At 57.9% G+C, this 62,084-nt stretch overlaps 3 protein-coding genes across 3 annotated transcripts; 1 reads left to right on the forward strand and 2 right to left on the reverse strand.

Moving 5' to 3' along the window:
- Positions 1-5,718: 5,718 nt before the first annotated feature.
- On the reverse strand, positions 5,719-13,063 carry SIK1 (salt inducible kinase 1). The gene is made up of 13 exons (XM_049785421.1): positions 12,909-13,063; positions 12,411-12,527; positions 10,497-10,560; positions 10,221-10,382; positions 9,995-10,119; positions 9,746-9,869; positions 9,411-9,631; positions 9,170-9,319; positions 8,799-8,894; positions 8,474-8,678; positions 8,013-8,291; positions 7,286-7,478; positions 5,719-7,112 (listed from the first exon to the last, which is right to left on the reverse strand). The coding sequence occupies exons 1-13, from the start codon at positions 13,056-13,058 to the stop codon at positions 6,770-6,772; spliced, it is 2,229 nt and encodes a 742-aa protein (XP_049641378.1). The 5' UTR covers positions 13,059-13,063; the 3' UTR covers positions 5,719-6,769.
- A 7,526-nt stretch (positions 13,064-20,589) lies between these two features.
- On the reverse strand, positions 20,590-46,827 carry HSF2BP (heat shock transcription factor 2 binding protein). Its single transcript, XM_049785439.1, has 8 exons — positions 46,792-46,827; positions 45,530-45,680; positions 39,547-39,650; positions 31,965-32,114; positions 30,873-31,005; positions 30,500-30,617; positions 26,289-26,392; positions 20,590-21,021 (listed from the first exon to the last, which is right to left on the reverse strand). Exons 1-8 carry the CDS (start codon positions 46,825-46,827, stop codon positions 20,813-20,815), a joined length of 1,005 nt encoding a protein of 334 aa, XP_049641396.1. The 3' UTR covers positions 20,590-20,812.
- A 2,076-nt stretch (positions 46,828-48,903) lies between these two features.
- On the forward strand, positions 48,904-60,700 carry RRP1B (ribosomal RNA processing 1B). Its single transcript, XM_049785422.1, has 16 exons — positions 48,904-49,031; positions 52,068-52,150; positions 53,422-53,479; positions 54,238-54,323; positions 55,361-55,422; positions 55,557-55,686; positions 55,984-56,048; positions 56,726-56,847; positions 57,117-57,205; positions 57,312-57,409; positions 57,708-57,760; positions 58,023-58,148; positions 58,296-59,023; positions 59,545-59,676; positions 59,901-59,964; positions 60,411-60,700. Exons 1-16 carry the CDS (start codon positions 48,914-48,916, stop codon positions 60,599-60,601), a joined length of 2,205 nt encoding a protein of 734 aa, XP_049641379.1. The 5' UTR covers positions 48,904-48,913; the 3' UTR covers positions 60,602-60,700.
- Positions 60,701-62,084: the final 1,384 nt, after the last annotated feature.

Consider the following 62,084-nt stretch of genomic DNA (forward strand, 5'->3'; position numbering starts at 1 on the left):
GGATCGGCCTCCAGCTGGTTTGGGGCTTGAAGGCGCTGCTGGCCTTGGGGGTCCCCCTTCCCACAGCTCAGGGCCCCTCCCCACTACCTCAGAGAGATACCCAGCTCTGTCCCCACCCGTGACCCCCCGCCCTGATGATGACAGGGACCAGGCAGGGCTGAGAAACAAAGGCCTCAGTGGGCAGGTCTGTGCCCGCCTGCATCTCGGGCCTGCCTGGGCATGCTGTCACCCGCCCTGGGCCACAACACCACGTGTGCCTCTCACCCCCTGGCACCCCCAGCCTGATGGCTGCTGCCCCGTGCCCTGCTGTGGGCACCTGACCCAGAGTCACCAGCACTGAGTCACAGCCCCAGACCTCAGCTTCCTCCTCCTTGGGCCCCCCCCCCTCCCCCCCGCACAAAGAAGGGGACTTCCCTCTGGTGTCCTAGGAGAGGGACAGAGGGGGCTGGAGACTGTAGCTAGGGCTGTGTGAGTGCAAATTTATGTTAACATGTGTATTGTGGGGGGGAGGGTCTGCCCGGGGCTGGCTGTGCACACGCCTGCTGTGATCCGGCCTCATGCCCCAAATGTTCCCACCTGCTCTCACAAGAGACCGAACATGCACTGAATGGGGGAGGGGAGGAAAGGGGTTACAGGGATGGTGGCCTGTACTAGAGAACAGCACAGACCCCTGAGTGGCCTTGCACCCCTGACCTGAGCCGGTGTGCTTGGGTGGGGGTCACTGTGTCACCACAGCCTTCCTGGAGAAGCCACAATGGTCCCTCCCCGAGGCCCACCTTCCCCTCTGCCACATTTCTGCCACCCCAGCACTGGCCACAGAGATACACTCTTGCTTCAGGCCTGTCTCCAAGCACCCCCAGCAGACACCCCTTGGGGCCAGGTTCCACCCATCCTTCTGTCCTCCCAAACACTGCAAGAGTTCTTCCTCATGGGAGTGCGGCCCCATCTGCAGCCATAGGGCAGTCGGGCAGAGATTGGGGTGTTGCCCAGATACCCACAGAGGGAATTGTAGTAAAACAGATTAATTATGGAGTTCTGGATGGAGATGGGTGATGGTGAGATGGATGGAGTGTGAGGCCTTTCTCCTCCCGCTTGGACCACACACCTCCAACTCCCTCCAGCTGGCTGGCAGGTCTTTGCATGGTGGCGAGGAAATGATCGACAGCAGTCAGGTTTCAGGAGACATTCATTAGCTTTATTCAGGCCCTAGCCACCACATGTGGCTCCTAAGCTTTAAAACCTTTTAAGCAAACTCCATTATTAGCCCTGCATTCAACCTCTTTCTGCCATCTCTCTTCCTACAGCTTCTTCCTCCATCTCTCTTGCTGAATCCTCCAGTCAATCCCCTTCCTGCCCCTCAGGCAAAGCTTTGGTTACCTATCAAGGACTCCTCCCAGAAATGGGCAGGTCTTAAGATCAGGTGAGGTTACACAGGAAGAATGGGGGATGGGGGTAACAGGGATCGGTGTGCCAGGTCATGGCACAGCCCAAAGCCTGGAACCTTCACTTCCCCCGCCCAGGCCCCAACGTCTGGACTCTCAGCTGCCACCCTGGGGTGACCACTTCCCTTTCTCGGTGGTTTCAGTTTCTGGAGGATCCACCTGCCCAGAGGGATAGGCCCCAGGGCCAGATGAAGTTGCTTCAGTCTCAACAGGGAGGCCAAGCCCACCACACCCACACCCACGGTAGCCACGCCCACACATCAGCCACAGGCCACACCCACTGACCTGCCCACTATGGCCATCCTTACATCTAACCTAGACCACACATTGGACAAGCCAATGGTGGCCACACTCACATATAATAAGAGACCACACTCATTGGGCAAACCACTATGCCACGTCCACACGATTACAGATCACACATTGGACAGGGCAGTTTGACCACATCCAACCAGTGGCACATGCCCACAACTATCCTAGACCCACTGGACAACTCACTATGGCCATGTTCATATGTATCCTAGACTACACCTGCTAGACCATCCCCCATTCTTCCTGTAACCTTACCTGCTAGTAAGACCTGTCCATTTCTGGGAGGGGTCTTTGGTGGGTGACAAAAGGTTTTGCCTCAGGGGCAGAAGGGGATTGGGAGGATTGAGAGAAGCAGCAAGGGAGAAGCAGCAGGAGGAGAGATGGTAGAGAGAGGTATAATGCAGGGCTGAATAAGGATCCAGCGTAAAAGGTTATGATAGACCACACATGTTGGCTAGGGCCTTGAATAAAGCTGATATCTCCTGAAACCTGTTTGTGGATTTCCTCACCGCTATCCTATCCTGAAACTGCAGACTCACTGGCTGGAGGGGATTGCAGACACGCAGCCTGGGCTGGAGGGGAAAGGCCTCTCATCCCTTCATCACCACCCACCACCATCCAGCAGCATCCAAGGGCTTTTATACAACATACACCCATTAGACAGGGCCATTTGGTCACACCCATACTACCCTAGACCCATTGGACAACTCACTATGGTCATGTCCACACATCTCCTAGGTCACATTCACTGGACAAGGCCGTTTAGCCACGTCAACACCTACTCTAGACCCAATGGACAACTCACTATGGCCCTGCCCACAAACATCTTAGGCCCATCTGTTGGACAGGGCTGTTTGGCCATGCCCAACCCATCCTAGACCACACCCATTGGACAGGGCAGTTTGGCCATGCCCACACATATCCTAGCCGCATTGGACAATGCACTATGGACACACCCACAGACATCTAGGCCCACCCCTGAGCAACCCACTGTAACCACGTCCTCACCTGTCCCAGGTCACCCACATTGGGTAGCCCTGAGACCATGCCCAAATAGAACTCATAAGCCACACCCATTGGATGGGGCTGTGTGGCTGCTCCCTACCTTGCAAAGCCACGCCGTCCCGCTGGCCCCTGTTGTATTAATTAAAGTACTAAAAGTCCTTGATGGTGGTGGATGATGGTGGGTAGAGATGGTGAGGCCTTTCTCAGCCAGGCCAGGCGCTTGCACCCTCTTTCAGCTGGCGGGTTTGTAGGTATCAGGATGACAGTGAGGAAATGACCCACAGCAGTCAGGTTCAGGCGACATCAGCTTTCTTATAAGGCTCTCCCACCATGTGTGTATCTTACTTGGCTTCTCAGCTAACCCTGTAAGCAGCCTCCTTCAGCTGCTCTGCACCTATCCAGTCTCTGCTCTCTCCATCCTGCCTCCTTCTCCTGAGGCATCTCCTTTGAGCACCCCCCTCCAGGCCCCTCTAATTAACAGCCACAGACCCCGTTAGGTAAGATTAGCATTTGGCCTGGGGAAGGGTAAGAGCCCCTTAAAGACAACTGGGCCAGGGAAGGTTTGGTGCTGCCTCCCATCCCCTTCCCACTCCCAGGTCACCCCAACACATGTTGGGTCCTTGATGGCCAGCCCTACCTGGCACGGGTGTGGGTGTGTGTGTGAGTGGACAAAGGTCCAGGGTGGGACCCCACACCATCCACTCAGCTCTGGTTCCATCTTGGCCATGGTGCCATGGTGCCCACCCCCACGGCCTAACACTGCTGCCCGGGTGGTGGGGTGACCCAAAACAGGCACTCCCCCCCATCCTGTCCTCCCAATGTGGACTCTGTGCCCCCTGCACCGCTAGCTATGGACTCTGGGACAGTACTCGCAGGGGACAGGCGCAGGGCTCCCAGAACCCAGTGTGGCAGCAGGGCTGTCCACAGCAGCCAGCAGGGCTCAAGGGCAACCTGAGAGGCCCCAGTTTCCCCTTCCACAGCCCGTGGGGGGTGCTGACTCCTCCTTCAGGACCAAGACTCCTGCTCCAGTGCTCCAAGTGACCCCCTCACCCGCAGAGCAAAGGGTGGAGCCAAGCCCCAGACCAGCCTGCTCTGACCCCTGGGCAAGGCCAGGGCTCTGTCTGGGGCGTCCTTGCAGGAAGATGCAAGGTCCCTGGGGTCCCTGTGCCACCAGGCTCCATGGATTATGGGCGCACACAGGCACCCCAGCTGCGCCTTCTGTGTCCCGGCTGCAGCCCTGCACCCACCGGGGCCTCGGGGCGGGTGGCAGCGCCCACCCTCTGGCTGGCCGCGGTGGTGACGCGGCGCCTGAGTCAGCCAGCCGGGCTGCAGCGAGCGGAGCCCCGCGCCTATTTCAGGAAAATTAATGACACCCGCAGAGACCAGAGCTTCGCTTGGCGCGTCTTTACGCGGGCCTGGAACGCGGGTGTCACCGGCTCCTCTGGTTCCGGAAGGGGTGGGGAATGCGGGTGTTGGGAGGTGCTGGTGTGGGTGGAGAGATTCAGGTATGGGAGTGGGGTGCGGGGCCTTCCAGTGGGGGTCCCCACACCCCACCATTTCTCGCTTGCTCCCTGCCTGCCCACCCTGCCAGCCACCGGGGAAATAGAACCTGTCACCCCAGGAGAGGCCCCAGACCCCAGGGATCTTGGCACCCCAGCTGGCCTCAGAGCCCCGTGCTTCCCCCTTTGAACTTTGGGGTTTTCTGATGCCCCAGGGAGAGAATACCAGTGGGGATGCCACTGGAGCCTCAGGCAGGTGTGGGCGTGTCAGAATTCCAACTCTCGAATTAATTATCTCTCTCCTCTCTCTTTCTCTCTCATTCAGCCCCAGGCCCCTAGAAACCAGCTTGAAGATTCAAGACTGTAGGGCCAGAGCCATAGTACAGTGTGGGAAGGGCATTTGCCTTGTAGGCAGTCGACATGGGTTCCATTCCTGGCGTCCCATAGGGTCCCCCAAGTCTGCCAGGAGTGATTCCTGAGCTCAGAGCCATGAGTCACCTCTGAGCTCTGCTGGGTGTGGCCCCCAAACAAACACAAACATTAAAGAAAGGTCAAAGGTTGCCAGGCAGCCAAGGGGGTGTGAGGGGCCAAGCCAGTATGGCGTGCACTCTGTCCAGGCAGAGTGACCACGGAGGAATAGCCCTGAAACGTCACAGACACACAGATGGGATAGACACACAGACATGGAGGCGAGAGGGACTCAGGTAGGCAGCGTGCAGCCCCCCCCAACCCCCGGTAGGTAACCATCCCCCCACTCACAACGACCTGGGGACACTATAGGCTTCCAATGCCACTGCACCTGGCCCCAGGGGCACCCACCCTGAAATTCTAAAGGGGGAACTGACACTCCCTGAGCTGTGAAGGTCAAAAAGGACAAATGGACAGAGGGGCCAGTGCAGGATCTGGGAGCAAAGGCTCAGCAGAGTCCCATCCTCGAGAATGTCCTCCCGGGACTCCCAGGAGTGGAGGGTCTGCTCACACACCAAAGGCATCAGAAATGTTCTGGAAGGGGCCACCTTCTGCCCCGCACTGTCAATCCACCCATCTGTGCCTGGCTACACCCCACTATGGGCCAGACCCCCTTCCACAGCCTGTTCCAGGAACTGGGAACCCATCTGCTCCTAGGACGGCGCAGTACCTGCTTGCGGCAAGGTCATGGCTGTGGTGGCAGCTGGGTCAGAACTGCCCCTTCCCTGGACACTCGCTCAGAAGCCCTGCCAGGCTCCACAGCAGGCAGGCAACAGGCCCCTGGGTGGTCGAGAACCCGCACTGCACTGTGGTTCTGCAACCTTGGGGCTCAAGGGATTTGGTGGTGGCAAGCGAGAGAGGAAGGACAGGCACGGGGTCCTGGTGAGACCCCCGTATGTGTCACATGAGGCTAAGGAAAGGTGAGATTTGAGGTTTCCAAGACCCCAGAGCTACGGGGCAAAAACCAGGCCGACCAGGCGCTTGTCCCCAAATATTTTATTTAAATATTAAATTAAAAAAACATACATCCACTAATCATTCGGCACACGCCTCTCGGGATAGCATAAGAAATAAAATAATTCGGTTGTGGTAAAAAAACAAACAAACAACAACAAACACAACAGAACTATCTACAGGGTGGCGGGGCCACAGCGGGTCCCACCAGGCTGGGGGGGACCGCCCACACCAGCACAGACTCGCAGACTCTCGCGTGCTCAGGGGCCATGATCAGAGTAAAGTGCTTGTGGTGCGGTTGTTTGATCTCCGGATGGTGGGGGACAGGGTGGGCCTCCCGGGGTGGGGGGCCCCAGTCGCCGGGGGCCAGGGCAGCCACGGAGACCTAGCAGCGAGGGGACACGTGGACAAGGGCACCTGGCGTCTTTGGCTTCCGCCAGCGCCTGCCTGTCCACGTGACCTGGCGGCCGGGGCTAATACTGGAGGTGGTGGGGGCCTGCGTGAGCTGAAGGCACCTGGGTGGGTGGGATTGAGGGGCCTGAGGCAGAGACCCCGTTTCATCCCAGAGGCAGCGCCTTGGTCACCCGGCCCATGGGGCGTGTCTTGTGGGACAGCAGAGAAGAGAACGAACAAGGAGCGTGTCTCGGTTGCCCGCACCCCTCTGGCCCAAGGACGGCGGGGGAGTGGCCACCAAGCCCGAGACTGAGGGCTTCCTGGGCCTGATGGCGGAGTTAGCAGCAGATCAGGAGGGGCTGCCCAGCCCTCGAGAGGAGGGTACAGTGCCAGCCTCTCCCCCTTCAGCGTGTTCAGCACTGACGGGTGGAGCAGCTTGTGCCAGGAGCAGGGACCATCCAGGGAGCAGCTGGTGGCCCAGGAGCTTCAATACACAGTGACCCATGTCCAGGCCCGGCCCTGCCCCCCATACCAGCACCATCCTCTTCGCCCTCTTCACCCTTGGTGGGCTCAGTGTGAGGAAATCCGAAGACCAATGGAGGGAAAGTGGGACCCCGACATATTGCTTGTTTGGCTCCGAGCACGTGGCTGGGCTCCGAGGTTATTGCTGGCAGGGGCAGCCACGAGCCGACGGCCTCACTGCACCAGGACACAGGCGCCACCGCGGGGCCCGGAGCTCAGTTCCTCCCTGTCGCAGTCCCCCTGCCGCAGGCCGGCAGCCGGCTCAAAGCCGGGGCCCAGCACAGCCAGGTGTGGCGACATCGCGGGGGCCGGGCCAGTGATGTGTAAGTGGGCGTCCAGGAGCTGCGCGGCCGAGACCACCGGGGAGAGCCCGGCCTGCAGCACGGGAGGCGGTATCCGTGGGTACAGCTCCTTGGGGAGTCCAGACAGGAACAGGGCGCAGGGCAGTGGGGCAGAGGGCGGCAGGGGCCCCTGTAGGCAGCTGGGTGTGGAGGCTGGGTGGCGGATCTGGAGCAACCTGGGAGGTGAGGCCATGGGTGGGTCAGGCTGGGCAGCCCGGACACTCCGACGGAGCCCCTGGGCTGGCCGTCACACGTGGCTCAGATCCCCTGATGGAGCCCCAGGGTCATTCCCACTTAGGAGGAAAGGAGCCATGCACCCCATCTCCCACCCTGGGGAGCCCTGACTCACCTCTGCTGCTGGAGAACGTCCTCCAGCAGGCCTGGGCCCGGGGGTGGCAGCTGCAGGGGGCTGAGGGCAGCTCGGGAGGCCCGGGAGGAGGCGGACAGGCACACGTGGCGGGCCAGCCCCTTGATCTTGTTCAGGCCCAGCAGGCCCTTGGCCCTGGTGTTCTTCCGAACCTGCTGCCGGAAGGCTTTCAGGCCTGGAAAGGGAGTGGGAGGGAGAGGCCGCTCGTGAGCCAGGGGTGCGGTGCCCAGCTCAGCACCCTTCAGAACCTGGGGTGTTCTCAGCTCATCCTGAGGTGTCTGTGGTCACACCCCAGGGATCCTGCCCAGGCAGTGGGACTCGCAGCCCACTCCAGCCACTCACCCTATTTTGTTTTATTTTTGGGACACACCTAGCAGTACCCAGGGGTCGCTCCTGGCACTATGCTCAGGAATCACTCCTGGCAGGCTCAGGAGACCCTATGGGATGCCAGGAATCGAACCTGGGTTGGCTACATGCGAGGCAAATGCCCTTCCAGCAGTGCTATGTGTCACGCCCTGAGTCCCTGACATTTCATTTATTTATTTTTTGGATTTGGCCACACCCAGCGGTGATCAGGCATTAGTTACTCCTGACTTCACGCTCAGGAATCGGTGTTCAGGGGACTCCATGGGATGTCGGGGATTGAACTTAGGTTGGCCCCGTGGAAGGCTCTCCCCACTGTACTGTCACAGGCCCCGTGGCCGCTCACCTTGAGTGAGAGAAGTGTCCGAGGCCCGGCGCCCTTCCTGGAAACTGACAGGGAGCAGGGTGGCACCGCCCAGGGGCCCCCGACGTTGCAACAGCAGGGTGGCTGACTGTGCCCCCAGCAGCGGCGAGGCCAGACGGAGTGGTGGGCAGGTACCCAGCAGCCCCTGAGCAGCGAGGCGGCCACTGAGGCCCCTCGGGGTGCCGCCAGCAGAGACAGGGACACAGCTGTCGGAGCTGGTGCCCTCGGAGGCGCCGGCCGCTGACGAGGAGATGATGATGCCTAGGGGGGAGTTATACTCAGTGGGGGGAGGCAGGAATCTGCAGGGTCCCCTCTGCCCACTGTGCCACTGTCCTGGGGCTACCCAACATGGCTGCCCGCACCCTCAGTCCTGGGCGTAGCGGGACTGGCCATGAGTGGAGACCCGGCCTGGCAACCCCCTTGCTGACCTCCGGGACACTCACAGGGGGGTGTGCAGGGGGAGAAACAGCCCGAGACCTCGGCCAGGGTGTGTCTGCGGCCCGAGCCAGCAGGGGGCGCCGACTCCTCGTCCAGCTCCCGGCCAGGCCGCGCTTCCTCGCTGATGGCCGTGTCCAGCGGGCCACTGGGGGATGCAGCGCGGGGCCAGAACACGCCGCCACAGCTGTGGTCTGCGGACAGGAGCCAAGGCTGTGGGGTGAGGGGGGACAAGCCAATGAGTGACAATGTGGGGCTCCGTGGAGAGAGCCCCCCCACATACACATGTTACAGACACGGACTCAGGCAGGGACCTGGGCGGGACTCAGGTACCTGAAGCTCACAGTCCACTTCGGCCTGCAGCATCGACTGGCTCTGGGCAGGGGGCTGTGGGCCCAGCAGGGAGGCTGGGAAAGACTCAGGGGGGACCTGAGGGTACAGAGGGGGCGAACTTAGTGGAGGAGAAAGGAGAGGAGGAGGAGGAGGTAAAGGGGGAAGAAGAAAAGGAGAAGGAAGGGGAAGAAGAAAAGGAGAAGGAAGAAGAAGAGGAAGGGGAGGACGAGGAGGAGGGTAAAGAGGATGAAAAGGAGGATAAGAGGAAGAGGAGGAGGAGGGAGAGGAGGAGTTGGAGAATCTGGGTATTCTCCCCCCCCCCCCCAGGAGGCTGAAGGGAACAGAGAAGTAGAAGCAACTCGGCTACTCACCTCGAACCCGCTGAGGTCGGAGCTGAGGGGCCTTGGCAGCGGGGCCGGGCCGGGCTGGGGGTGCAGTGGGGGGCCGCGGTGCTCCCTGAGGCGCTCCAGCAGGAGGTAGTAGATGGCTGCTGAATGGTCATAGCTGCTGGTCCGCAGGGACTGAGGGGCAGAGGAGAGGGGTTCAGGGGTGGGATGGCCAGCGGGGGGGACAGGCAGGCAGACGGGTGCGGGTAATGGGGAGGCCGCTCACCTCCACGGTCCTCCGCCGGTCCACGCCTAGAGCGTGCATGAGGTCCAGCACCTGCTCGTCGTAGTCGCCCAGGCTGGAGTCGTAGCTGTGGGCCGAGAGCGAGGGCGCGGCGGGCGGCAGGGGGGGCGCGGCCTGCACCCACCGGTGCTGGCGGATGTGCGCGATGGTGATGCGCTTGGCGGGGTCCACCACCAGCATTCGGCGGATGAGGCTCTCGCAGTCTGGGGGGAAGGGGAGGCGGCTGAGTCCCTCGCCCTGGGAAGGGCCCAGAGGGTGTGGGGGGGGGGGCACTTCCCTGTGCCCAGCAAGACAGGCTGGAGACCCTCCCAACCCACCTCGAGACATGAAGAAGGGAATCCGGAAGCGGCCCTCCAGCACGCGCTGCCGTAGGGCCGGCAGGCTGGGGCCGTCGAAGGGCAGCGCCCCACACACCAGCACGTACAGAACCACGCCCAGGCTCTGCAGGGGGACGGAGAATGGGGGGGACACGGGCCTCAGCACCCGGCTCGGCCAGGCTGGCTCCCTGCCACTGCTCATGCCTCCAACCCCCAGCGCGCCCTTAACCCGTCCGGCCCGGCTCGTACCCAGACGTCTAGCTGGGGGCCCTCGTATTCCCGGCCCTCAAACACTTCTGGGGCGGCGTAGGGGGGGCTGCCACACCACGTGGACAGGGGCTCCCCTGGCTTGTAGAAGTTCCCAAAGCCAAAATCTGAGAGACAAGGAAACAGGGTGAGCCGCTGTGAGCACTGGGAGGGGTGTGTGTGAGGGCTGTGTTCCTGACCCCCCCCAGAACCCCCCACGCCCCCTTGCCTGCCAGCTTGATGTCCATGTTCCGATCCAGCAGCAGGTTCTCGGTCTTGAGGTCCCGGTGCACGATGTGGTGTCCGTGACAGTGCTCCACAGCTGACAGGATCTGCAGGAACTTCTTCCGGGCCTCGTCCTCACTCAGGTGCCCGTGGGCCGTCAGGTAGTCTGCGGGAGGGCAGGCGCCGTGAGCACTCGGGCGTGAGTACCCGGGCCAGGCTGCCCCGTTTGGGGTCGCTTCAAAGAGAGCTCAAGCAGAGAAGGGGCCCAGGGGGAACGTACCAAACATCTCCCCGTTTTTGGCAAACTCGGTGACGATGTACAGCATGTCCTTGGTCTCCATGACCTGGGGGAAAAGAGACCCCGTTGAATGGGCAGAAGGGGTACCGATGTCACCGTACAAGAACCCCAGCTCCAAAGACGACAGGACCTGGACTGCTTCCACGCAAGCCTATCCAGCTCGCACCCCGGCACCCCGCACCTTTCTTGGCTAGAAGGGCGGGGGCCGAGGAGGTGCAGGCCCAGCTGCCTCGCCAGAACTCGCAGGGCAGCAGGGAGAGCCTGCTGGGCCAGGTGAGTGCAGCCCCGAGAGCCTTGCTAAGAGTCAACAGCGGGGCAGTGGCAGACACGTCTCTGGCTGCTGATCGATAAGGAATGTTCTTCTGCCTTGAACTACTTTTTCACAAGCCCCGGACATGCAGTGAATTAAGGGGAGGGGGGAACGTTCCACTTCCCCAGGCTAGACAAGCATTTGTGAGGCACCCAGGCTCAGGGTGCAGACCCTGGGTTTGTTTTTCCTGTAACAGGACACTTGCAGGGTGGTGGAAAACCAGAAAGGTGAGTGCAGGACCCTGCCTAGCTCGTGGGAACGAGAGAGGAGAGAAGAGTGAGTGAGCGAGAGAGAGAGAGAGAGAGAGAGAGACAGAGAGACAGAGAGACAGAGAGACAGAGAGACAGAGAGAGACAGAGAGAGACAGAGACAGACAGAGAGAGACAGAGAGAGAGAGAGAGAGAGAGAGCGAGAGAGAGAGTGAGAGACAGAGAGAGGCAGAGAGAGAGACAGAGAGACCAGTATCCCCTGCAGGGCTGGGGCCAGGCCAGCTGCTGGGACACCAGATGCTCGTGAGTGCTCTGGGCTCCCACCCGGCTGGGTCCCACCATGGGGCTGTTCAGCCCAGCCTAGCCCAGGAGCTTGGGCGCCGGCAGCGTCCACACAATGGGCAGGCAGAGGAGGGACAGGAAGGCGGACGGATGGGGAGGGTGGGGAGGGACGGCGGTGGCGGCTCCGCCTCTGTCACCGGTGACCGCGAGGAAAGGTCTTATCAGAGGGACAGCTCCCACACGACAACAGAAACCAAACACGCCGGGCCCTACTGACGTGCGTGTGCAGGCGCTGGTGACGCGGCCGGGCAGGGCCGCCATCCGGGAATGCGCCTCCCTCGGCTGCAGGCCCGGCAGAGGGGCAAGCCTGCACGTGCCAGGCCAGGCCAGGCCAGGTGAAGCCTGGGGTCTGGCCGGGGCGCCGAGAGGCAGGGCCAGACCATTTCTGGGGTTCGAGGTAGGAGAGAGAAGATGGTGGGGAGACCCACCCGGGTTCGATCCATGAGCACCGGCCGCCTGGGGTGCACAACCAGAACCAAACAAAGTCCTCTGGGGTTCACACAGGCTCAGCGCCCATGTCCAGGAGAGGGCCAGGCTCTATGCAACTCAGCCCCGGGAGTGTGCTGTTCCCGGGGCCCTGTGGAGGGGATGGTCTAAACCGAGACCCCCCCCCCCAATCCTGTGGCAATCTTTGGCGAGGCCTTCGCTGGGATCACAGGCACCAGAAGCAGCTCGAGCTGCTGTCCCTGAGTTTAATCATTATCTGCAAAGGCGGTGTGTCCCACACCAGTCAAATTTCTGCTGCTCTGGCTGAACACACTCTCCCGTGCTAGAGCCAGCAAGGCAGCCCGGTGCCTCCCTCTACGGTCCCAGAGCTGGAAGCATCTGCTGGCAACACCGAATAAAACTTTAATGAATCAGAGCTCGGTGACAGCAGAAGCAGGAAGGGAATTGGGAACACCATGGCACGGCTCCAAAAACTCCAAAAAGTAACCCAAGGAGCTTGGCCCCGTCCCCCCAAAGAAAGGGCCGCTCCGGGATCCGGCCCCGAGGCTGGGACCAGGCCGAGGCAGTGGCCCCCGAGTCTGTCCTCACCTGATACAGCTTGATGATGTGAGGGTGATTCAGAAGTTTCATGATCTGAACCTCACGGTAGATTTTCTCCAAGTTACTCGCATCTAAGCGCGTCTTATCGATGATTTTTATCGCGACCTACCGGTTGAGCGAGGGGGAAAGAGAAGAGGAGATGGGTCTCTGCAGAACCGAACGGCCGCCGGGTCCCTCCCCTGAAGGCAGCCCCCACCCCGTTCCCTCCGTGTCACTTTTTGGCAGGACGGTTTCTGCAATGTGTTATGTCCCCGAAAGGTCACCAAGAGTCAGTGGGAGGGGAGGGGGTAGAGAAAATAAACCAAAGAAACCATGAATGTTACTTAAAATAGTCCCGAGTGAAATAAACGTCTGGGCTGGGGCGAGCCGCGGGCAGGCCTGGGGGTTATTTTCATCCTGAGCTCTGCCACAGTGTCCCCTGGTCATTCCTCGGCCTCTCCCGGCCGGGCCGGGCCCACTCCCTCCCTCGCCCCCTCACTCCCTCACCTGGGTCTTGGTGACACGGTGCCTGGCGAGCTTCACCACGGCGAAGTTGCCCTTGCCCAGGGTCCGCTCGATGTCGTAGAAGCCCACGCGGAGGGTCTTCTGGGGCGCCTGGCCGGCGGGAGCCGAGCTGAACTCGGACATTGTCACCATGTTGCTTCCAGGAGGCACCTGCGGGCCGGGCCTGAAGTCAGAGCTGCCCACCGGCCACGCAGCGCCCGCCGGGGGAGGCGAGGGGAGCCCCTGGGCAGGCCCATCCTGGACGTCCGCCCTGGGCACCCCGGAGCCGGGGCGAGGCTCCCCCGGTCCACTCCTGTCTGCACCCGCTGTCCGGCGGCTCTGTGGGGTCCAAGCAGGGGTCCCTACGTGCCCAGCCCCGAGGAGGGAGGTAAGGAGCCCCGGACGCCTGCGCCCCCTTTCTGGGGACGCCCCAAGGCGGCGGGGCAGTGGATTTGCAGCCCCGGGTGTGCTCCGCGCGTGTCCGGACCCCGCGTGGCGCTGCCGCCGGCCTCTCTCTCTCTCCCCGGTCCCGGCCCCGCGGCCGCTGCACCCCGAAGCCCACAACAAAGGGCACCTGCGGGGCCCCGGCCCCGAGCCCCGCAGCGTGCTCACCTCCGCCGACCTCGGAGCGCCGGGGCTCGGGCGCCGCTAGTGGCTGGCTGGTGCCGCCGCCCCCCGGCCCGGCCCGCTCGGCTGCTCGCGCCTCCGATTCGCGCCGGCGATCGCAGCTCCGGCCGCCGCTGCCGCTGCTGCTGTCGCTGTCGCTGTCGCTGTCGCTGTCGCCGCCGCCGCCCGGGCCGTGCCGCATGTCAGCTCCGGGCCCGCGGGCGCGCTCGCCGCCGACGCCCCGCCCCGCCGGCCGACGCCCCGCCCCGGGAACGCCCCTCTGGAGAAGACCACGCCCCCGAGCGAGCGCGGCCCGCGGGTAGCACGCCCTGGCCACGCCCCGCACGCAGAGGCCGCGCCCTGGTCACGCCCCTCCGACGGAGGCCACGCCCACCAGCCTGTAGAGTCGTCGGCTAGCACGCCCCCGGCCCCGCCCCGCGCTGGAAGCCCCGCCCCCGGAGGCGGCCCCGCCCCGGTTGTCCGTAAGCCCCGCCCCCGCCGCTCCGGCCCCATTGACGTCGCTTTGACGCCAGAGCGACGCGCGGCGGAGCGCCAGGCGGAGGGAGGGCGCGAGATCGGGCGGTTGCCAGGAGACCGGCGGCTCTGACGCGCGCGCTGATGGGGCCGTCGCCGTGGCGACCGCGGGCCGGTGACGTCAGGGGCGCCCGCGCCCCGCCCGCCCGCCCGCCCGCCCGCCCGCGGCCCAGCGGCGCGGCGCGCGCCCCCTGCCGGGCGGCCCGAGCACCGCAGCCTGGTTCCCCGCGGGGACACAGAGGGGTCCCCTCTCTCGGGTGCTGGGGCCCAAGGGAGAGCGCTGCGGGAAGGGCGTCTGTGCGTCTTGCTCGGGACTGACCCGGGTTCGATCCCCAGCACTGCCAGGCGTGACCCTGCGCGCAGAGCCAGGAGTAAGCCCTGAGGGCCGCAGGATGGGGCCCTTGGAACTGGCCGGCCTGGGCAGTGCAGGGCGAGGGCGGGTGCAGCTCAGAAAGAGGGGTGCCGGGGGCTCCCTAGCATGCCCCAAAGCCCTCGGCCCCTGGGTGTCTCCTGGCCCGGGCTTCCCCAGGTGCCAAGATCCCCCTCTGAACTCCCCCGGGGAGCCAGCCGTGGGGGCCTATGTGCCCCGGGCCGAGGGCCGCCGCCTCTCTCCCGCCTGCTCCGTGGCGCAGAGGCCCGAGGTGGGCCGTGGGCGCTGTTGGCATCGCTGTTGCTGCTCGCTCCCTGCCGCCTCGTGTTCGTGTTCGCTGGCGGAGACAGAGGGCGAAGCAAATGGTGTTTCTAAACATTAGCAGGCGCCACTCTGGGCTCCAGGCCTCGACTAGCCGGGAAACGCTTCTCCTGATCCAGCTCCGTGGAAAAGACCAGCCTGCGAGGGAGGCGCGGGAGGGAGCCCAGATCATGCCAGCTACAGGGATGAGGAGCCCTTCTGCACAGCCTGTGTCGTGTGCAGGGCTGGGGGTCACTGGGGACAGCGTGTAAATGCGTGTGTGCGCCCAGTTTCCTGTGGGTCATGCGTGTGCCGTGTCCAGGCATGTTCATGTCTGTTGTGTGTGGGTAGCACGTACACGTGTCTGAGTGCTGTGGGCAAGTGTGTGCTCAGCTAGGTGCGAGCCGTGCTCCTGTGGGCAGCTAGCTACCTGGCCGGGCCGTCCCGGAAAGCCTCGTGCCCGCTGACGCCTGCCCGGTGACCAGCTGACCCAGTTGCCCAATGCCCTGACCGTGGGTCGGTTTGTTTTGGAACCGCTTCCAAGGACGGCCTCGCCCCACACCGTGGGGGGCACACTTCCTCCACCACCGCTGTCCCCCATTCCTCCTCTCTGGGCCACCTTCTGTGTCCCTGTTTGTAGTAGAACAAGGAAGCTGGGAAGCTCAACCCTGGCCTGGCTCAGAGGCTGTTCCTCAGTCCCCCCCCCCCCCTTGGCCCCCAACACCCACCAGCCCCAGCCCAGGGTGGCGGCAACCTTTGAAAGGCCGAGGGTGTTGCGAAACTCGTGACTGCTGGGCACCAGCCCGGCCTGAAGCAATGCGCTGAAATGTCCCCTTGAAGTGGCCTTCCGGGGTCAGAGGACCCCGCACCAGGGCGTTGGGAAGGGCAGGAGGGCACAGGAAGACGCAGACCTCACACCAACACTCGTTCTCTGGCATGCAAGTCCCCCTGCACACACATGCGTGGACACAGACACACACAGACACACACACACACACACACACACACACACACACGAAATCTGAGTCCCAGGCCTGGGTCCCTCTGGGGAGCTTCTCTTGCTTCCCAGTTCCACAGATTTTGGGCGCAAACATTCGTAGAACCGCAGCACAGGCTTTGACAGATTAAGGCAGGAGTTCACGGACGTTTTAAACCAGGGACCAGTTCACTGTCTCATTGGCGGGCCGGACTATAATTTAAAAATAAAAACCATGAACAAATGCCTATGCACTCTGTACATATCTTATGTTGAAGTAAAAAAAGGGGGGAGGGGGCCAGAGCGACAGCACAATGGGGAGGGCTTTGTTTGCCTTGCAAGCGGCCCACCTGAGTTAGATCCCCGGCGTCCCATAGAGTTAGTCCCCTGAGCCTGCCAGAAGTGATTTCTGAGCACAGAGCCAGGAGTAACCTGAGTGCCGCTGGGTGTGGCCCCCAAAACAAAAGACAAAATGGGAACATGTACACATTTAAAATGAAGAACAAGTCCAGTCAAATCAGCAAACCCACCAGTATTTCAGTGGGAACTCTGGGCCTGCTTTTGGCAGGAAGCAGTTTAGGACCCCTGCCCTGAACTTCGAGGAGGAGTAGAGAGACAGAGAGGAGAGAGTTGGAAAGTCCGGGGCACATCCCACACTTGACCACTGTGGCCTGGGACAGTCGGCTGTTAAGCAGGACAGGCAGCAGTGGCAAAAACACCCAGTGGGCCAGATAAATGTTCTCGGCGGGCTGTAGTTTGAGGACGCCTGGATTAGGAGGTCCCCGCATGCCTGGGACATCTGTCTGTGTGTTAGGGCTGTTCTGCTCCAGCTGTGTGCTCACTGCTCTACTTCCCCTGTGGTCTGGGAGGTGGGACCCTGGCCTGGTCCCCAGTGCCCAGACAGTGGCGTCCTCAAGTTCTTTGGACAAATAGGAACCCAGAGATTTGAGGTGAAGGATCTAAATTACAAAAATGTCACGCAGGATCTTGGTCCTACTGTTACAGGCAAAGAGGCAGGGAGGGGTTCCCCCTGATGGGGTCACCTCCCATCCTGACATCTTGTCCGGGCTCCTGTCAGCCCAGCGTAGAGACATACTCTGACTCCCCTTTCTTTCAGTCTGTTAGAAATCTCCTTGGGCAGGTTAGTCTTGCTCTCCAAATCACAAAGGAAAACACAAATGTTGGCTGACTCTTCAAACAAACTCTTCAGAAGTCTGGAACATTCCAGAGCTCTGGTGTGACAGGGCAGGGCCAGAAACCCTCACTGTTGGTGTCTTGACCTCAAGAAGCCCCTGAAAGTATCCGCATTCTTCCTCAGCCCAGCAGCTTCATTCTTCGCTTCCGGGGGGAGACTTGTCTCAGGGACAAAATCAAGCGCTGGACCCCGAGGATGAAGAGAGCAAGGAGGCCATACCCCTCACCCGCTGAGTGACCAGGCACCACCCACGGCACGCATCTGTCTCCCAAGTCCCTCGAGACCCACAGGCCCATCTGAAGCGCCCACGGCCCTGTTCTCGCTGCAAGCTCGAGGAATGCCAACAACTCTGAAGAACATCCTTCTCCCGTGTGACTCTGTACTTCCATTTCACCTCCGTCCCCACCTCACCCAGCGCTTTTCGAATGGCTGCCCTCGATGCACCCCTCAACTCCTCCGTCACCATCCCTAGGTCCCCACGGAGCCTGGTCCCTGAATGCTCCCTCCCCCATGGCAGCCCCTTGGCTGTCAAACCCTCCAGGGCAGGGCGAGGCCCCACCTGGAGCAGAGGGGTGCCTGGCAGGGGAGCCACAGTCTCCTCTATGCAGAGCCTGTGGGAGCTGAGCGTCGCTGCTGGTGTTCTCTTCCTCAGCGGTCGCTTCCAACATCAACATGGACTCACAGCCCAGCAGCTCTGAGTGACTGCACCCTGTTTCAGTCCCACGTGGAGGAGGAGGAGGAGGAGGAGGAGCAGAACTATACTGATGATGGTGACGACAGCAGGGCCAGGCTCCTGACAAAGCAGGCCTGAGGCCTCGCTGGGTCCATGGTCTGTCTGACTCTGGCCCCTGGGTGGTCCCCAAGTTCATCCTGAATGTTTGTTCCAACATGAAGGCAAGGAAGCAGGTTTTCCTCCCATTGTGCAGCCAGGGCTCTGGCAAGTGCAGAGCAGGGCCGGAGCCCAGGATTTCCACACATGCCACATCCTGGCTTCAGGCCTGCTGAACAGAACATTTGGGGTACCTTGTGCTGCTTGCCAGACCCCCAGCCATTTGTGAGAGCAGAGGGGTCAACTGGACGTTCCTGAGCTGCTGCCTGAGTTGCACACATCCTCTGTACCTGCCCAAAATGGCCCCTCATACCCACCGGGGACCCCCCTTAAAGGTCTCTCTACCTGCAGGCACTCAGCCCTGCCCATAGGTGGCCGCTGCTACTCCCCCCGCTCCCCGGACTTGGGTTTGGGGAACATCACAGCTGCAGGAGTCCTACCACCATTGGGGGCGATACCCAAGAAGGGCAGCACCTTCTCCTGCTGCCAGGATCCCTGCCCTCTGGTAGAATCTGCCGGAGCAGCTGCTGCCTGCTCCCGACTCCACCGACTCCACCCGGCATGGGGCTCTGGTGGGGCCCTGCACCACCCTCAATTCCCCTTGAGCTCTCAGCCCTGCAGTTGTGTGGAAAGAGGGAGAGTGGGGTGAGGAGGGAATCAAAGTGGGTGTGAATTGGGATGCCGAGTGAGTGTGAGGGGGATGTGAGGGGCAGCTGATACACTCATAGGCAGGAGACTTGGGGTGTCAGGGTTCACCCTAATCCTCTCACAGGCAGCTAATGTGAGGTACACTGAGTGGGCCCTAAGCAGACCTGGAAGTGTGTGTAGCTGACAAGTCAGGGGAGGGGTGCAGTGACCCCCTGTCAGTGCTGTCCCTTTTGGTCCCAGAGTGCCATGGTCCAGTCCCTGCTCACCCCGCCTGGCCACACCTCAGGCGCCTGGGACACACCTCAGGTATCCCCATGGGATCACGCACGGGCTACCCACTAAGGTCAGGACTGGCCTGTCCTCGCGGATACTGCCCCTTCTCCCAGCACACGGAGCTGGGGTTCCAACCTCATCCCCACTCCCCGCACACTTGCAAGTGAGCTGGAGCCCAGAACAGGCTCACCCACCACCCGCCTCAGGCCCCGGAGCACCACCTCACTGTCCGTTCACCCTGAGGTCAGGGACGCCCGACACTGACGGAACAGGAACTAGAGGAGGCTAACGGCACAGGGTGTCACCAGCCAAGCGGACACAGCTTTGGGGACATTCCTGGAAACAGCTTTCCAGGAGCTACTGTCTCAGCGGAGGAAGGGGGAGGGTGGCCCAAGGCCAGGAAGTGCAGGGACAGGCCGGGAACATTCTAGGGGCAGCAGCCCTGGCTTCCCATCTGCTGGGGATCCGCCAGGGTATGCCCAGCATGTGGCCCCTCCGGTCAGGCTCCCTGGGGTGAGGGGAAAGTCTGTGAGAAAAACTAGGGGTGGCACATAACAGGAGCAGGGGTGCAGGAAGTTCCAGGACACTCCTCCCACCCAGCCCACAGCAGCTCTGGTCAGGCTGCCCACAGTATCCCCTCTGGACAGGGACGGCCCGGGTCCCCGGAGGCTCTGGACTCTAGAAATGCAGCTGCTTGTCACTTGGGCGGCCTCTTCTGAGCAGCGCCAAGTGGAGGCCGGCTTAGAATGTTCCAGAAGGGCTTGGGAAAGAGGAAGGGTGTGCTGAGTGCGGAGCTAGAGTGTAGCCACCCGGGAGTGGTGACGGCCCAGTCTTGGCCCCAAGTCCTGGTGACTAATCGCAGGACAAACAGGAAGATCGTCACCTGCCCTGCACGATGAACAGGCGACGGTGTGAGGTGGTTTGTTCCCGCGCTGTTGCCATCAGGGCACAATGCGGGCACGGGAGGAAGCTGCCCGTAGCCCTGGCAGGCCGGGGTCATCCCCACAGCCTGCCCCGTCCACCTCTGCTGGTTGTGGGTCTCTGGCAATGGCTCAAAACAGTGGTGCTTCCCACGTGGGGCTGGGGGGGCAGATGGGGGCCCTAGGTGGTGGCCCAGGCTCTCGGGCTGGTTTCTGTGCAAAGCCAGTGTGACAACTGTGTGGCCCTTGGGATCTGAACCAGTGGCAGGACATATAAGGGGCTCAAGCAGCCCCCGCGACCCGCCACCCACAGTCAGGAGGCTCATCACCAAGGCCCAGAGCCCCTGGCCGACACACATCACATGGGGCTGTCTGAGAGCTGACCCCTGGGCAGGAGGCACACAGCCACCGAAGTAGAGGATGAGCTGAGTTGCCTGAGGGCTGGAAGGCTGATGGAGAGGCGAGACATGGTGCGGAGACCCCTTGGTGCCATTCTCAGTGCCTGGTCATCTCCAGAACCAAAGTGTGTTCAGCTCTCACTAGTGGCCGCAGTGGGTGAGCAGGTCCCAAGAGCTAAGGCCAGGGGTGCAAGGAGAGGGCCCATACCTCATGGGAATGGGTAGAAGCCACAACAAAGACACACACAGAGGTACACAATGACATGTGAGGATAGGCACCTCTCCGGCAGGCTTGGAGCTGGAGAGCAGGTGGGAAGTGATTTTAGGGACCACCTGGGACAGCATCCACTCCCCGTCCTGTGCTCTGTGGTGACCTCGTCACATGCAGGAAGATGAGGGGGACCTAGCTGCCCCACACTGGCCCTGTCTCAAGGCCCCCCCATGGTGGTGACTGTCAAGAGAGCCATTCAGGGAAAAGATCTGCAGCTGTGATGTGGCCTGTTCTCCGTGTGTGTCTTTATATTCATGTGTGTAGTTGCGTCGAGTGTGTTCATAAGTGTTTGCGCGCATGTGTGCTGTCACAGGGGCACCTCCTTCCTGCAGCAGATAGCATGTCTGGAAAGAGCAGCAGCAGGGCCAGGCAAGGCTTGCTTTATTGGACATTCAAAGACTCAAGCACAGAGTTTGGTCCAGGGAGGGAGCAGCATCCCTGAGGCAGCCCAGCCCTCCCCTCCCCGGTGGCCCTGGGGACTACAAGCTAAGGCGGGGCGGGCAGCGGGCGACCTCAAGACAGGCCGGGTCAGCCCCCAGTCAAGCGCGGTTTCGGCTCTCAGGAGGTCCTGCGCACCAGTCCAGGAGTCACGCGTGAGGCTCCTGCTCGCGGAGGTCGTCCAGCACCTCCTGGGCCATGGCCTGCAGGTGGGAGCAGCGGCTCTTGGACATGGCTGCGATGCGCTGCAGGGGAAGCGAGCTGCGGAGCTCTGGCCCTGTCTTGGAGAAGACCTCTGGCTCCAGCACCACGGACTGGACAAGGCGCAGTGTGTGCAGACACACCTCGGCGTCGGGGTCTGGGGGAGGGCGAGAGGGCACGGTTAGGGGGCTCTACCTGCTCTGGCCCCTGCACCCCCATCACTGATGCCCTCCTGGTGGAGCAAGGGGTTACTTCTGGTTCTGTGCTCAGGAATCACTCCTGGCAGGCTCAGGAAACTCTATCGGGTTCCAGGGATCGAGCCCAGGTTGGCAGCCTGAAAGGCTAGAGCCCTCCCCATTGTGCTCTGGCTCCTCTGCGGGCTGTGGCTCACTCTGAGCGACCGTCTTCGCACCGGCTCCCACAACTCTTCCAGCTGGAATCTTCTGCTACTGCCCTTTGCTGTTGGGTTCTTTTTCTATTTTTTTGGTTTTTGGGCTGTTGGCACATCTCCCATTCTTCCTGTAACCTTACCCACTAATAAGACCAGCCCATTTCTGGGAGGGGGTCTTTGGTAGGTAACAAAAAGGTTTTGCCTGAGGGGCAAGAGGAGATTTGGAAAGAGGATTTGAGGAGGCAGTGAAGGAGATTCAGCAAGAGAGATGGAGGAAGACCACAGGGCAAGCTGAAGAGAGCATGCTTAAGTAGGTTTAAGACGGAGAGATAGCACAGCGGTGTTTGCCTTGCAAGCAGCCAATCCAGGACCAAAGGTGGTGGGTTCGAATCCCAGTGTCCCCTATGGTCCCCTGTGCCTGCCAGGATCTATTTCTGAACAGACAGCGAGGAGTAACCCCTGAGCACCGCTGGGTGTGGCCCCAAAACAAAAACAAACAAACAAACAAACAAACAAAAAAGTAGGTTTAAGATTATAGGACACACATGTTGGCCAGGGCTGAATAAAGCTGATGTTTCCTGAAACCTGTCTGTGGATTTCCTCACCACTATCCTGAACTTGCAGACCTGCCAGCTGGAGGGAGTTGGAGACACGTGGTCCTGGGCTCAAGGAGAAAGGCCTCTCATCCCTTCGTCACCATCCACCACCATCCAGCCCACCCTAGGGCTTTTATTCTACATTGGGCCACACCCGGTGACAGTGGGGGGGGGGTTTACTCGGCTATACACTCAGAAATTGCTCCTGGCAGGCTCAGGAGACCATATGGGAAGCCAAGGATTGAACCCAGGTCCGTCCTGGATCAGCTGTGTACAAGGCAAACACCTTATTGCTGTGCTATCTCTCTGGCCCTCTTTTCTGTTCTGGTTTGACTTGTCACAAGGTTCCTGTGCTCTGTGGTTCTTTGCAGGAAACTGGGAAAGTCTGTGGGAATTCTTGAGGCTTGGTGGCGGCCCAATTCTCAGAGGCTCACTCTCTTCTCTGACTGCCCTGCAGCTGCAGGGACTGGCTGACAGCTGAACAATGAAGCAGAGCACTGGAGCTCGGGCTTCTCTGGTACAGTCCTTCTCACAGGAGCACCAGGAGGCAGCTGAACATCGCTGACGAAGGTGCCCCAGGATGAGACTACATGGCAGGGGAAGCATCTCACAGCATCTGAGGCATTTTAGGGGATGAGCAACAGAGCAGCGGGCATGATGCTGGCCTTGAAAACTGCAACCCAGGCTCCGTCCCAGGTACCCACATGGTCCCCCAATCACTACCAGGAACGATCCCCAAATGCTGAGCCAGGAATGAGCCCCGAGCGCCGAGGGGTGTGGGGCAAGAACCACCACACCAGCAGAACCGCCGGTGCTGTGGAAGCAGAGCCAGGCGGACTCGGAGCAGATTGGATGTGGGTGTGAGGAGACGGGAGCGTCCACTGTTTACGACAGCTGAGAAACCGGAAAGAGTGCTGTCAGCAGGGGAGGAGGAATTCCGTGGGCAGGCAAGGGGGGAGACTCGGAAACCAGCCCCCAGTCTGACTGGCAAGGACACATCGAGTGTTTAGGAGGCCCACAGGCACACATCCAAGCGTCTGAAGTGCTCACGGGCACATGTCTGAGTGTTGTTACGGGGCCACGTGCCTACTCAATGCACACAAAGACATGCCTGTGTATATCTTGGAGTCTCGGTGGGTCTGTTAGAAGTCAAAGTGGACATGACTGAGGTCTATTGGATGCCCATGTGGCGACACCTGGGAAACTTGTAGATCACGTCTTTGTATCTGAGGTGCCCGTGTGGGAGCGGCCGAGTCTATCAGGTCCACACAGGTGCCCTGGACAGTCTTACAAAGGAGCCTGGATCCAGGATCAGGAAATGTGGTGATTCGACAGCATCAATGTTCTGTCCCCTAACCCAGACATAGGAGCAGAGGAAAAGGCCTCTGTGACATGGGAGAGCATGCAGCTAGCTCCCTTGAATCTCTGTCTTCCCAGAACATGTGGACGACCTCACCACACTCTGACTCCACCAGTTCTTCCTGCTAGAACTGTGTCAGTTCTGTGGCACAGGAGCAACTTGGAGAACCCATAGGTCTGTGCAGCCGAGTCAAGGGAAGGACTGGGAACCTCGAAAGGCTAAAGAGAAGATGGTCCAGGGGCCGGAGAGATAGCATGGAGGTAAGGCGTTTACCTTTCATGCAGAAGGTCATTGGTTCGAATCCCAGCGTCCCATATGGTCCCCTGTGCCTGCCAGGAGCAATTTCTGAGCACGGAGCCAGGAAAAATCCCTGAGCACTGCCAGGTGTGACCCACAAACCACAAAAAAAAAAGAGAGAGGGGCCGGGCGGTGGCGCTGGAGGTAAGGTGCCTGCCTTACCTGCGCTAGCCTAGGAGACGGACCGCGGTTCGATCCCCCGGCGTCCCATATGGTCCCCCAAGCCAGGAGCGACTTCTGAGCGCATAGCCAGGAGTAACCCCTGAGCGTTACCGGGTGTGGCCCAAAAACAAAACAAAAAAAAAAAAAAGAGAGAGAGAGAGAGAGAGAGAGAGAGAAGACGGTCCAGCCGGGATGACGACCTACAAGAACCCGACCTGGAGTAGAGATTCCAGCATCTCAGAGCAATCAGCACTTCCAGGTCAAACAAGCAGAAGGAAATGAGCTTTTGTGGTGGCAGAAGAGATTTCAATTAGAAACCAAAGGGAGGGACCGGAGAGATAGCATGGAGGTAATGCATTTGCCTTGCATGCAGATGGTCGGCGGTTCGAATCCCAGCATCCCATATGATCCCCCAGGCTGCCAGGAGCGATTTCTGAGCACAGAGCCAGGAGTAACCCCTGAGTGCTGCTGGGTGTGACCCAAAAACTAAAAAAAAAAAAGAAAGAAAGAAACCAAAGGGAAACTCAAGTCTCTTTAACTCCTCCTGTATCTGGTACCTGTCCCTACAAAACTTCCCTTTTTGTTTTGTTTTGGCCTTTGGGCCACACCTGTGTTTGCTCAGGGTTGACTCTCCTGGCTCTGTGATCCGGGATCCCTTCTGAGGGCCTGGACCCTATGGGATGTTGGAAATTGAACCCAGATCAGTCAGGTGCAAGTTAAGTGCCCTTCCTGCTGTGCTATTGCTCTTTTTTAAAAAATTGCTCTTTAATACTATTGAAACTCCTCTAGGTACCCACTTTATAAAAGGAAGAAGCAGAGAAGTGCCCCAGACCAAAAGTTCCCCAGTGAGTCTTTAACCAGCTCCAATTGCCTCAGGGACAAGAGACCCAACAGGAAGCCATGGCTGAGAGCAGAGACTTTCGTCCACAACATCGGCTGCTCTGTCCACAACATCGGCAGCAGCACCACCAGAAACCTGGGGTCGGACATATTGGCTGCAGGGGGTCCTTGAGACCTCAGGACCACATGACCCCCTAAACACTTCCTTAATTAGCCCTCACACGCCACCCACACAACCAGAGCAGGATCTCGGGCCTCACTGCCAGTCTCTGGTCTGAAACCAAGCAAGGGCGGCATCCTTGAGACGGCTTGGCCCAGGCCATACCATGCCAGCCTGGGCCCAGCAGAGGGGCGCCATCCAGCAGCGAGGCCAGAGGACAGTCTGGGGCCAATACACGCTCAGCCCCTCAGCACATGCTGCCTCCAGAACGGGAAGGGCTCGACCCTTGTTGAAACCACTGCACAGAAACGCCCACTAGGGAGGATGGACTGGGGGCTAGCAGACACACGGAACAGTGCTCCATAGAGTCAGAGACATCTGAGGGCTAGAGCACTTGCTGTGCACCAGGATTTCCAACTTCAATCCTCAGCACCATATGGTACCCCAAAACCTGCCAGGTGTGGCCCAACAGGAAACAAAAACGCCAAGATGCTCGTCACCACCTGCAGGAGGACAGCTGTGAGCAGTGAGTCCCCACACCTCTGCTGGGCTAATGGAGATCGGCTGGGCAGCCACCGCCAGGCACTGTGGGGGCGAAAATGCACTAGCCGTGCCCTGGGACACACACTACTGCCCCGGTTCTAGGCCTCCCATCCTGGGAGGCTGTTCACGGAAACTCTTGTCATCAACACCTAAGTGAGACAGCCCAGCTGAACACAGAAGCCAAGAAAGGGTCCTGGCCAGAGAACAGCCATTGACTCCAGGGGCACCAACACGGACAGGTCTCAATTCAAAGCAGAGAGGGGGAAAGACAGAAAAGGAAAAGTGCCCAGTGGTACAGCTGGACGGAAGTGGCAGAGGGCCAGGGGCCAAACCCCGACCCGATGCAGATGGACGGCAGGGTTTGCATTTCCGTACACTTGGCAGTTCTGAACCTGACAACGCTGCTCCCTGGCAATACTGTTCAAGGGGCAAGTGCTTGCCAGAGACTCCCAGACGCTCAGACAGAGCCTGGTTTAGATCCAGGAGACACAGGACTCTGGTCTGGCCCATCCAGCTGAAACGCGGCTGCCAGGAGGGGCCGGGAAGACGTGCGCACCAGATGGGGCTGAACTGGAGTGGGGGCTGACAGCCACAGACACGACCACCCTGGCCCTGAAACACATCACCTGGCCCTCTGCTCCCTACACTAGAGAGGCAGAGTGTGTGTGTGTGTGTGTGTGTGTGTGTGTGTGTGTGTGTGTGTGTGTGTGTGTGTGTGTGTGTGAATGTGAGAATTTTGTTTTGTTTTATTTTTGGTTTTTGGGCCACACCCGGTGATGCTCAGGGGTTACTCCTGGCTATGCGCTCAGAAATTGCCCCTGGCTTGGGGGGACCATATGGGACGCCGGGGGATCGAACCGTGGTCCTTTCCTTGGCTAGCGCTTGCAAGGCAGACACCTTACCTCTAGCGCCACCTCGCCGGCCCCGAATGTGAGAATTTGACTCAAACACACACTGCTCCCAGAACAAGAGGTGGCCTGGTGCCACTCCCCACTGCCCTGGCCCAGGCTGGGCACTAAGTGGGAACGAACACTCCTGGCACGAGGCCTCCAGGCCCAAGGAGGCCCCTGCTTACCACTCAGCAGCCACCTCAGCAGCGGGATGAAGCCAGGACTGTCACTGATGTACTTGAGGCCTTTCACATTGATGCTCACGTTGTACAGGGACATCAGCATCAGCCTGAGAAGAACAAGGGAACAGCGGTGAACCCCAACACCGCTCCTGGTCACCATGGCCTTCCTGGCCAGGCACCTGGCCTAGAGAAATGGGAACAGCATCTGTCTGGGAGGCTCCCAAAAAGCAAGTGGACACTCAGCCATGGTGCCCCCAAAGCCCCAGAGTCAGAGCGCCTCGTGTGCCTCTTTCCTGCCCCATCCCTCGAGCACGGGAACCTTCAGCTTTTCCTAGGCTCCATCCCAGTTTCATCAGCTGAGGCCCGGGTGAGCCCGCCTTCTCCTTCAGCCTGGGGACAGCCCCAGGGACAGTGGGAAGGGGCACCGCACCAGGGCGTCAACCAACAGCACAGTGCCCACCTAACCTGGCCAGACTGGCTTCCAAGGCACCAAGAGACAGCCTGCGTGTCATTACACTGAGCAGGTCAGCAGCGACTTATCTTCCAAGTGACTGATGGGTCAGAATCAGCTGTCTGCGAGCAACTACAAAGGACACACGGCATGGGGAAAGGCCCATCTTGGGAGACAGCCTAGGCTCTGAGCAGCTGGGTTAGTCTCTTCCTGACGCTGCTGACGAAACCCCTAGTCAAGCCTTGTCATTCCCATGCAGGAGAGCTCGAGAGACCCAGCGCTGAAGGATCCTGTGGGACTCCTGAATGGCCAAGTGCCAGTGCCCACAGGAATGCCAGGGGCCCCATGCAACCCTCTCCACAGTGTGCCGAGACAGACAGCTGCACAGAGCCACGGCCCTGTACCCTCCCACCGTACCCCTCACTGATGCGGCCCTCAAGGCCATACACATCAGCTGGGGAGCCTTGGCAGCTACATCAGGTGCTACAGGGCCTGTGGGGGAAGGACAGCGAGTCCCATTGGATCTGGACAGCGCAAGGACATGAGCAAGAGAGAGAGACCCTTAGAGGCTGGAGCCCATCGGGCCCACCCAGAGGCGGCTCAGCCAGCATGACCTGAAAGTCGGGGAAACATGGAGGCAGGGCTGAGGTGCAATGCTAAGGTCAGATGGCCCCCACCTATGCTATGGATCAGAACGTCAGGAGTCAGCATGGATTCCAGGGCCACCGACCATATCTGCCGTGGCCCTGGGGAATCCAAGAGACCCAGGGTTGACAGGAGACTGTTCCCTTGGGGTACAGATGCCGCAGCGTAAAAAACACATCCCTAGCCTCAGACTGGGGACCCTCATCAACCAGACATCAGGACTTGCCAGACTAGAAAGGTTCAATCTCCCCTAAAGACAAACTACCAGGGGCTGGAGAGATAGCACAGCGGTAGGGCGTTTGCCTTGCAGGCAGCCGATCCAGGACCAATGGTGGTTCGAATCCCGGCATCCCACATGGCCCCCAGCCTTCCAGGGGTGATTTCTGAGTGTAGAGCCAGAAGTAACCCCTGAGTAACCCTGAGTGTGGCCAACAACCAATCAATCAGTACATAAATAAAGTTAAAAAAAAAAAAAAAAAGACAAGCTACCAGAGCCAGAGAGAGCTGCATGTCCTCCCTGCCCTCGGGCCCACTGAGATGCCTGACACCCCCTTGAAGTCCAAAGAACTGGGGGAGGGACCAGCTAGGCACCCCAATCTTACAGAGCTCCAGGAGCTGCTGGCAGCTGAGTGGGGGCGGGGAGTTGAGACAGGTGGGCCTGGGGAGCAGGTACCCCAGCCAGGCTAGGCAATGTGTGGGTGCTAGGGCTGTTCTGGGTGTGTGGGCTGGGGAGAGGGTGGATCCCCCAACTCCAGAGTCCTTCTCGGGCCTTTTCAGAACAGGATGTGCCCACAGAAGGGGACTGAGGTGCTGCTTGAGGGGGCAGGAGCCGGCAGGGGGAGGCATAGGGCACATGGGAGGTGGGTGCTGAATTCATGCTGATGCCAAGCACGGCCTGGCCCTCCCCAAGTGCACCCCAGAGTCAAGAGACCCGCAACCTTGGCATTTGGCTGCTGAGTGAGTCATCTGTGAGGTGTTCCCACGCCTGGAAGCGCAGCGGAGGGGGCGGGCAGCAGGGCAACACCTCGCAAGGGGGCACTGGAGGCAGCTGTGGGCTGAGGCAAGGGAATCCAGCACCTCTGGACAAGGAGCCAGAGCCCCCAGGTCCAGATGCCAACTAGCAGCCTATTGCCAACAAAGACAACAGCAACACCTCTCCAAGCACCCATGGGAGCAGTGAAGAGATGGTCTCCAAAATGACATGACAGCCAGGAGGAGGAAGAACACACCAACTGATTGTGGAGGGCTCAAGTGCGCTGGGTGCCCGGAGGAGACTGGAAGGTGCAGCAACATAGGGCTTCGTCAATGCTAGGTGTGATGGGGTTTGAGCACAGACCCCTGCACCATCCGTGCTGTGGCACACAAGATGCCCAGAGCCAGTCGTGGGCTCCAGCACGCAAAAGGGCCAGAGATCATGATATACAGTGATGAGATAGTGGTAAGGATAATGGGTCGAGGTAAAGAAAGCTCCCTCTCTGAGCCCCGAGTGACCAGGTCCCTTAGCACAGAGTTAGGAGTAAGCCCTGAGCATCGCTGTGATTCAAAAACAAAAGTAATTTTTTTTAATTTTTTAAAATTAAAACATATCCTATTAAGGGGCCAGAGTGGTAGTATAAGCAGTTCGATCCCCCAGCTCCCTAAAGGTCCCCCAAGCCAGGAGCAATTTCTGAGTGCATAGCCAGGAGTAACCCGAGTGTCACCGGGTGTGGCCCAAAAGCCAAAACATAAAACAAAAAAGCATGACCTATAAAAGTAATTTTGAAAAAAACAATAATAATTTTGCTTTTCTTTTTGAAGGGGGGAGGGTCACCCTGGTTGTATCAGGGCTGACTCTGAGCTCTACACTCAGGGGTCACTCCGAGATCTTGGATGTTCAGAGACAATGTGGTCCCAGAGATCAAACCTGGTTTGGTTTGTGTAAGGCCAGCACCTTCCCCGTGGTCCTCCAGCCTAACCATGTCTTTTGCAGATGTCCCTGGAATAGCTGGACATGAGCCGACTGATCACGGAAGTGATAGGTCAAGGCAGATCCCCAGATAAGGTCTTCAGTGCAGGCACAGTGATGCACCAGTAATGGCATATACTCTCACAGCCTCTGTGCATCCAGTCCAACCCTCAAGAGCTGTTGGTCGGGAGTTGACCCTGAGGACAAGGACGCCGGGAGCAAAGGCCATGACATTTCAGGGCACTGGTCAAGGGAGGGTCCGGGAGAGGTGGGGGCTAAGGGCCAGTAGGGGAATCACCTTCTGGGGTCAGAGGAGAGCACCCAGACAGGAAGGCGACATCTTCCTTCATCCCAGGTCCCATGGCATGGCCCAAAGCAGACACTGGGAAAGACACACCTTAAAAACAAAACCAGGGGCCCAGAGCAACAGCATAATGGAAGAGGGTTTCCCTTGTGTGGCTGGCTCAGATTCCATCTCCAAGCCCTATCATCCCATACAGTTCCCCAAGCCTGCGAGTAACCCAAGTGCCACGGGTATGCCCAAAAAACTAAACTAAGCTAAAATAAAATAAAATCAGAACCAACTCCAGAATAGGTCTGAGAAGCTCCAGCTCTAGTTCTGGACCTGGGAAACAACTTTGAGCCTGTTCACATGAATTCATGTGGCTGTAAGGTGCCAAGGCCCTGGAGCCCCCTTAGGTGTTTTTCAGGGGTAGGATGAGGGCTGTTGTGCTTGCAGGCATGGCAGAGGGTCTGAGAAGGGACGGCGCCACCCTCGCAGCATGAAGAACTTCATCCAGCAGGTAGAGATGGCCCTTCAGCCCTCCAGGCCCTATGGGCCCAACTCTGCTGTGAGTTGAGAGCTGAGAGGTGGCTTCCTGGGCCTTCCCAATGTGAACAGTCTCAATTTGAACTACTCACAGGGTCACCCCTGGAATCCATCCAATAGGACTTGAGGACCCAGAGGACAGTGTCAGAGGACACCCCGGGGACTGGGGACTGGCTCTCCACAGTACACTGACAAGGGGTACTACCTTTGCTGCTGGAGGGCCACTGAGAATAGCCTGAACTCTGCCGGCTTGCTCTGGGCCTGGGCCAGGTTCCCTGGGTCTCTCGGGATGGGCCCACTCGCCAGCCATCCCCAAGTGGCATGGACTAGCCACCCAAACCTACACTTTGAGCTTGGTGCACTGGCCCGGCTTCAGGTCCCCTAGGAGCTGCAGGATGGTATCCAGGAGCACCCGGCTGGAGCTGACCAGGAACTCCCGGCCACAGGTGATGGCGGCAACATCTAGACAGAGACAGACAGAGAGACCAAGCTGTCAGCACTCTGCTGCCTCCTGAAAGCTGGGACACCAGCCCCAGGGGGGGGGGGGGGAGCAACCCAGAGCCCCACGGCAGGGACAAAACAGGCTTTCAGTCTCCAGACCCCCAAGTTCCCTCTCCCACTCAGCAACCACACCCCTGCCCTGGCCCACACAGGCTTCTATGCAAATGTATGCACAGGTCCCAGAGCAGGCTCGGAGATGGGAGGAGAATCACATACTTGTCACAATCCCAGCCAGAGCGAAGACAAACTGGTTCTCATCAGAATCAAGCTCTTTGGTGTCACCATCCAGGGACTTGACAAAACTCTCCATGGTCTGCCCCGTGATGCTGAAGAACTTCAGAGCTTTCCCCTGCAGGTTCAGGGGGCCAGTGTCCCACGGAGCCCAGGACAATCTGACAGGCAGCTCAGGCCCCGAAAGCACACCGAGTTCCAGCTCAGCACGGCGTACTCCCCTCCCCAGGAAATGCTGGTCCCCACAGCACAATGACAATACATCAAAGTGCAGTGCCAAGGGGGAGGCAGGGCTGTGGGCGCAGATGCCCCAGAGCTCCCGCTCACACAAAAGAGAAGGTGGAGCTCGACAGAAGCCTCCCAAGACCACGAGACATCGAAGGATTCTAGCGAGAGGGCAGGATGCTCCCCGACCTTTCCCAACCAGAGGCAGCCCAGCATCTCCACAGGTCCCTTCACAGCGGTTGCTCCACCTCTACTGAGGTAGAGGGCCAAGGGTGGCTGTAGTGGCTGACAAATGGTGCCAGGGACCTGGGGGGGGGGGGGCTGCTGTCCACATGCCAGGCTGGACTGTGGTGAGCAGGTGGGTTGTGTGGGGCATAAATGCCGTTTAGTAAACTGTCAAGTTATATAGAACTTCTCGCCCAGAATCAAGCACAGCGAGTATGTCTCTCTTTGGACTCCAGGCCACCTTCAGTGGGAGCTTGGGGTAGCTGCATCCTTAACAATGATGCTCGGTTCCCAGCGTCAGACCACCCCTCCCCTCTTGCCTCAGTGATACCCATCTCCTCACTTACTACCCCTGTCTCAGCCCCATCTGCGCACAGTCACTCACCCACTGAGGCCTGAAAGCAGCCAATGTGGCCCCCAAGATTAGCTTCTTGGCTGCTGGGAAGGGCCCCAAGACCTCACTCCAGCTGCCCTCTACCCTGACTGTCCTCTATGCCCAGTTGGTGTTCCCGCCCATCGACTTCATTCAGAGGCCTCTGGCCCAGGGCTGGGGGCCCATTTCTCTCCCCCTTTTCTGCCACTGCTGTGGAACTCATGCTCTGAGGCCCACTGGCATCTCTCGCTTACCCCGCCCAGGATGGCCTTGACGACATCCTCGCTGCTGGAGACGCCCCAGAGCAGGGTGCAGGCGGCCGCTCCCATCTGCGTGCAGTACTCGGCCTGCTGGACCAGCTGCTGCCTGGTATCCCTCAGCTGCTGCTGCAGTGTCAGCTTCTCCTGCAGACACACGGGGAATACAGTGCGGCCCAGCTCAGCTGCCCGCCTGGGCCCTGCAAGACACACACACACACACACACACACACACACACACACCCCTTCCCGGTGAATTCTTTGGCTTTTACACACACACCCCTACACACATACACCCGTCTCTTCCCGGTGTTGGGGGTGATGCCCAAGGCCTCACGTGCAAGGCTCCAGAGCTAAGTCACATTCCCAACCTTCTACTTTACATTTCAAAATCAAACTTTGGGGAGCTGGAGAGAAAACACAGTGGGGAGTGCAAGGTACTGGCCTTGCACATAGCCCACCCAGGTTTAATCCCTGGCACTGCAGAGAGCCCGCCAAGCCCTCCCAGACAGATTCCTGAGAGCAGAGACAGGAGCAAGTCCTGAGCACCTTTGGTTATAACCCCAAAGCAAAAGATTGAAAGTAAAATAAACAAGCTCAAGGGGCCAAGATGCCCTCTAGGCACACCCTGGAAGTTGTGTCCTCGACCATCATGTGTCGAGGCCCAGGACAGCTCCATCTTCAAGTGACAGACACAGCCATCAGGTCCCAGGGCCACAGTCCACCCAAGAGCCCCGTACACCCCAGCATCCCATGGCCCATGCAGACTGGGAGCGAGGGGACAGGAGAGTAGTCAGGGAAGGGCCCTGGCTGCTGAGAGCAAGACACACATAGGAACCCGTGAGAATCCTTAGGAGCCCCGCAAAGGTCCCCAGCACCATCCTTCCTGGTATCCTATCCTCTGGGCATGAGGGGAGATGACTCAGAGGGAGGAAACACAAACTACTGGGGTCCCAAAACCAAACCCGATCAATGCAACAAGCAGGAAACCCGCTTCCACTCACTTACACCAGTCCTGCTAGTTCCACGGCCAACAAGGGCAGAGTGTTTCGGTTTTGGTTTTGGGGGCTATACTTGGGGCACTCAGGCACTATTCCCAGCTCTGTGATTAGGAATGGCCCCAAAAGTGTTCAGGGACCTTATCAAGGTGACGGCTTCAGATCAGGCTGGCCCACATGCCCAGCAAGTGCCTTCCTTTACAGAAGCAACAACTGAAGGACAATTACAGCAGGGACTATTCCAGAAAAGGGGAACCATAAGGAGCCCCCTCCAAAAAAAAGAAGAGATAGGAATGCACAGGCCAGGGGCTGGAGCGATGGTGCAGTGGTAAAGCATTTGCCTTGCATGCTGCTGATCCAGGACAGACTTTGGTTTGATCCCGGGCATCCATATGGTCCCCCAAGCCAGGAGTGATTTCTGAGTGCATAGCCAGGAGTAACCCCTGAGCATCACCGGTGTGGCCCAAAAATACAAACAAATAAAAATAAAAATAAAAGCACAGACCAGAGAGAGCATAGGAGAGATAGTTAATATGCTTGCCTTGCAAGCAGAAGACCCAGGTTTAATCCCTGGGACAGAGTGTAGTCCCTCAATCCTGCCAGGAATGGTCCCTGAAGTATATGAAAAAGTTTCCATAAGATTATTCTTGGAATTGTTGTATATAAAAGTATTTCCTTAGGATTGTTCTGTGACTATTGCCCCACCTAGCCCTTCCAGGTGGGGCGCTGTGGAGTTGGCAATAAATAGCTTGATGGACAGGGGAGAGGGGGCCTTTTGCGAAAGCTGCAGGCTGCAAGAGGATTCTCTCGCTCTCTTTGCTCAATCTTTTACACCCTATCCTTCTTGTCTGTGTGGATTATTATTTGCTGCGGATAAATATTACCAAAGTCTCCCCCGGAAAGGGGACAAGGGGATGGGAAGTAATTTCTCATTCTGGGGACTGTTCTTGGATTCACAAATACCCAACAAAGGATTTAACAGCCAAGATAATTTACAATCCCTAAACAGGGAGTGAGTCTGTCCTGAGCTCTGCTGGGTGAGGCCTGAAAAACAACATATATATATATATATATATATATGGGGGTCGAAGCAATAGCATGATGGGGAGGGTGTTTGCCTTGCATGTGGTCAACCTGGGGTCGATCCCTGGCACTTCCAGATGGTTCTCTGAGCACTGAGCCAGGAGTAAGACCTGAGCACAGTTGGGTGTGCCCCCCCCCAAGCAAACAAACCAAGCACAACAATGAAGAGAAAACACAGTGAGAAGTTTAGTGTTGTGAAAAGGTCAATTCAGTGGAGGGTAAGGTGGGGCAAGGGAAGTGAGCAGGATCAAGGGACACCCATAAGGTGCCCGCATGGGGTGTGGCTGGCTGCACTTTGTCCTGACCCTGTTACATGGCAAGGGTGTGAAGGGAGGCTGGGTGCAGACCATGTGGGAAGAGCTCAGATTACGTGGGCCGCAGCATGGCTGGCAGGACTGCTGGGGGTGGGAGGGAGGCTGTGCTGGGAAGGCCCTGTCTGTGCTGGTTCCGCTGAGTGGGGGTGAGTGGGGGCACGCAGGGGCTCAGACTAAGTGCGCACCAGTGCAGACCGGCTCCCGATGACCGGAACAGACAGAGGCGGGGCTGGTGGCCTAATGTTCACCCTGAGCTACAAAGGCGCACGTTCCAGAGGACACGGGGAAGGCCGCGGGGCAGTTCCCGCTCTGACTTTCTGCACATCTCTGATGGCAGCACACACGTAATGGAACCAGAGCAAACTGGCCCAGGTAAAACAGATGCCAACACGCACTTCACTGGACGGCAAGGAGGATCCCTCTGGACAGAGGCGGCCAGAGAACACAAACACGCCTCAGTGAAGCTGTGACTGGGGACAAGCCACGATCCAACCTGAGTCCCTGGTCCCGGGAGGTTCCTTCTGTCTGTACATGACTTGGTTCTGATTGTCACCTTTTTTTGGAGATGCAGATCAGCATGGACTAGTCTTCAGACTGCAGCAGAGGACAGCAGAGAAGGCGCTGGCCTTGCACACAGCTACCACAGGATCCATCCCCAGCACAGAACAGGGTTCCCAGAGTTCCACCAGAAGTGGGTCCCGAGCACAGGGCCAGGAATGAACCCTGCGCATCACCAGGTATAACCCGTAACCTAAAGCTCCAGCCTTTGCCTGCAAGACCTACATCTACCAAGCAGAAACCATGAGCATCAATCCCAAGATCAGAGTTCCCCGAATTAGGAGCAAAGTCTGTGGTAATTTTCCTGCTAAGTCCTAAAACTGGAGTGTTTTCAACCATAAATCAGGTGACTGAGACAAGAGCCACAAATGCACATGGGCACGTTAGGGCTCAAGGGGCCTGAGAGGAAGAGCATATGGACCAGCTGCCCTGTCCACCATTGGGGAGGGTTATTCAGCAGTGGAGAGGGTCGGGTGGGAAGTACATGGTCAGAGCAGCCTAGAATCCCTCAGAGCTGAGGAACAACAGTCACACAGCTGATCCTGGGAGCTGGGAGAAAGAAGCTCTCAGACCCAGGCTCCCTTCTGGGTGTGCTCCCAAGATCACCCCAAACAGCCTCATGGCCTCCCTGGTGGACTCCACCAACTCAGAGGGTGGCGAGAAGGCTCTGTTTTTGGGAGAAAGGACATGTCAGGAACCACTGCTCTGCCCGACCACCATAGTCTGGGCCTGTACAAACACTGTGGGTCTGGATCCCAGGACTGAGGGTGCCATCATAGATAACACGTGTGACCCTCTCGTGTCCTGTGTGCAACCCTCTTGGTGTCCCTGTACCACACACTGAGGTCTTCCCCTCACTCCATACAGGACCCCTCACTCTCACCAACTCATTTCTTTTTACTTTTTTCATTTTTTGGTTTTTGGGCCACACCCAGGGGTGCTCAGGAGTTACTGCTGGCTGGCTCAGGGAACCCTATGAGATGCCAGGGATCGAACCCCGGTCAGTTGCATGCAAGGCAAGCACCCTTCCCATTGTGCTAACGCTCTAGCCCCCTCATCATATTTTTTCTTTTTCTTTTTTTGGTTTTTGGGTCACACCCGGCAGCACTTAGGGTTCACTCCTGGCTCTATGCTCAGAAATTGCTCCTGGCAGGCTTGGGGGACCATATGGGATGCCGGGATTCAAATCACCATCCTTCTGCATGCAAGGCAAATGCCCAACCTCCATGCTATCACCCCCCTAACCCCTGTCATTTCTATGAGCCTGACCCCTGACCCTAGACCTAGACTCTTGCCTTGTTTGACTCAAAACTCAGCTTCCAGAGCCCTGGGATCCACAAGCACAAAAAGGCACTTCAGGAGAGAATGATGGCGTGGTCCCAGCATACCAGCAGGGCCTGCAGTTGTGCTAGACCAGTGGTACTATGGAACAGGAAGCAGCTGGAAATAGAGAACAGTCTCACCTCAAACATCTCCATTTTCCACCGGCTCACAGGATCAGCGCTCTAACAGCAGTGGCAGCTCGTTTCCGATCTGTTTTGGTTTGCCACTGCTTTACTGGGACCATTTCCCTCTCTGGCATGGGACCAAAAAGGCCCTTATCCCTCTGCTCCTTCCACGCACACCCTGTGCTCCCTTACTCTGCCTATGGTACATCAGCACCTCATGGGAAGAAAACACCATCCCTTGTGTGCCATGAGGGGCATGTGGAGCTTGACCCAGGCTGCGGGGAGTCTAGCGGCACCCAGGGAGCATGACAAAGCTGCGGTGAAGTATTCCTTCCCCAATGCCCTAAACTTTCTACTGAAATGTTAGTATTTGGGGCCGGAGCAGTGGTGCAACGGAAAGGCGTTTGCCTTGCACGCAGATGACCCAGGATGGACCATGGTTTGATCCCCCAGCGTCTCATATGGTCCTCGGAGCCAGGAGCAATTTCTGAGGGCATAGTCAGGAGTAATCCCTGAGTGGTTACCGGGTGTGCCCAAAACTAAACAAAACAAAACAATCACCTAAAATGGTCAGACCCACCCACACCTGGGATGGAGGGGAAGATTGGAGGGTGGGAGTGTATATTGAACAAAGGATAATAAAGTTTGGCTGGGGAGAAGGGGGAGGAGATAAAGGCAGAGAGCCAGAGGAGGAGCAGACAAGCTCCTGGAAACAGGCTTAGTATAGAAGGTGAGGAAATGGACATGGTGGATAGGGCCTTCGAATAAACTGAGCTGACTCTGGTGAAACTTTTTTTGATTGTTTTTTGTTTTTGGGTCACACCCAGGAGCACTCAGCGGTTACTCCTGGCTCTACACTCAGAAATCGCTCCTGGCCAGCTCAGGGGACCATGTGGGATGCTGGGATTTGAACTACTGTCCTTCTGCATGCAAGGCAAATGCCCTACCTCCATGCTATCTCTTCAGCCCCTCCAATGAAACTTTTAACTGACTACCTGTGAAATTATTTGGCCACTACTAACCTGCAACCTTCGAACCTGCTGGCCAAGGTCTACAGGCGCCATGTCAAAAAGGCCTCACCCCAAACTAGGACTTTATATTTTATATTTTATAATTAAAGCAACATCGTCCCACCGCAGAGCTCCTCAGGGAAGGTCGAGACTGGCTCAGGGGGAAAGCAGCATCCTCAGCTACTGTCCCAGCACGCTTGATTGGGCTCTTCAAAATACAAATACAGGGGCCAGAGAGATAGCACAGCAGTTGGGCATTTGCCTTGCACACAGCTGATTCAGGACGGATGGTGGTTCGAATCCCAGCATCCCATATGGTCGCTCCCCCCCCCCCCAACCCCGTGCCTGCCAGGAGATATTTCTGAGCACAGAGCTAGGAGGAACCTCTGAGCGCCGCCAGGTATGGCCCCAAAACAAACAAACAAAAAATACACTCGAGCCCCAGAGTGGCACAAACTGCCAGAAAGGGCACAAAAGTCTGCATAGAAGGAAAAAAAAATTTTTTTTGGCCACATCAGAGCCCTCAGTGCTCCACAGTGACCCCTGGTGGTGTTCACAATCTGTCAGCAGGAGTGGAGGCAAGTGCTTTAACTCCTGCACTTGTGCTGCAGCCAAGAAGAGTGAAAACTGGGGAGGAACCCCAGGGAGTTCAATGGCCTTCAGCACAGCAGTCTGGTGGGCACAAGGTCCCAGGAATTGCATCACAGCTGGGCCCAAGTACCCTTGGGTACTCTCAGCACCTGGCCAGTACAAAGACAAACGTGGGGATTTAATTGTGGGCCACACTTGGTGGTACCCAGGTGTTACTCCTGACTCTGAGCTCAGAAATCACTCTTAATGGGGCAAGGGGGATCACGTGGGATGCCAAGGATTGAACCTCGGTTTGGCTCACAGATGTGCAGGTTTTTTTTTTGTTTGTTTGTTTTTGTGGTTTTTGGATCACCCGGCAGTGCTCAGGGGTTATTCCTGGCTCCAGGCTCAGAAATTGCTCCTGGCAGGCATGGGGGACCATATGGGGTGCCAGGATTCGAACCGATGACCTCCTGTATGAAAGGCAAAAGCCTTACCTCCATGCTATCTCTCCGGCCCCAGATGTGCAATTTTAAAGAAATATTTTAACTTTCCCCTAAGGTAAAAGTAAAATTGGTTCTAATATACCAATAAATGACCCCAAAATTAATTTCAAAATTTTACCATGCTTGAAAGTCATGACATTCATTTTGTCTGGATTCTCACTAATGTGGAATTTTATTTTGGGATCAGGCTGGTGGTGTTTTCTTGGGGTGGGTGTTTTGTGCCTGAACTCAGTGTTCAGGAGCCACTCCCTGCTTTGGGTTTGTTCTCAGTGGTACCTGTGTGATGCTAGAATCAACCCAGGCTTCCCAAGCACAAAGCCTGTGCTGCAGCCATTAAGCTATTTCTCCGGCCCTGAATGGGGCCTTTTCAGCATAAGTGATGGCTAAACAGCCATTCAACCAAACAGCACCAACCAACGCTGAGTGGTCCTAAGGTCCAAGTCCTCAACTATGCACAAACCCGTCCAAAATACCCATGTTCAAAATCAGTTTTCTGGGGGCCAGAGAGAGCACAGTGGGAGGGTGCTTGTCTTGCATGTGGCTGACCCAGATTTGATCCTTGGCATCCCATTAGGGTCCCCTGAGCACCACCAGGAGTGATTCCTGAGTACCACTGGGTGTGTGGCCCAAAAACCAACACCACATCAGTGACCTCAAAGCTTCCAGGTATGACGACATGGTGCGCTGGTGCAGTGGCACAGGTGCTGCCCTACATGGTACATGAGACCACGAATCCAATGCCCAGGGCCACCCGTGTGTACCATATGTGATGTTGGAGACTTGACTCTGCCTGGCAGCTGTCTTAGAGCCCCATTTTCGGCCATACCACAGCCAGGGTGTGTGTGTGACGTCAGCCAGCACCACAGCAATGCAAGGCGAGCACTGCACTTGGAGTACAGGCATGCCCATGAGTGACGGCCACACCAAGTGTCAGCAGGCTCCGTGAGGCACTACAGGGAGCCCAGCACCCCAGGGAGACGGGCCAGCCCTGACAAGTGTGTGCAAGTGGGTGTGCGCATCCACCATAGCTACCAGCACCGCTCGGGGGGAAATGCGCCAGCAATGTCTCCTGAGCTCCGCTGGGGCACCCACCTTCTTCTCCCTCATGCTGTCAGCCTGCAGCATCTCCAGTCTGGCCTTCAAGTGCTCACGGTCCAGGCGCAGTTGCTCTATTTCTTGCTCTTTCTTTTCCAGCTCTACAAGAAAAGGCGACATGGACACTCAGGACACTACAGCCAGCACTGCCACTCCCAAGCTCCTGATCTGCCCTGAGCAGCCCCTGGCTAGCTTTCCTAGGGGCGGGGGGTCATTCACATCAAAAGGGACTGTTCCAGGATTCAGGGTACTGATCTTCATGTCTGTGCTTGTTCACTTAGGCTTAGGCCTGTGGCACAACTCATGGGTTGGTGTGCTGGCGTCACTCAGACCTGAACCCCTGGGCCTCAGAAGGGCATTTAGGGGCCTGGAAAGACAGGTGGCAGCTCTGGGAGGCCAAGGTCAACTTGCTGACTCAGCAGATCAGGCTGGGGACAGCTGCAGCAGCTGCTCCGAGGACCGTGCTATGGGGATGGGACAAGTGGAGACTGGTGCTAGGGTGCGGCTGAGGAACGCTTCCCCAGCACCTGGGTTTGGGGGATCTCGGTGCCTCACCAAAGCTCCCAGCCCCCACGGTACTGAGTCTTCAGGAAAGAGCTACTGGTTATGCTCTTTTGAAAAAGGTTTAGATGCCCAACATTGGAGTTTAAAGACACAGAAACGCTGAGTGACTGAGGGTGTCCTGGGCTTTCATTCTAATCTGGTCTGGATTTTGCAGATGAATACAGAGCACAAGTTAGGCAGCTTCTCAGAAACCAGGACAGAGGAAGTAGGGGGACTCACTTCTATTCAGCCCCCTGAGGTTCCAACTGGCCTGGGTTATCCTGCCCACCAGGAAGTCACAATCAAAAGCCACCAGAACTAAACACACTTATTGTAGGTGTCCTTTGAAATAACACTGCATTGTAGGTGCTATTTAAATAAGGCTAAATAAGTGGAGACTCTCCCAGCATGTGGTCACCAGCCAGGAAAAAAAGGAAATAAGGAGCTAAGATGAAATGATTTGTGCCATAAAATCTCTTTGCTCTTAATTCAAATATTTTTTTTCACCTTCTGTCAAACCATGTAGTATCAGACACGGTCGAGAGAAAGATGAGAGGTACGCCGACATTTTATGCTGAACACCCAAAGGCACCTTCATGGTGTTCCTTCCACCACTGCATCCTTTATGGGACTGGATGTGGCCACAGAGAACAAAGGAACAGGCTGGTGTCCCTATGCCTCAGGTCTTCAGAAGGAAGCTACCGTGGGGAGCCCAGGGAGACACCTGGTGGAGGGTGTGGTGCCGGAGTGCTTTCCATGCGAAACCCTACCCATAACAGCTGCGAACCAGGGTCCTAAAATAAAATATCACTCACTCACTGACACACACACACACACACACACACACACACACACACACACACACACACACACACACACGTACTTGTCCCTGTCAGACTGTCACTTGTAGCAGAGCGCCACCTAGTGTCTAGAGACATCTCGCCACCTGCCAAGCTTGCTTCGGCCAGTCAAATGCTGACCATGCAGGGCACATTGGTTCTTCCCAGGAATCGGCCTAGCAGATGAGCCCCACTCTGCCCACAGTCTCTTGCCAACCCTTAGAGACACGAGGCGTGTCGCCTCGAGTGCCAGTCAGCACTGCTCCTACTACTTTCACGAGAAACAGTCCACACACACTACAGGCAAGCCAGGTGCCCAGTGCCCACTGCTGCTCGTCGGCTGCAGCCCGAAGGGTGGGGAGAAATCTCCACTTGATGCACCAACAAGCAAGTGTCCAGAACTGCCTTTCCCAGACCGCGGCTCTGGTGTCCCCACATCTGCCTGGGTTTTCTGTGGAGACCCCGGCATGAGGAGTTCACTGAGTCAGGCTCGATGGGAGGGAGGATGTCTGGCAGGGCTGGAGCCCTCCTGGAGGCTGGAGGTTCTGGGAAACGAGTGAATGAATAATACAAATGTCCATTTCATTCTGAGCTCTTCATTCAGAACCGTGGTGCTTTTGTGTGTGTGGCCATAGAAATCTATAAAACTCACCAGAATAGGAAACTTAATGGTTCATATCACTTATATAATCACATCTATGGGAACCAAGCTAATCTCATTTCAATTTTAATCAGCTTCTGAGCACAGAGATGGTTGGGGAGAGGGCGGTTAAGACACCTGGAACTGGGACTGGAGAGATAGCATGGAGGTAAGGCATTTTGCCTTTCATGCAGAAGGACGGTGGTTCGAATCCCAGCATCCCATATGATCCCCCGTGCCTGCCAGGTGTGATTTCTGAGCATAGAGCCAGGAGTAACCTCTGAGCACTGCCAGGTGTGGCCCCAAAAAAAAAAAAAATACCTGAAACCAGAGGGTCCCCTAAACCTCACTAGAAATGATCCCTGATAGAGCTGGAGTGATAGTATGGTGGTCAGGCATTTGCCTTGCACGTGGCTGACCCAGGACAGACCTCAGTTCGATTCCCAGCACCCCCTATGGTCTCCCAAGCAAGGAGCAATTTCTAAGCACATAGCCAGGAATAACCCCTGATCATCACCAGGTGTGGCCCAAACCCACCCCCCAAAAAAAATAAATGATCCCTGAGCACCACCAAGTGTAGCCCAAATACTCCATCCAAAAAAATCAATGTGTGGGCCAGAGCGATAGCACAGTGGTAGGGCATTTGCCTTGCACACGGTCGACCCAGGACAGACCTTGGTTCGATCCCATATGGTCCCCTAAGACAGGAGCAATTTCTGAGCACGTAGCCAGGAATAATCTCTGAGTGTCACAGGGTGTGGCAAAAAATATATATCAATAAATCAATATATTTCTCCAGCTCTAGTCATGACATTAAAGACATACAATCTAATTCATGGTCATTTCAGCATTGACAGTGTCTGAAATTATAATCCTTTTCAATATTTTTTTTTGTTTTTGGGCCACACACAACAGTGCTCACGGGTTACTCCTGGCACCTGGACTCAAATCATTCCTAGCTGGCTCAGGGGATCCGTTGGAAGGCCGGGGATTGAGCCTGGGACAGCCACGTGCGTTTGCTACCGAAGGTACTCGGCTATGTGCTCCATCTCCTGGCCCCCTGAGGAACTGCCTCTCAGGCTGGGAATCTGGGGGTGGGGGGAATCTGGCAGCCAGGCAGCTCCCAAGGAAGAGGTCACGGCCCCAGCTGCAGCAGGGGACATACAATCATCAGCTTCCGGAGAGCGAGAAGCTGGGACTAGTTACCAGCAGAGAAACTTAGACCTACAAACAGATCCATCCCCCACAAATCACTTGGCAGGTTGTGAGAAAATGATCAGTTATCCTAAAAAGATTTGAGTTTGGGGGCTGGAGCGATAGCACAGTGGAAGGGTGTTTGCCTTACATGCTGCTAGCCCGGGTTTGATACCCAGCATCACATAGGGTCCCTCAAGCCTGCCAGGAGTAACCCCTGAGTACCACCAGTTATGTCCCAAAAAACAAACAAACAAAGAAAAACAAAAAAAAATTTTGGTTTGGTCAAAATTGCTACAGAAAGCATCTATATCTGACTGCAATGTGGTCTCAATGGGCTGAGGAAAGAAATCTAGCTGCCAGTAGGACAGCAACTGGCAGTCTGAGGATCAAGGCCCAGGGGCCAACCTGACAAGCGACTTACAAACAGGCTCAGCCCAGACCCCACTGTTCCACCCTTCCTAAATGAAAGGGGGGGACAGGGCTAAAACTGGGGGAGACAGACACCACCGTGCCTTATACAGCTCTGGGAGCCGGATCCCATCTCCTCACCAGGCACCCTCTCCGGCTCTGCACATGCCTGTCTGCAGCACCCCCTGTGATAAGGACACCAGCCACACTGGATGTGACTTAATTAACTCCTTCCTGGGAGCCAGGGACAGCCAGCCAGAATGAGAAGCTAACCGTGAGAGAGGGAGAGGGTGCTCCAAGATTCATTAACAAAAGTTAGCACTTAAACGCATTTGAAATCTGAATGCCCATCCTAACTCAGGCAGCCAAAAAAACACTTTAATTAGCTGCCAAATGTTTGACACAAACTAAAGGAAGAGGCGGGGGGGGGGGGGGGGGGCTAGAAGCAGAACATGGAATGAGCAGATTAGTCCTGCACTGCCAAATAGCTGTTCTCAAACCAGCTGCTCCCAAACCCACCACAGGGCTCTTTCATGAACCACAAGGCACCTTCCCCTGCTGCAGATAATGTGGCCTGCAAATCGCACGCTTACCGCATTGCCAATGCACTGACTGTCTCTGAGCCCGCCAACAACTCTAAGTGCAGTGGCCCCCAAACGTGTGAGTCATGCCATGCAGTGTCTGGGTGTCCAGGCATCCCTTCCCAACCCAGGCCAGGAGAGGCTTTGGGCTCAGCTCCTGCCACCTGGCATGGCCACACCACTTCCAGGAGGTGCCCAGAGCTGTAACAGCCACCCATCCCTATAGCTCAGTGAGCTTCTCTCCCATCACCTCCTCGCCCAGCTGATAGACTGGAAACCACCTCCTTTCGCTGCAATCAAAATCATCTTTTGGGCCAGAGCAATGCCACGGCAGTAGGGTGTTTGCCTTCCTTGCACGCTGTCGTCTCAGATGAACCTAAGTTTAATCCCCAGCATCTCAGATGTTCCCCGAGCCTGCCAAGAGTGATTACTGATCACAAAAAATCATCTCTGTCCTGCGCTAAAAACTCCTTGCTCTGAGGGGTTGTTTTTTTTTTTTTGTTTTGTTTTGTTTTTACTGCTAGGGGAACAAACCCAGGCATCACACCTCCAAGGAAGGTGGGATGTCCACAGCTGAGCCACAACCCAGCCCCTCATGGCTTTGAACAAGAAATGACCATTTTCTCAAAGCAACTCAGTGGTCCCTCTCTCCTCTTTCATTGAAGGTGGGCAATCACCCCAAACACTCACAAAGCCTGAGGCATCCTGGCATACACTGTTTTGAGCCTCACTATGAAAACAGAGTTTGGGGAACTCTTTCTGCAGCATTTCATCAGCATTTCCACTCACCAGGGGCTTCAGTTCTGGGTTTTATTTTTTGTTTGTTTGTTTGTTTGTCTGGTTTTTGGTTTTGGTTTTGGTTTTTGGGCCACAACCAGAGGCACTCAGGGATTACTCCTGACTCTGCGCTCAGAAATCACTCCTGGCAGACTCAGGGACCATATGAGGTGCCAGGGATCAAACCCAGGTCGGCCCAGGGTTGGTTGCAAGCAAGGCAAATGCCCTACTGCTGTACTATCACCCCAGCCCCTTCAGTTCTGTATTTTGAAATCACTTTTTTTTTTTTGGTTTTTAGTTTTTGGGTCACACCCAGCCGCGCTGAGGGGTTACTCCTGACTCTATGCTCAGAAATAGCTCCTGGCAGGCTCGGGGGACCCTATGGGATGCTGGGATTCGAACCAATGACCTTCTACATGAAAGGCAAACGCCTTACCTCCATGCTATCTCTCCAGCCCCTTGAAATCACTTCAAGTGTACAAAAGACAGCAAAATGAGAAGCACCGAGGCATCCCCAGGTCCTCTGCCAGATTTACCCAGAGGTCCTGCAGCTGCTTGTCTCTACGAAAACACACACCCATGAGACAGACACTTCTGAGGTAGCTGAGAGCTTCCCAAGGGTAAGGACAGTCTTGCTACCCTACTGTCACCTCAGGAAAAATCACAAACAGCTTTATCTAATTTCTCACGGACAGGTGCATTTTGTCCAAAGACGCCAAACTGCCCTTCAAAGCATTGTCTCTCCATGGTGCAGCCCACACTGGATCAGGGGACACCAAAATGCTCGCAATCCTGACATTCCATCTAGATCCACTCTACCCCTCACTGGGTGGCCTGGCAACTTCTTTTTATGGGGGGTTACTCCTGGCTCTGTGGTCAGGGATCACTTCTGGTGGGTGGAGGAGACGAGGTCGACCTTCGCTGAACAAGCCCCCCACACCCAACCCCCCATGTCACAGTGACGGCCTGCCCCCACCCCGAAGTCCCCGACTGACTCTCCTCAGCCGCTTGCAGCCTCTGGACTGTCTCCAGCACATCCACACCAAGGATGCGGGGCAGGAAGTCTCGGATCTGCATCACCTCCGTCGTCAGCCGTTCCAGGTCCTTCTTGCGGACTTTAACAAACTCCTCTTTGGTCCCCACAAGCTGTGGCAACAGGATAGGGGTAGTGTGTGTATCTATGTGTGTGTGTGCATTTGTGCATGTGCATTACAGGGTCAGGATGATCACTGGTGTGTTTGTATATTTGTGTGCTGCAGCAACAGGACAGGGCTGAGGGTGTGTGTGTGTGTGTGTGTGTGTGTGTGTGTGTGTGTGTGTGTGTGTGTGTGTGTGTGTGTGTGTGTGTGTGTGTGTGTGTGTGTGTGTGTGTAGCAACAGGACAGGGCTGAGGGTGTGTGTGTGTGTGTGTGATTGAGGGGGTGGTCAGGGGAATCTTGTGGGAGTGGTTGATCACAGGGAGCAGTCATGGGGGTGGTTGGGAGTCAGTCAGGACTGTCCCGGAGGGATGGTTGGGAGGGTCGGTTTAGAGCGATCACAGGGGTGGTCATGGGGGGTGGTATCACAGGGGCGTTGGAGGGCAGTCATGGGAGTGGTTGGGGTGGGTCAGGGATGGTCAGGGGAGTCACTGGGGATGGCCGTGGCGGATAGTTGGGGAGAGGCTGGGGGATGATGGCCAGGGGTCAGTCAGAGGGGTCACTGGGGATGACCGGGGGCAAAATCAGAGGGGTTTTGGGGGGTCTGGTCAGGGGGACGGTCAGGGGGACAACCAGGGGATGGCTGAGGCGAGGTCAGAGGTGGAGGTGGTCAGAGGCGGTCACAGGGGGGTGGGAGGATTGGTCAGGGGGTGGTTAGGGCCGGTCACTGGGGATGGCCGGGGGGATGATGGTCAAGGGTCAGTCAGGGGTGGTCACTGGGATAACCGGGGGGGGGGGCAAATCTGGGGGCGTTGGGGGATTCTGGTCAGGGGGCCGGTCAGGGCAGTGGTTGGGGCCAGTCAGGGGGTGGCCAGGGTCAGGGCGGCCACGGGGGCTGGGAGGGCAGGTCGGGGGGCTGTCACAGGGATAATGGTCAAGGGGTTTGGAGGCGGCCACAGAACCCAGTCCCCGCCAGGCGCCCTCGGGCTTTCCCGGGACCTGGGTCTAGTCCTGCGCCCCGGCCCGGCTCCATCCAATGGCAGCAGCCTCCCTCCAGTCTAGGGGAGCCGGGCCCTGGAGGCGTCTCTCCCTCTCTCTCTCGGCCACTGTCCCCCACGCACCCCACAAGCCGCCTGAGCGTCGCCCGCCTCGCCCATGGCCGCGGCCTCGCTCTGCGCCTGCGCGCTGCCCTTTGACCCCGCGCGGGAAAGCGCGGGAACGGAGGGACAGACGGACGACGGGGACCCACGAGGGTCAAGCCCCGTCGCTCCGGCTTTGACAGCACCGGGAGACTCCACTGAGACAGAAGGGCCGGGAGACAGCGGAGCAGTGGGAAAAGGGGCCTTTCCCGCCACGAAGGGTAGCTGGGGGGCCTGCTCGAGGCTTAGGACAGGGGGGGGCTCCTTAGCATTCAAAACTCAACATGAGGGGCCGGAGAGATAGCATGGAGGCAGGGTGTTTGCCTTGCATGCAGAAGGACAGTGGTTCGAATCCCGGCATCCCATATGGTCCCCCGAGCCTGCCGGGAGCGATTTCTGAACCTAGAGCCAGGAGGAACCCCTGAGCGCTCCCGGGTGTGACCCAAGAACCAACCAAACAAATAATAATTTAAAAAAATCAGCAGAATTCATCATCCTGGAGGCAGCCATGCTCCATGGGCTCTTGGGAAGATGCTCCCTGCAAGCCCTGCGGAGCAGCATGGCACTGCCAGGCTAGATCGACTTGGCCGGCACGGTCCGACATGCCTGGCCTCCTTGCCTATTCGGAGCTCCAGAGCAGGCCCACGAGCCCTGGGACCATGACCTCTTCCTAACTCTGGGTTCTGGCGCCTGGAAGAGGGCCCCCACACTGGCCAGCGGGCCTGCAACCTCATACCCTCTCCTTGTGCCTGCCCTACACCCACTGCGGCACCAGAGTCTCCCCTGCCAGGGCTTCTGCCCCCAAAATCTAGGAGGCCGGAGTGCCATAGATGATTTGTGCCAACCTAACGTGTGGGCCTTGGAACTTCTAGTCCGTGTGCCTCTCAAAGGACTAGGTGCACAGTTAAAAATGGAGCCAGAAGGCCTGGAGAGATAGCATAGCGTTGTTTGCTTTGCAAGCAGCCGATCCAGGACCTAAGGTGGTTGGTTCGAATCCCGGTATCCCATATGGTCCCCTGTGCCTGCCAGGAGCTATTTCTGAGCAGATAGACAGGAGTAACGCCTGAGCACCGTCGGGTGTGGCCCCAAAACCAAAACAAACAAAAAAAAGGAACCAGAGCAATGGCACAGCAGGGAGCTCTCTTGTCTTGCACGCAGCCTACCCTGGGTTCGATCCCCAGTGTCCCTAGGGTCCCCGAACCTGCCAGGAGTGATTTTTCGTTGTTGTTATTCTTTTTTTTTTTAATATCTATTTAAACACCGTGGTTACAAATATGATCATGGTTGGGTTTCAGTCATATAAAGCACACCTCCTTCACCCGTGCAACATTCCCACCACCAAGGTCACAAGTCTCCCTTCCTCCCCTGTATTCTAAACAGGCTTTCCACTTCCCTCGTTCATTCACATTGTTATGATAGTTCTCAATGCAGTTATTTCTCTAATTGCACTCATCACTCTTTGTGGCGGGCTTCATGTTGTGAGTTGGAACTTCCAGCCCTCCTCTCTCGTCTCTGAAAATCATTGAAAAATGTCCTTCAGTTTTCTTAAAAACCCATAGATGAGGGAGACTATTCTGCGTTTATCTCTCTCCCTCTGGCTTATTTCACTCAGCATAATAGATTCCATGCACAGCCATGCATAGGAAAATTTCATGACTTCATCTCTGCCAGGAGTGATTTCTGAGAACAGAGCCAGGAAGAATCCCTGAGCACTGTCGGGGGCTAAACAACTCGGGGCCGCTTGTCTGGGCGGGTTTGTGGCAGATCAGAGCGTTCTCGACCCCTAGGGCAGGCCTAGATTGACTTAATCTCGGTTTAACCCGGCCTTCAAGGCCAGGGAGAGAGAGGAAGACAGCGGCGCAGGCGCAAAAGTGCCCCGCCCGCCTCCGCTGCATAGTGCGCACGCGCGCTCAGGAAACTCACCGGCTCCGTGACGCCATCAGCGCGCGACCCTCGAGCCGCCGCCTAGAACGCAGGCGCGTTCTTGGGTTACGGCGCGCCCGCGGCGCCGTCGCCGTGACGCTATCAGCGCGCGACCCTCGCGCCACCGCCTAGTGCGCATGCGCGTCCCTGGGAATTACTCCGCGGCGCGCAGAGTCCCGCCATGCAGCCGGCCGAGCTCCAGTTCGCGCAGCGGCTGGCGTCGCACGAGAAGGGCGTCCGGGAGCGGGCGGCGAGGAGGCTGCGCCAGTACATCAGCGCCAAGACGCAGAGGGAGGCAGGTGGGCGCCGGGGCTGGCGCGCGTGGCGGCGGGTCCGGGGTAGAGATGGTGCTGCAGATGGAGATGCTGATGCTGCGGGGCTGGGGTCTGCAGCCCCCCGTTTTAGGCACGTGCCCGGGGCGCCCGGCGGGGCCTGGTCCTCGAGGGGGCGGCGGGAACTTGCACCCGGGCCGGAGCACCGCTCCCTGGGGCTCCCCAAGAGGACCCACCTCCTTCCTACTCACCCGTGTCCAGGCCGCAGCTCGGTCCCTCTCCTCTCCTCGAGGCAGTGGGTGTCCGCCTCCTCTCACAGGGGAACCCGCTTTCCAGCACCCGGAAAACTCCCCCAGAGGAACGCCGACTAGGATTCTGTTAGGAATTAACCCCACTTGCTTCCTTTCCTCTGGGGCCCCGGGACCGTGTTTGCCATGGACTCCTTGCAGGACGAGACTCAGCCCGCGGGGCACGCTCGTATCTCCTCCCTTCGCCCAGCTCTCTGGTTCGGGTTCTTGGCTCCAGCTGCCCCAGTTGATCTTGTTGGCGATTCTACCCCGTCCCCTGCCAACGGACCGACCTCGTCTGCCTCTCAGACAATTGAACTCCCCTCCAGAGAGAGGAGACGAGGCGGTTTCCACAGCTCAGCCCCCGCGGCTGCCTGTTGCTCGTGTGACCCTCCTCATCCAAAAAGATTCCCACCCTTAACGCACTCCCAGCGTTCAGCTTAGCGTGGCTCCCTGCAGAATTTCCCCGCAGCTCTTTCCCCTTCATGCTCAGACACCCGGTACATCCAGCGGTGGGTTGAAGAGCCCCACGGCTTCGCCGCTTCTTTGCCAACCAGCTTTTCCTTCCCTGGGCACCGGGAGTTCCTCCATCCTACATCTAAGAGAAGGAAAAGCCGGGTCTGGAGAGAAAGCACGAGGGGTGGGGAGGGTAGAGGAGAGGAGAAGAGCCCTAGGTGGTTGAGCCTAGTGCCTTTTATTCCGGGAGCTCCAGATCTCACTCAGCTCACGTGCATGGTGGACAGGGGCAGGGTCTGCTTTTAGAAGAATCCGTTGACAACACATTCTCACCTGCGGACTCCAGTTTTGTTGGCATCTTTTCTCGAGCGTGTAGAGGAGACTGCGGTTCTCTGGGCCCTGGAGCTGCAGGTCAGCGTGAGAGAAAGCTGAGACAGTTCTTCTGAAATCCGCTGCATGGGGCAAGTCTTCACCTGGCAGTTTCAGTTCCACCAGGAGTGCCTCACGCTTCCTCCCTGCCTGGGACGCACCAAAAGTTGCTTTTGTCCTTGGCAGCGGCTTGCACCAACCCATGCTGGTCTCTGCGTGGTGCCATGAAGAGTGACTGTCCTCTGGTAGCTCCTGTCGCCAGGTTCGGTATGGGGCCTGCCCCATGGCATTGACTGAGGTGTGGGCGTGCTGACATGGACCCAGCCGTGGCACCTGCCCCTTTCCTCACCAACCTGGGCACTGCACTTCGGTCATGTTTCCAGCCTCTGGATGGCTGAGACAACCTGGGACTTCCTGGGGGCAAGTTGGAGAAACCTGGTGCCCTAGCCCAGTTAGATGAAGGAGAAACGCCAGAAAAAATGCTTCAGGTTCCAGGGAGGGAAACCCCAGCCTCTACAAAAGCAGTATTCCATCGGCAGAGTCCCCAGGTGAAAGGGGTTTCACTACAGCTCTGAACACTTGGGCTCAAAGGGGGGAAGGAAGGTCAGCGGCTGTCCTGAATCCTGTGACAGCATCTACATGCCTGACTTCGGCCCCGCAGAGACTGGGGAGCAGGACTTATGGGATTTCTCTCCCTCCCACTTGAGGCCACCTGGGCCAGAGCTGTTGGACATCCTGAAGCCACTGGAGCATGTTCATTTCTTTGCCTGAAGTAGCAGCAAGCAGACCGGCACTCTTAAACCTCTCCACGCTGGCTGCGGGTCCGTATGTCTGCCCAGTGTGCTCAGGGGCTCTTTGTGGCCATGGATGACATTGCGGCTTATGAAACATCTGAGTCCCACATACATACAGCTCTTCCTGCTCACAGGACCTATGAAGGAATGATCCTGAAAGTCAGTCCTCAAGCACCTTCGTACAACTGTGAAAGGGGCCTATCGGGGCCTTCACCTCCGAACCTGGACAGGGCACTGTCTGCAGGCTACCTTCTAAAACACTAGTTTGTCTCTAGCCCAGGGAGCACTTGCCTTCCCTGTGGAGCGAGGCTCAGCCATGGGAGCATCTGGGGTTCTAGTCCACTGAGGCACTGCCCTGTGCTGCTCATTTTCCCCTCTACAACAATGAGGATAACAATTAGGCATTCTTGTCAGGGTTTGGAAGGGACTTTTGTTTTCTTTGTGGGCTGCACCCTGTGGTGGTGCTCCAAGCTTACTCCTGACTCTGCCCAGGGTCCACTCTCTGGTGCTTCTGGTGTCCCAGTTGCAGAGTCCATGTACTAACCCCCCCCTTGTGATAACTCTGGCTCACAAAATCTGCTGTGGTTTTCCTTGAGGGCACCCCTCATTCTGTATGGGCTTGATTTTTGTTGTTATTTTGGTAGTTTTGGGGGCCACAACTGCTAGTGCTCAGGGTTTACTCCTGATTTTGAGCTCTGGAATGCTCTGGGAACAAATGAGATACTGGGGATTGAACCTGGGTCGGCCACCTGCGGGGAAGGCACCCTCCCCTGCTGTGCTATTTCTCAGGTCCTCCACATTTTGTGGTCAGTCTGCCTTCTCTCATCTGGGATTGCTCTGAGCTCTCCATACCCCCCCCATGTTGGTGGCATCAGCTGGTACCATGGCTTGGGGCTGCCCCGGTGGGGTTACCAATAAGGAAGCTGGAAACCGGCGGGGAGGGGGGAATGAAGGGCAGCCACAGCAGTCCCTCATCCCAGTGCCCACAAAGGTGCTTTTGGGACAAGTCTGAGGCACAGACTTATCTGTCAAGTCTAAGCTGCAGGGCGAGGGGTGAGACTGTGTCTGCTGAGCAGGGTCATGCAGCCTCTGCCAATAGTTGGGCGCTCGGTCCTGGGGGCAGCACAGCTCTGAGCCATGGCTCTTGTCTTCCCCAGGTGGCTTCACTCAAGAGGAGCTGCTGAAGATCTGGAAGGGCCTTTTCTACTGCATGTGGCTGCAGGATGAGCCCCTCCTGCAGGTAATAGGTGTTAGGGTGCTGTTTGCTCAGGTTCCTGGGGCCCCGAGTCCCAAAGGCAGCTCTCAGCTCATCCAGCAGACCCAGAATTGACACTTTTTTTTTGGGGGGGGGGGTTCACACCTGGTGACGCGCAGTGGTTCCTCCTGGCTAATCACTCAGAAATCGCCCCTGGCGTGGGGGACCATATGGGATGCTGGGGGATCGAACCACTGTCTGTCCTGGGTTAGCACATGCAACACAAATGCCCTCCACCTGCTCCACCGCTCTGGCCCTCAGAATTGAAACTTATCTTACCCTTGGACTGGGGTGCCTGAGACTGCCACCATTTACATCCTTCTGGTGCCCCCTAGCGGCGGTGCTGCCACATTATCCCGTCCCTGACCCCTGCCTAGCTGGGTTTGGTTAAGATTGCTTTTTTTTCCCTTGATTTTTGGGCCATACCCGGTGACACTCAGGGGTTACTCCTGGCTATGCACTCAGAAATCACTCCTGGCTTGGAGGACCATATGGGACACCAGGGATCGAACCTGTCCTGGGTCAGCCGCATGCAAGGCAAACGCCTTACTGTTGAGCAATCACTCCAGCCCCTGGTTCTGGTTAAGATAGGGGTTTTTTTTTTTGCCTCCTGGTGGAGCCGGTGCTGGAAGTCTGCATGTCCTATGGTGGGTGCTGTGGGCGGCTGGCCCAGTCAGACAAACCCTGGAGCCAGGCTAGGCAGAGATAGAGCAGCTGCACCTCACACATGGCCTGTGCCCGCCTCCCACTCAGGCCAGTGCCAGAGCCGGTTTAGAGGGAATGATGCTTTGCTCAGTACTGTTGGATTCTGCTCCCGAGTCACAACCACAGTTTTATGGGGAGGAAGGAAACATGAATGGAGGAACCCTCCAAATCAGGGTGTCTGTGGGTGAGAACTGGGTCCCTGTAAGACCCTTTCTTAACCAGGGAGTGCCCAGGACAACATGCCCCTGCCGCTGTCAACTGTTCACGCCCTGCTGTTCCCCAAAACCCCCCTGAAACTAGTTTATCTTTTGAACTAATGAGACACCCTGAACACACATCTGAGATCTCTGAGCCCAATGGGCTGGTTCCAGCGCTACCCCAACATATCACAAGGACATAAGTGAGATGATCCTGCCGCACGTGGTCCTGAAGGTGGACATGACCTTGGAGACTTGAGGGCCCTCTGTCCCCTCCATCCCCTGTCCTGCAGGAGAGTGCAGCCAGCTTCCTGTCCCCATTAACCCCACATTTCTCCCCAACCCGCTTTGCAGGAGGAGCTTGCGGTCACAATGTCCCAGCTCATCCATGTTGTGGACAACTCAGAGGCGCGTAAGTGCTGCTCAGCCCGACTCCAGGCACTGTCATGTTGTCTCCTCCTCGTGTCCTTCTGGGGCTCCTCAGGGTGCTTGCCCTTGGGCGGTCCTATGGGCTAGGGGGCCCTTCTCAGCATGGACCCTGCAGGGAGGGGCTTCAGAGGATCCATCAGCTGCTTCAAGCTACTGAGGGCCCAGGAAGAGTCGCTCCCTGAGCTGTGGTGCTGACACTTGATCCTCCTCGAGCAATTGTCCAGGGACCCTCAGGCTCAGAGTCGGGTCAGCTCTTGCCAGCAAAACTGGCCTCAGCCCTTGGTAACTCTCAGCAGAACCGGCCCTTGGTCTTGGTGACCCTTGGCAGATTGTGGCTCCGGTTTGCCTGCCCAGGAATATGGTGCAGATGAAGGAACCAACAGCGCAGCAGAAAAGCTTCCTGGTTTGAAAGCCAGTCGTGCACATATGGAGAGAAAGACAGAATGTTCCTGGACTCTATAGAACAGAAGCTAGATTCCATATCTGCAGATCTCCGAAGTCTAAGTCTCCATCCAGGACCATCTCCCCATCCCAATGTGGACAAAGGACACTGTTTGAGGGCTCAACCTGATGCCTGTCTGCTCTTCGCTGCTGGAATCTGAGCCTGGCCCCTCACCAGAACCTCGCAGGGGAAGCGGCGAGTCATCCTCGGGCACTTTCTTGCTCTCTGTTCTGTCTGTCCATCTACACGTCCGCCTGTCTGTGTGTGGACTGTGCGCTCACGGCCCCTGTTTTCTGCAGAGCACCTGTTCATCCAGACCTTTTGGCAGACCATGAATCGCGAATGGAAAGGAATAGACCGCCTGCGGTTGAACAAGTACTACATGGTACAGCCACGCTCCAGGCGGGCACTGGGGTGGGTTGGGGCGGAACAGTGCAGAGTGGTGGGCTGGCTGCCCCTCCTCCCTGTCTTTATTATCTTTGTCACTGGTGTAAGTTGGGTGTGGTTGCTGGGCTAGTTTTCCGTTTTTTTTTTTCCATTGGGGGGGGCACACGGTGGTGCTCAGGGGTTACTCCTGGCAGCTTTGGGGAGCCTATGGGATGTCGGGGATCAAATCTGGGTCAGCCACATGTAAGGCAAACAAACGCCCTTGCTGTTGGCTTTTTGCACTCCTGGCCTCTGCCCTTTGAGCCCCATCCTGGCTCTGTTCACTTTTTTTTTTTTTTTTTTTTTTTTTTTTGGTTTTTCGGGCCATTCCCATTTGATGCTCAGGGGCTACTCCTGGCTAAGCGCTCAGAAATTGCCCCTGGCTTGGGGGACCATATGGGATGCCGGGGGGATCAAACCGTGGTCCTTCTTTGGCTAGCACTTGCAAGGCAGACACCTTACCTCTAGCGCCACCTAGTCTGTTCACTCTTGGTTCCTACGACCCTCCCCAGTACTTTCATAGACCCCTCAGGAATCCTTGGCCATGAATCCTGGGCCTGCACAGCTGTGCCAGAGCTCAGATGGGTTAGCTACATGCCAGGCGTACAGGTGTCCTGGCCAGGGCCATCGAAATAGCCTGTTTTTCTGGAGGGCCACAACCTAGCGGTGCTCGAGTCTGCCTTCTAGCACTCCCACTGGCCCATGCTGACCCCTGTGGGGATGGAGCTTCCATCCAGCCTTTGGAACCTTCCAGCAGCTCCAGCCTGTGCCCCTTTTTCTGTGGCTTTTGTTCTGTGGTACCAGGGCTTGAAACCAGGACTGTGTGTGTGTGTGTGTGTGTGTTTCATGTGTGTGTGTGCACGTGCTGCCCAGCAAACCGCAGTCTGGCTCTTAGCCTGCCTGGGTGCGATGGTTCAGGTGCTCTGCAGTGGCTCTGCTGTGCCCTGGCCCTGGGCTGCCAGGCTGAGGTGCTTCCTGCCCTGCGTCTCCCTCTAGCTCATCCGACTGGTCCTCAGACAGTCCTTTGAAGTTTTGAAGCGAAATGGCTGGGAGAAAAGGTACGTCTGTGGGCTGTTGTTGAAGGCGGCTGCACCTCTGCCCTTCCTCAACCCACCACTGCCTGTAGCTTACCCCCAACTGCCCCAGAGCTAGGTGGGCCTGCATTCACAGAACCATGTTCCATTTCCTGCAGTCGGGTCCAGCCCCTTCTCAATGCCCTGACAAAGGAAGTCCTGCACCCCGAAAGTCAGTCTCCCAATGGGGTGAGGTTCCACTTCATCGGAATCTACCTGGAAGAACTGTCCAAAGTGGGCGGGAAAGAGGTAAGCACTGAGCGGGTATCCCAGAGCCTTCAGTGGTTTTGGGCCCTAGAACAGCGCTGATCTCTGTGGACACCAACCTGGCCCTCCATCTGGCCCCTCCTGTCTCCATCTCAGCCTGGCCCTGGGCAGGCGTTGCACAGGCCACCCAAAATCAGTGACCCTCAGGGTGGTGAGCGGGCGAGTCGGGGATGAAGACACCCATGGGCCTGGAGCACTGTCATGAGTAGGACTGAGGTGGTACAGCCCCCACGGATGGGCTGTGGGAGGTTTGCTCACCTCCTGTCCCCTCACTTTCAGCTCCTGGCAGATCAAAACCTTCAGCTGATCGATCCGTTCTGCAAGGTTGCTGCCGAAACCAGAGAGTGAGCTGCCTCCCGTGGCTTCCTGCTCCGCAGGCAGGGGTGGGGGAATAGGAGGGCCTGGGGGCTCTGTGATGCCCACTGACCCCGAACATTCGGAGCACCCACGGTGCACACGGGCATGTATGTCCCAAGTGTAGACGGGTTGATCTGAGCAGGTGGGCTCATCAGTACAAATAATTGAGTACATGGATCCCCAGTGTCGACAGGTGTGTCGCTAAATGGATTGTAAAATCACCCTACATGCCCTGAGTTCAACCCCAGGCGAGCAGGTCTGAAGCAGGGTCACACATGAAATCATCCAGACCAGGTGAGGGTGGAACATGTAGTGTGGCAGTCTTGCACCTTGTATTGAGTGTGAGCTGCCTGCCGAACTGTCATTTTTATCGAGCACAGAGACCCCTCAGGTGGGCCAGTCAGAACTATCCTGAGCCAGTCCAGCCCAGGTTTGCATGTAAGACAGTCTCGGTGTTGGGCTAAAACTAAGTTGTAAAGCAACGGATATAAAGGAACCAGGGGTTTCTGTTTGTTTTGGGGAAAAATAAGGTGTAATCTAACAATAGAACCCCTGGTGTAGATGGGATGGGTGCAGTTAGGTGGGCCCCCGTTTGGATGGGGAGGTATGGTATGGGCAGGTGAGCGTCTGCCCCTGTCCCTCAGCTGCTGCCTTAACCCCCCAGCCACACTTTGGTGCAGACCATTGCCCGCAGCGTGTTTGAAGCGATTGTACACCCATCCCCCTCAGCTTCAGAGGACCCCACGGCAGGGGCCAGCCCTCTCTCTGGAGAAGAACCTTGGACAGGTGAGAGGCCAGGCCCTGGCACGTGTCGACTGGTGGGGAAAGTTTGGCCCGGAGGCTAACAGCCCCTTGCTCAGCTGGGAAGGGGGTGGGAGGTGGGCTGGGCCCACTCTGCCCGGCCCTGTCACCCTCCTCCATCCCTGCCTGGTGCAGTGACAGAGCCCCTTGTGGTTGAGAGGATTCCCCGTATCCGGGAGCTAAGTTGTGTGCTGGCTCTTCCTTCCCCACGCCTGGTGTTTCTGAGTGCAACTGAGTCCATCGTGTTCCCCCAGTGCCTGGCAATGGTCACCCTAAGACCAATGGAACTGCCGAGGATGGAGACAGAGCTGGCGGCTTGGAGGCCTCAGGGCCACTGCTGCAGGTGGGTGTGGTAGGTGCCCAGAGAGCGACAGCAGGGCCGGTGGGGCTGGGGCTGCGGTGGCCAGGGAATGAGGCACCCTGGCTCAGGCTGGCCCTCTCGCCCGCAGTTCAACTACAAGGCTGTGGCCGCCCGACTCCTGGAGATGACCAGCCAGAAGGACACGCCCCCCTTCAACAGGAAGCGCCTCTCCAGGCTTGCCAAGAAGTGAGTATAGGGAGAAGGCAACCAGTGGCACTTACCCAGGAGGCCCCGGAAGGAGTTGGGGCGGTGAGGTCTTTAGTTCACAGACGTGCTGGGCAAAGAACAGCAGCAGCCAGGGGCCTGACTGCAAGGCCACGCCACCCATGCCCAGTTGGTCCCAGCAGAATTGCAGGCCTCTGCAACACATTCTGCCACCCTGCATGGACAGTCCTAGCGCTCCCTGTCCCCTGCCCATGCTTCACTGAGCTCAGGCTGAGCCTGCCCAGACTGGCCATTAACGCCGCCTCTTTACTCCCTCCAGGTTCCAGGACCTCTGCGAAGGTGAGGCCATGTGGAGCCCTGTCACTGCTTGTGGTGTGTCTGGATCCGGGGAGCTGTTGGTGCGGGGGGAACCTGCGGGTGCGAAGGGATCTAGCTTGCTCCAGGAGCCACATGGCCTCTGGCGGCCTTCAGGATGGGCTGTGGTCAGCTGAGCAGTGTGGGATTCTCAGGGCTGCTGCTGTGGGAGGCTGGCTTCTGTCCTGGCACCTGGGTTCCCGAGTGCCACCAGGGGAGTGCATACCCCCAGTCAATATCCCAGGGGTGAGACGCTTAGCCGACGGGCTTGTGTGTGCAGGCAGTGTGGCCCCACCAGGCCAGGCTCAGGACCTCCCTGTTCCCGGGGCTGAGCCAGCGCTTCACGGAGGGCGACAGCCGGATGCAGGAGAGGAGCAGGCACAGACAGCCGGTGGGGATGCACCAGGTGAGCCACACCCACACAACCTGGCCTGGCCTCTGCTCACTGCTGGTGCTGGAGCAGGGGGCCCTCCATCCCATTCTCTTCCCACCCACCCCATTCCCATCCTCTCCTGGGGACGTAGAGTGCTGGAGCCTGCTGCTCCCTCTGCAGGAAGCAACCCCCCGGCTGCCCAGGAGGAGCCCAGCAGAGCCCCCCGGAAGAGGAGGAGGAAGAAGAGGAAGAACCGTGCCCAGCATGAACTCGGGACAGGGCCAGAAGCACCAAGCTCCCCTCAGAATGCAACAGGGCCAGAGGCCCCAGCGCCCCCTCAGGACGGGGCCGGGCAGCCTAGGACAGGACTCGGTGATGCTCAGAAGAGCTGCCTAGGGGAGTCACCCCCCACGCATGTGAAGAGGAAACGGCCTCGAAAGAAGAGCCTCAAGTCCCTGGGGGTACACTCTGGGCTCCCTGAGGACATGTCACCCTGCGGACCCCCACAGACACAGGATACCCAGGTACCCAGGAAGAAGCAGAAACTCAGGGCCCTCCCAGCCAGCGGCTCTGGCTTCTCCACAATGCCTCAGCCCGGCCCTACCAGGGAACCCATGGATACCAGTGATGTGCCCAGCCCTGCCCTGCAGGGAGACGGCATCCAGACACCTGGCCCCCCAGGATCGGGTGACAGCGTTACACAGAAACCCACAGTACCCAGAAACAGCTCACCGCTGCAGAGCAGAAAGCTGAAGAGGAAGAAGGGGGTGCCAGGCCCCCTTGGTCCACACAGCCCAGCCTGCCCCAGACCCGCCAGCCTGGCGAAAAAGAAGAGGGTGACAGGGACACTCGGATCCTGGCCGCCAGCGGGGGCACAGCGGGGACAGGGCCCCCTCACCCCGTCTCTGGTAAGGAGCCCCTCAGCCCGCCCTGAGGCCAAACTCACATAGTCAGGTGCCTTCATAATTGTGGTCAGGTAGGGCACACAGCTGGCTGGGGGCATCCTGTCTCTGGGTGCAGTGGTCAGGCTTTGTAGGGTGATGGCCAGCCTGGGCCCACTGGGTGCCCGTGGGTCTGGAGTGCCCAAGTTGGAAGTCAGCTCTGGCTGCTGTCTTGGCCTCGGTCTTAGTCTGTCCTACTCCTGCTGAACAGGGCACCCGTTCCTGGCCCACCTCGTGTGCCAGCAGCCGTGCCCAGGCTTTGAGTTGCAAAGAGTAGCAGCCTCAGCCCACACAGGCTGGGGAGTCCCTGCTGGCCTCCTAGCCAGGAGCACCACACCTTGGAGCCGGAAAGGGGCCACCCTGAGTCCTTGAGGACCTGAGCCTGTGGCTAAGTTCGCAGGGGTTCAAGTGGGCTCCAGGCCTGAGTGGCTGTGTGTGGGGAGGGTGACTCCCTCTGATCTGCTGACCCTGCCCCCGTCTCTCCCCAGGGCTCTTCCAGGCGGCAGCCTGAGCCGGAGAAGGACTTTGTGCAGTTCAGTACCTCGTGCCTCCCCAAGCCACTCTTCTGCCGGAAGGCCAAGGGCAGCCTGGCCACCAGCGCTCCATGCACCCCTGTGCAGGTAGGACCCACCAGGGGACCCCATGGGAGGTATTGGAGCACGGTTGGCTCCGGGGTCTTGGGGGATGTGCTACAGCTGGGAATAGCAAGGCTGGGCGGGTAGGAGCCCCATGGGAGGCTGGGCCACTTGGCCTGCCCCGCCCTGCTGTAGGGCCCAGGCTGTGCCTCATCCCCCTGCCTTCCACTGGGTCCCTGCGCTGGTGCCTTAACTGCCCCTGCCCACAGCTCAGCAAGACACCGTCCAGCACCAAGAAAGTCACCTTCGGCTTGAGCAGAAACATGACAGCAGGTGAGTGAGGGGCTGCTGCTTCCCAGGAACATTCTAGAATGTTATAGAAGGTTTTCCGGGTTGGTTTTGGTTTTTTTTTTTTGGTTTTTGGGTCACACCCGGCAGCGCTCAGGGATTCCTCCTGGCTCTACGCTCAGAAATCGCTCCTGGCAGGCTCGGGGAGACCATATGGGATCCCGGGATTCCAACACCAACCTGCATGCAAGGCAAATGCCTTCCCTCCATGCTATCTCTCCGGCCCCGTTTTCCGGGTTGTTGGTGTGGAAAGTGGCTTCCTGAAGCAGAGAAGCTGGGCTTGGAGGGTCTGGCCTCATGCCCTTTGCTCAGAACCCCAGAGCCAGGGAGGCACCTAATTGCAGAGCCCCTGTGCCTGTAATGAGCCACTGTGTGGGCAGGTGGGTGCCTGCCGCCCTCCCTGCCTCAGCCAGCCTTGCTCTCTGGTGCAGAATTCAGGAAGACAGACAGGAGCATCTTGGTCAGCCCCACGGGCCCCTCCCGGGTGGCCTTCAACCCCGAGCAGCGGCCCCTCCACGGGGTGCTGAAGAGCCCCCGTTCACCCACCAGCTCCACGCCCACCACCAAGAAGCTGCTGCTCCCCACTGCCCAGCGGCGGCCCAGGGCCATGGACTTCTTCTAGGTGGGACGAGACGACAACCAGGCAACTGCCACCAGCGCAGCTTTGGGTGTGGGTTTCCGTGCACTCCCCGGGTCCCCATAAACTGCCTCTTAGAGTGTGTACGTTTCTGTTGTGTTTACGTGTCTGTGTGCCTGGATGTGCAGGCATGCTGCATCTCCCATCCCACACCACAAATCTATCCGGGGCTGTGGGGGTGCTGTCTCAGCATTTCCCTCTTCTGGGCTCCTTCCCTCAGCACTACCTGGCCTCACAGATGCCAAAGAAAGAAGCAGCGCTAGTCTGTTGGGCCTTCCTGCTCGTGGAACCTGGCACGTTCCAGGGCAGCTGTGGGCAGCAGATGGCAGCCAGTCCCTCAGAGGGCCCCGGGCCCCAGACCCTGCTGCTCAGACCAGAAGCTCTCAGCCAATGAGGAAGCTTAGCTCTCTCCCCTCAGCTGTCTCTCCATCCGAAACAACAAATTTCTCCAGGGCAACTCCAGGTCTTGCTCTGGTTCTTCCCAAGGAGCCCAGCAGGTGCATGGCCAGAGTCCCAGGGTGGCACCCAGAGACTTTGAAAGGCAAGTGAAGGCCTTGTGTCTACCAGCTCTGATGCCTGCCCAGCTCCTCTGACCTTGAGCCTCACACACACGCACGCCTCACCTCTGCCCAGCAAGTCCCTCGCTGCTGGGTGGTGGCTAACCTGACTTGACTGCTGCCTGTCCAGCCACGTTTCAACATGCAATGTACCTCAAGTTCATGGATGCAGGGGGACCGGCTAAAGGGGGCCCTGGTGCAGTGGGAAGGCAGGCTAGAGGGAATTGTCTGTAGTTAGGACAGACATTGGGGCCGAAATGAGCATGGTGGGGAGGATGCTTACGCGGCACGTGGCCAACCTAGTTCAATCTCCTGCGTTCTGTTCTGTCTGGTCCTGCCCAGCATCACCATAAGTAATTGAGTCCAGAGCCTGGAATGACACCTGGGTATTGCTGGGGGTGGGGGGAGCAGACCAGACTGGCATCAGTGGTTAGCGACCCAGGGTCAAAGGCAGCTCGAACGAGACTGCTATCATGGTCAAACATCCATCTCCAGGGTCTGACCTTGAGTCTCCAGGCCCAGAGGACAGCAGGTAAAGCTGTCCTCTTGCACACAACCAGAGTTTGACCTGGAAATACTTGTGGGCTCCCAGGTCCCACGAGGAGTGACCCTTTCCCTCCGAGCACTACATAGAGATCCCCTATTACTTGTGAGGGAGGGAAGGCCCTGGACTTGGGCTGACTGCCAGGTTGGGACTTTAGCCTGAGGCCACATTCCCTGAACTCGGAGGGACCCTGCATCTCACCTGACACCCCAGTTCCAATCCACATGGGCATTTCTGGGAATGGCCACCTCCAGCCCTGCTGCCCACCAATTCTTTTTTCTTTTTTTTTTTTTTTTTGGTTTTTCGGGCCACACCCATTTGATGCTCAGGGGTTACTCCTAGCTAAGTGCTCAGAAATTGCCCCTGG

This window comes from Suncus etruscus, chromosome 13 (genome assembly GCF_024139225.1).
Source record: "Suncus etruscus isolate mSunEtr1 chromosome 13, mSunEtr1.pri.cur, whole genome shotgun sequence".
Taxonomy (NCBI): domain Eukaryota; kingdom Metazoa; phylum Chordata; class Mammalia; order Eulipotyphla; family Soricidae; genus Suncus; species Suncus etruscus.

Bases quoted from the DNA above. Each gene is read 5' to 3' on its own strand.
- SIK1 (XM_049785421.1), bottom strand. From the start codon at position 13,058: ATGGTGACAATGTCCGAGTTCAGCTCGGCTCCCGCCGGCCAGGCGCCC. The intron at 12,528-12,908 runs GTGAGGGAGTGA...CTCAACCGGTAG, and splicing joins ACCGTGTCACCAAGACCCAG to GTCGCGATAAAAATCATCGA. The intron at 9,632-9,745 runs GTGGGTTGGGAG...CCTTCCCCCCAG, and splicing joins TCCCTTCTTCATGTCTCGAG to ACTGCGAGAGCCTCATCCGC.
- HSF2BP (XM_049785439.1), bottom strand. From the start codon at position 46,827: ATGGGCGAGGCGGGCGACGCTCAGGCGGCTTGTGGG. The intron at 32,115-39,546 runs GTGGGTGCCCCA...GTGTGTCTGCAG, and splicing joins ACAGCATGAGGGAGAAGAAG to GAGAAGCTGACACTGCAGCA. The intron at 30,618-30,872 runs GTATGTGATTCT...GTCTCTGTCTAG, and splicing joins TCTGGCTGGGATTGTGACAA to ATGTTGCCGCCATCACCTGT.
- RRP1B (XM_049785422.1), top strand. From the start codon at position 48,914: ATGCAGCCGGCCGAGCTCCAGTTCGCGCAGCGGCTGGCGTCGCACGAG. The intron at 54,324-55,360 runs GTACAGCCACGC...GTCTCCCTCTAG, and splicing joins GGTTGAACAAGTACTACATG to CTCATCCGACTGGTCCTCAG. The intron at 56,848-57,116 runs GTGAGAGGCCAG...GTGTTCCCCCAG, and splicing joins TGGAGAAGAACCTTGGACAG to TGCCTGGCAATGGTCACCCT.